General features: G+C 41.4%; 4 protein-coding genes across 6 annotated transcripts; 3 read left to right on the top strand and 1 right to left on the bottom strand.

Moving 5' to 3' along the window:
- Positions 1-31,026: 31,026 nt before the first annotated feature.
- Positions 31,027-31,850, bottom strand: LOC148094605 (uncharacterized). Its single transcript, XM_087837429.1, has one exon. The coding sequence runs from the start codon at positions 31,681-31,683 to the stop codon at positions 31,027-31,029; it is 657 nt and encodes a 218-aa protein (XP_087693555.1). The 5' UTR covers positions 31,684-31,850.
- A 7,801-nt stretch (positions 31,851-39,651) lies between these two features.
- Positions 39,652-46,472, top strand: tlx1 (T cell leukemia homeobox 1). Of its 2 annotated transcripts, none has more exons than XM_087837495.1 (3): positions 39,652-40,182; positions 41,056-41,257; positions 43,750-46,472. In XM_087837495.1, the coding sequence occupies exons 1-3, from the start codon at positions 39,732-39,734 to the stop codon at positions 43,958-43,960; spliced, it is 864 nt and encodes a 287-aa protein (XP_087693621.1). In that variant the 5' UTR covers positions 39,652-39,731; the 3' UTR covers positions 43,961-46,472. The 2 variants fall into 2 exon arrangements, with proteins under 2 accessions (XP_087693621.1, XP_087693620.1); XM_087837494.1 differs by having other exon boundaries at positions 41,020-41,257.
- A 1,372-nt stretch (positions 46,473-47,844) lies between these two features.
- sdhaf4 (succinate dehydrogenase complex assembly factor 4) lies at positions 47,845-52,693 on the top strand. Its single transcript, XM_087837448.1, has 3 exons — positions 47,845-47,993; positions 50,816-50,929; positions 52,414-52,693. Exons 1-3 carry the CDS (start codon positions 47,918-47,920, stop codon positions 52,521-52,523), a joined length of 300 nt encoding a protein of 99 aa, XP_087693574.1. The 5' UTR covers positions 47,845-47,917; the 3' UTR covers positions 52,524-52,693.
- A 3,715-nt stretch (positions 52,694-56,408) lies between these two features.
- cep68 (centrosomal protein 68) lies at positions 56,409-68,450 on the top strand. 2 transcript variants are annotated; one of them, XM_087837460.1, is made up of 9 exons: positions 56,409-56,444; positions 56,672-56,752; positions 59,144-59,443; positions 61,412-62,428; positions 62,599-62,797; positions 62,997-63,151; positions 66,240-66,362; positions 67,881-67,977; positions 68,067-68,450. In XM_087837460.1, exons 3-9 carry the CDS (start codon positions 59,186-59,188, stop codon positions 68,237-68,239), a joined length of 2,022 nt encoding a protein of 673 aa, XP_087693586.1. In that variant the 5' UTR covers positions 56,409-56,444; positions 56,672-56,752; positions 59,144-59,185; the 3' UTR covers positions 68,240-68,450. The 2 variants fall into 2 exon arrangements, with proteins under 2 accessions (XP_087693586.1, XP_087693585.1); XM_087837459.1 differs by having other exon boundaries at positions 62,994-63,151.
- The last annotated feature ends 3,132 nt before the right edge of the window (positions 68,451-71,582 follow it).

The following is a 71,582-nucleotide window of genomic DNA, read 5'->3' as shown; positions in this document are numbered from 1 at the left end:
CACATTTATGTTTGTTTGTGTTTTGTTTTGTTTGTTTTTCTTTTTATTCACCTGGTGTCCAAATAACCAAGGAACTTTTGTAACTGTAATACCATTCCTGAAGTAAGCATAGTAACTTGTTGCATTATGTGATTACAGTAATGCATTATTTTTGGAGCAGGTCACACCCAATGCTGATAAACTCGGGCACCCAGCCACACAGTTTGCCCTTAAAAACATTAATTTGTCACTAACTAAGGGTCAGATTTACCAGATTTACTTAAGAGGGCAAAAGAGGATGGGAACTTAATCCCCAAATAATGCTGATAGGTGTAGTTTAGTTTTATGGGAGATTTATAAAAGCTGTTTTGTTTTCAAGACACAGGTACAGGCAATTACAATATATACGCCAAATATGCCCAGATCTGTGCAATTTAGAACAACTTCGCAAACTTAAATATGATGTTCAGCTGTAGGTGATTTAATTACAAGATAACAAGACATGCACAGTTATCTAATTACAGTCAGAAAAGCATGCAAATATAGGTCACACACTGTCTCGTGTGGACCACGTTAATGACAGATGCAGTGCAAAGAAACATTTTCTGCATACAAACTGGAGGTCCTACAGTTGACCAGTGCAACAGTTAATCGTCTACTCCAAAATCCGAACGTTCAGTCTGGCCTCAGAGAGCCGTTGTGGAGTCTAGTTTAGGAAGGATGAATGCAGTGGGTGGGAAAAGCACTCTGCTAAGGACATTTTAAAAAGGTGTCTTGATCTAAGGCAACAGACAAAATCAGAAATTGGGTACACAAAGGTATTGACTAATGAGGCCCTGTGAGTGAAATACCCTAGTTGAACAGGAACACTCTTGGCTGTTTAGAGTTTAGTGAGTCAACTCCAGCTCATATCAGCAAGTATGCAAGACATGCGAAGAGATGCTATAGCACTCGAGACCCAAACACCAGATCTGAGAGCAGCAGTATCTAGTGTGGAAAAACACTACAAGCTCAACAATCCAAAAATGAAATGTCTTTGTGTGTCCTTGGAAAAGAAAGTGGAACCCAACCTTCCACCTGCTCTCACACTGGAACTGACTCTGATGTAGGATTGAAAGCCAAGCAGCTATACGGACATTGCATCCCTTAAAACAGGTGAAGCAAACTGGAAATGCCCAATGAACAAGTATATTACTGTTAATTGGACTGTGTGTGTGTGTGTGTGTGTGTGTGTGTGTGTGTGTGTGTATGATCTATACTTAGCTACAGAAATAACAGCTTTCATATGTTGGGGAACACCTCGTGAGAAAACGGTACAAAGCCAATGCACTGTCCATGGTCCTAAAATTATAAAAATTGTATTATGTTAATTAAGTGTAATAAAATTATTATGGGCGAATGTGTGTGTGTGTGTGTGTGGGGGGGGGGGTTGCCAGGGTATTGATAGGAACAAAAAACAAACAGCACATTCTCACTGTCAAGCAAATTAAAAGCTGAAAAAGGCTCCTAATAAAACTTCCCGACAAGCTTCCAAAGCCGGTCAAAATTGTCCTCCGTCCATTCTCTCTGTTCTTCAGCCACGTCACTTTGAATCCCACACAATCCCATTGTCACTGTGATGTTTTGCAGGATACAGCATCTCCACAGTAATCTGGTAGACCTTGTGTGGATATGGAAATGACAGGAATCAGCATGTATGTTCAGTACATGTTGGGTGTGGTTGCAAGAGAATAAGATGATCATCACAATTAAATCTTAATCATCTAGAACACAAGGTTCCTTTGGACTAGTAACTATGAAGTATGTGAATCGTGTCAGGCCCGGTGATCTTTCTTGGATTTCTGTGACGGTTACTGGCAACACGTTCTCACTCCCAAAGCGTAACATTTTACGCTAGGTAACAAATCGTCAACATATTACGTTTTCGGCTACCCACCACGTTCCTAAATGACGACCTCGGAAAAATGAGGAAATATGAGAAAATATGAGAACCGTATGGACTCAATCGACACATGTTCGCTCTTTTTCTTCAAATCGCTTAGAAACACGCTATTTAACATCATTAAAGTCTTGGTTAAGGTCAGGAAAAAGGTTATGGTTAGGGCTAGGGATAAGGTTAGGTTTAGGGCTGGAATACAGGGCTGGAACGTCTATTACCGCGGGAGCGTCATTGCACTGGATTTCAGCCATAACCCGCCGCGTACCATAAGAACGCCGAAGGTCTCCTTTTGCGTTCCTCAGGAACGCCGCGGGACGTGACAAAACGTCGGCATGTTACGCCTCGGGAGTGAGAATGGGCTGTTACTGGAGGTTGCTGCGGTCTGCGCTTAGATCCACTTGCGATGTAGAGTTGTTATTATGTGTTCTGTCTCTAGCTTTGGTGGGGCTGTTCTTGTATTGTTCCCCTACCACTGAGAGTAAACCCTGAGAGTAAACCTCGGATGGTTCATGGGAGAAACGCTGGTTTATTCTCCTAGCTGGTGTCACTCTGTTGTACCTTTTAGGTGGTTCTAAGGCCTCAGGAATGGTTCTTCTTAGGTAACACAAGATCGCATGATCCTCTCTTATAGGTTAGCTGCTATCACATTCAGTGCCTTCAACAAACCAGTTGTTCTTGGGGCTTGATAGCCAATCTCAGAGGTTAGGGATGATCACATCTGCGCTGGCTCCCCCATGCTGTAGCATTTGTGTTGTATATACCGGCTTGTACACATACACGAGAGACACGAGAGTTCTTCTTTACTGATGTTTACTGTGCTTCTCTTAACGTACACAGGTACTGAACTGGTGAATACAAATGCACAAGAAAATTATGTTTCAGCATTAAAACATATTACAATATAAAATTCACAAAATATAAACAAACATACCACTTTGGCCGGCAAGTAGACAAACCGGTGTAATTGGAACTTAGGACCTATTTCTTCTTTAACATTCACACGGCTAGACCGTCACCATGAGCAGCTTCTCTGACCTTACTTCCCAAAACAGGAAGTGACCTCTGCCCTTACCTTATACTTACAAAATTAACTGGTTATTTTCCATGTATCAAATTAACTGTACACCAATCCGGTAGGCAAAAAAGGAAAATGTTAACATGCTCAACACAAAAATAAAACATACAAAATAAAATTAATTAATTAATTAAAAAAGTTAATTACATTATCATTACAAGAGCTCCGCCTAGTGGTCAAATATTAACATTTCACCAACTGTTACATTGTATCTCATTAATATGTGTGTGTGATGGGAGCTACTTCTTCCAGAAGGTGGAACACTAAGCTACGAGTTGCATCCAGGTTAGTCCATAAGAATCCATAGGGCCAACATCCTCTTCATGTGACTCCTTTCATTGGGATTACATTCCAAGAATTCCCTATTCTCATCTTTTGTCTACTTATGCCTTCTTGTTCTCATCAGTGTGTCCTGGACCTGTCGTGGACTTCGGTATTTGGTGGTGAGTATTTACTGTCAAATTATTTGAAACTTTGCAAATCAAAAGAATTTGTTCAAAGCCTTTACTGGGCCCATGAGCCAGGCCTGTGTCATGACTGATACAGACTGGAAATCCTCTTTTGCTGTTATGAAATTCCACACTCAAAACTCTACACTCAGAACCAAACACACAATATTTTAAATATAAGCAGCCTTTCTCTTAACCTCGAGAATTTTTGCAGTTCCCTGCAGTTCACCAGCAATTAGAGGTAAAGCTGGAGTCCACCAGTCTTCTCTGTTTTATCAGGACTCACATGATCCTCCATGTTGAGCATTAAATGGCTTGTCTTAAGTATTAATGAAACCTAAAGAAATTCCAACATTTAGCCTCTCGATATGGCTTATAGCAAACTGCTCCCCTCCTCAAACTAACCTGCTTCTGACTTCAATGATAGCCAGGTCAATAATATAAAATTACTTTTGTTTTGGAGCTTTAAATAAACATTAGGCTAATGCGAATATGAACCATGGTAAGAGTCTGTCACTCACCCTGCGAGGTGATTGAGTTTAGCGCTGATGTGGAGTTGATGGAAAGACTCGCTGCTCCCTGAAGAAAATTAGGGCAACATTTTGTCAACCATGTCTATTCTCTGGTAGACAAAATATTGCTTCCATTCACTGGCAATAAAAGTGTCCCCCCCCCCCCCCCCCCCCTCGCTCTCACACACACACACACACACACACACACATATAAACAGACATTCGCTCTGACACTCAGACATATAAACACACAATGTGGAAACAGAAGTACAGAGAAAAATACATAAAAAATCGTCCCTACACACCCACACACATAAACACACATACGCCATCCACCAAGTGGTTTAATTACCCTCCTCTATTTTGGTTTTCCTGTCTCCTGCCCACTGTTGCAAGATAGATCTCAGTGTCAGAGCAGCTGACAGATTGAGACAGAGCACAGGTACCACTGCATATGTACACATGCACACGCACATGCGTACACACACACACACACACACAGAAGAAAAAAAATCTGTTCTTCTGTTTTCAGCATCCCCCACTTTCTCCACCACACATACACACCACCCCCATCTCCCCTGTCTCCTATATTTCCAGGGTTACAGGGGTACACAATGTGAGTAAATAGCCTTCCTGAATCGTTTGGATTAGAGCCGAGTAAATCAGACTGATGCTGAGTTTAGTTTACAGCAAGGATCCACACACAAGTGTTCCATATAAACACCACTTAAAGTTAGAGTAATGGGTAGTTTCTGCTAGCTGTTGATGGCAGCGTCCAGTTCATCTACGAATTCTGAGGGGAAAAAATCACCCCGTGTTAATCTGTGCTCCACACAAGATTTGGGATTGTGAGATTAAATTTAGTTGAACTAAACTTAATCTCACAAGCTGAAATCATGGAACCCTAAAACCTATTAGCCAATAACTTGGCATATTTTGGTAAAGTGTACAGTCTACCCTAAAACAACAACTGATGACAACACTTCTCCTAGCAGACAAAAGAAGAAGTGGCTGTAAGTCCTTAAGAGTCCATATCATTAAGGAAGATAGAGGAGAACAGGGAGAATGATCTTAAAATAGGTGGCAACAGGTCTTTTATGGATCAAAATTAGATATTTTATTCAAAAATCAATATCAACATGTGTAGACGTAGGCAGCAGAGATGTACAACAGTGAGTATGAACAGCCATCTGTAAAGCAAGTAAAGGAAAAAATGGAAAATGCAGACTCAAAGGACAGAGTTAAATTAACAAAAAACTGACCTTTATTTGTATTATTCTAGGGCAGCGGTCTCCAACCTTTTTTGCGCCACGGACCGGTTTATGCCCGACAATATTTTCATGGACCGGCCTTTAAGGTGTCGCGGATAAATACAACAAAATAAAACTAGTACCGGTACTGAAAAAAAGACAATTTATTCATAACACACGTGAAAAGACCCACGAAAACCGAGTAAACGATAAAAACGATAACAAAATAACACTGAAAACCGATAAAAACCCTGAAAACCATACATTTCACACCTGAGCCTCAACTCTCGCGGCCCGGTACCAAACGACTCATGGACCGATACCGGTCCGAGGCCCGGGGGTTGGGGACCTCTGTTCTAGGGTCTTCACCTTACAATATAAAGCGCATTGAGGCGACTGTTGTGATTTGGTGCCATATGAAAACATTGAATTGAAATTGAATTGAAAAAGAATTAAATGAAACAAAAAATCCAGGTGACAGGTAGTAACAAAGTTTGTAAATTCAGTCAGGGAAACTTTATTTTTATAGCACCAAATCACAGCAAAATTTCCTTAAAAGTGCTTTATGTTGTAAGGTAAAGACACCAAAATCCATCCATCCGCTTCTCAGGAGCCTATCCCAGCTGTCATAGTGCGAGAGGCGTGCAAACTCCACACAGAAAGACCCGGCCTGATGGTGGAACTGAACTCAGGACCTTCTTGCTGTGCGGCAACAGTGCTAACCACCGTGCTGCCCAGACACCAAAACATGAAAGCAAGCAAACGGTAGTGTCATTAAAGGAAAAACAGAAAGGCGGGGGGGTTAAAAATCTATAACATGCCCGATCTCGTCTGATCTCGGAAGCTAAGCAGGCTTGGGCTTGGTTAGGCACCAAAATAATAAAAGATAAAATCCAACAATAACCAAACATTTGGCAACAGCAGGAAGGAAAAGCTTGTTTTTAATTGCACAAAACTTCTGGCAGAATCTCTAACTGTCTTTCACACTGTGAAAAACAGTTAGAGATTATTAATAATAATAAATGGTTAAATGCAAAGTGTGTTTAGAGGGAACTACATAGTAACAAAAGTAAGTGAAGAAGAAGCGCATGCATCGTGGAAAGCCCCAAGAACCTGTGCCTATGGTATGATATATACGGGAGGATTCAGATTCAGGAGCAGGATTTTGAATTGTGGGTTTAACAGGAAGCCAATGAAGGGAAGCCAATACAGGAGAAATCTGCTCTCTCTTTCTAGTCCCTGTCAGTCATAAATCTACATGCTGCCTATGGAGAGATGCCAAACAGGTTCATTGTTCTTGTAACAGTGACAATAAAGATCTATCTGTAAACAAGATGTGACAAGTGATAATAATAACATCTGTACTGCATTAAAACATTCACAGCAGGTGGGATATCCTGCTTCCGGGTCCAAACTACTCTCTGTTTATTAAGGTGTTTTGTTTTTAACATGTTTTAATGTTTTGTATCTTGTTCTATTTAATCTGAACAAGCCCCTAAAAACAGTCAGTGATCACTGTCGGCCTCTCTCGTTTTTATTATCACTATTCATTTTGAAGCTCAGTTTTTAAAACCTTCCAATGTAACTACAGCCCAGCCCATGCAGCAGTATATGAATCACTAACCTCGTATTGTGGATGGATTATCTCAGTTGTTCTCCTGACTGAAGTTTGGTCTGTTTACAGCATCCTGCCATGTGATTGCATTTGTCTCTAACCATCAGGAACCTTCACGTTAACTTTTATCGAGTGGAAAAGTGTTAGCCTTCATCCTCCAGCTTCACTGTGTTTATGTTATGCTAACATAGCTGTGTAGCTAGCGATCACGTAGCACATCATTATATAGCAGCTAGCCCAATTTCAGTAACCCTACAAACGTCACTGCTGTTTAGTTTTCTGTCTTCATTTATGTCTGAAGTGACAGCAGATATCCAAACCTAGTCTGTAAATTTGGTTCATGTGTAGATGAAAGTACAATTAGCTAAGCCTAGCTCACTTTGGCTTAATAAGGATAAAGCTTAAGGAAATTTCAATCAATATAAACACATTACATCAAATATCTTTCTCAGAAAATATGCATCACTTCCCTCCTAGATTGTCCTAAATCACTGCAATAAAGTTTTACTGGATCCCCTCAGATCAGCCAACAGTGAAACCTTTTATTAAAGAAACATTATTTTTCTCAGCAGTGCAGAGACACAGAGGAACTTTCAAGTCATTTGTTTGTTTGTTTGTTTGCTTGCTATTGGAAATCAATGAACATTGCAGCTTTTAATACGACTGCATTCATTTTTGTCTAAATTTCATTTACATTTTTTATTTTTATTTATTTACATTTACAGTTAATTGTATTTTGAGTTCTAAAAATCAAACAGGTCACTTGTACCGCACAGATTTCAGGTTCATACAGTGGAATAGTTTGTACTAATTCAGACCCTGCACAGTTCCCAGTTGTTCCTTATAGAATTTCACATTTCAAAAACATATTCATTTTCTTTAGGCTGCATCTCATTCATCTAAATTTCCTCACTGTTTCCATAAAACTTTTTTAACCTATTAATTTGCACAGCTCCTGGTAAAATGTTTGCCATTATTGGAATGAGCTTGCTGTGTCTTTGTTTGCAAATGACGGCTCTGCTCGTCAATCACCCCACAGTTTCTACTCCTACTTGTGCATTTTTGTTATGCTAATTTTCCCTGTTAAATCTAACAATGAAAGTTAATACCACTCTGCAACGACATGTCTTCTCATGGTCCACCAGTGTGATGCAATTCAGTCAACACAAACTGCATCACGTAAGGTGTGGATGATACGGCTGGTCTATAAGTGACCAAAAGAAAAGAAGATTATCTTTTCTAAATAGCATGTATCACTGAATCTATACCATCCACACATATATGCACACCTGCTTTATCAGCTGTGCGAAGGAGTGTTTTTGTGGCTGTATGTGGGTAAGTGTGTTTAGCTAAGGCCAGCTTTGAGAGGGTAATCCATCTCCATCACTTAAATGATTATCCCCATTAATCTGCTGTAAACTAATAAACACTATTCCCTCCTCCCCTCGTCTTCATTCCCTCTCCTTACCATCCTGTGCCTCTGCTCTCTGCTTTAGATGGAGGTTCATTAAGTGTTTAGTACATTAATATGTCTCCATGTCCCCCCATTGTTCCTATCATCTGGTGCTTGGAGCCCCCTGAGGCCCTGGTAGAGAGTTTCTCTTTCTGTGTGTGTGTGTGTGTGTGTGTGTGTGTGTGTGTGGGTGTGTGTGTGTGTGTGTGTGTGTGTGTCACAGAGATGGAAGAAGAGAGTGACTGAGTGTAGATGAGTTCCCAGTGTGTGTTGACATGAGTGAAAAGAGTTGTGTGTGTGTCTTTGCAAGAGTGTCACTAAGATGATGAGCTGGGTGGATTTAATTTTGTGGTGGCTCAGATGGCCCGGCAGTCGCCACAGTAATTTCTCTGATCAGGTTAGAGAATCACTGCACTTGGTGATCAATCATCCAGCTTGTCACAGCAACTGGGGCCCCAATCTGCGTGAAGCCACTTGTATTTGGTGCAGAATTGATGTAGCCATGTTCCTTTGCATGCTGAACAAAAGTTTACTCAATTAAAGGTTGTTAAGATTACAACCCATTCAATGCACACAGTTGTGTATTCATTACTGCAGAGGACAATACACTGATTTTGTGGAGCTGCTACTAAACCCAGCCAAGAATTGTACTTGCCTAACTTGCCCAAAGAAGGGGTGTCATTATAGTAATTAGTAATCCTAAATAATTGTGTAATTGTTCTTTTTGCAGAGGAATGTATGCTTTCATCTACCTCTGGTTACAGACATTTTCATCATCTGCATACATCTGTGGTTTTATTTGCCACAAAGACAACGCACTGGATCATAATATTCATAGTAAATAAACCATAACACCCATGTGAGTCAAGGGAATGAAAAGATGAACAGGACGATGAACAGGACCATCTCTATGACTGTTTATTAGCTAATGAAAGATTATTATTCTTAGTTGACTGCCATTACCAAAGAAGGAAAATGCCAGGGAAAGACTTGTTTGCTTTTGATGTAAGCTTTGGAGATCCCTCTCCCAACCAGCATCATCACATCTGACACAGATTATCATCACCAAGTATCCCTGAACAACTTCCAGCAAAGCAGAAAGATTTAATATTGTCTGTTTGTTGAGACAACTTTCTGACATTTGATTATTGTGTCTCAAATCAGCACAGGCTTTTTACATGACTGTCTTTCCCACTGTCACCAAAGTGCGTGGTGACAGTGGGAAAGAAAAACTCCCTTTTAACAGGAAGAAACCTCAGACAGAACCAGGCTCAGGGAGGGGCGGGGCCATCTGCTGCGATTGGTTGGGGAGAGAGAAGGAAGACGGGATAAAGACATGCTGTACATATACAGCCCTATATATATATATATATTTATTTATTTATTTATTTATTTATTTATTTTTCAGCATTTTCTTGACATATTTTAGTAATATTTTGCCTTAGAACGCAGCAGTTTTCAAAAGAAAAGCACAGTAAACTATCTGCCAGTCATGAGAGAAGTTATTTCTGTCTTAAAAACTGTACATGACTTGAATGATTTGAATGAGGAGAAAGAGATTAGAAAGTAAAGGAGAGGACGCATAGTCAAACATCACTCCGCCAGTCACTTTTGCATAATTACAGCCTTCAACACCTCCTACACTGGAAGCTCGCCCAGCTTATTGCACCCGCCTCCACCTGTCAGTGGATCACCAGCTCCCTGACGGACAGGCAGCAGGAGGTGAGGATCACATCCCACACATAGACCATCAGCACGCACCAGCATCCCCCAGGGGTGTGTTCTCTCCCCTCTGCTCTTCTTACCACACCTCAGAAGAACCATCTCTGAAAATAATAAAGTTTGCCCATGACACCACCATCACTGGTCTGCGTACAAATAAGAGGTGGACAAGCTGTTCCACTGGTGCAGTCAGAACCACCTGAACCTGTTCAAGACTGTGGAGATGACAGTGGACTTTCGAAGAAGCCCTCCCATCCCCCCTTCTCCACTCTCTCACCCTCACCCCCTCTTCTCGCTCTCCTCAACAATACAGTACCTATTGTGGATCCCTTCAGATTCCTAGGATCCACCTTTTCATGTGACTTGAAGTGGTCCTCACATACAGACTCTTTCCAGAAGGTTATACTTCCTGCAGCAACTCAGAAAGGCCAACCTGCCACAGGAACTGCTGGTCATCTTCTACACTGCCATGATCCAGTCTGTCCTGTGCACATCCATCACTGTTTGTGTTGGCTCAGCCACAAAGCAGGGCAGAGCCAGAGTGCAACGGACAATCATGTCTGCAGAGCAGATCATCAGGACCTCTACGGGTCCAGGGTTAGGAATCAGACAGAAAACATCCCAGACATAAACTGTTCAAACTGCTGCCTTCAGGCAGAGCGCTGTTTATTTAAACCAGCCACCAGCGTCACTCTGAGAGAGGATTCAGCGAGGAGCATGGCAGCCTGTGCAAACAAGGCGGACTTCGGAGGCATCGAAGTCAAGCAGCTTTAAAGAGAACTTGCAAGTGCTCAGACGTTTATCACCGATTAATACCAGTTAAACTTAATCCTATCAACAACAAATGGATTTAAGTAGTGGTGACAGTAGGTTAAGACAAGATAAAGAGCCAGACTTAACATAAATTTGTTGAGCAACTCGATCGAAGTAAAGGGACAAGAGGGGGAGAGGACCATCATGACTGTTGTCACAGCAGAGGGAACTGCAACTCGTTTTGGGTTGGAGGCTTTCCCTCGGACTTGGTCAGTATGAAGTGAGGGAGAAAGGGGGAAATTGCAATGTATGAAAGCAGGAGAACCAACTGAAGTAATATCTTTTAATGTAAATGGAGTTCTAAATTGAAAAGACAAGGTTTTAAAACATATTTTCATCTTCATACAAGGCAGGAAATAGGAGAGGAGTTGCTATACTTATTTCAAATACAATTAATTAAGAACACATATCAGAATTACCAGATGGGGAGGGAAGGTTTATAAAAAATTATGGGCAAAATTGAAGGTCTGGAAATGACTTATATAAATGTGTATATTCCTCCAGGAAGCAACTGGGCAGTATATAAACAAATATTTGACGTAATGGTGAATTCACAAGGTCTGGTAATTTGTGGAGGTGACTTCAATATTAGATTGAACCCTAAACTAGATGTGTCTGGAGCATCTATTAGCCTAAATGTTCTTACAAAAAACTGAATTTATTGATCGAGGAATTGGGGATAATCGATGTTTGGAGAGAGTTACATCCTAAAAGCAGAGGCTGCACCTGTCAGGGGATGTCGTGTGTGGATGCGAGGAAAGGAGGACCCAAACACTGAACTCACAGGTAGGTGAAGGCTGGTGTTTATTATGATGAGCGGATGAACAGAACATGAAACGGAGGACTGACTGAACTGAAATGGCTGGACTGGACACACAGACGGCGCAGACAACATCAATGACATGATGGTGAACAAGTCGAAACTGAAGACTTGAATGAATGAGAGACACACAGCTGAACATAACCTGGCTAATGACACATGAAACAAGCTGGCACAGGAAAAACAGGAAATGAGAACAAGTGGATAGAATTTCTGTAACTTTTTTCTTACTTACTAAATATAGTATGTATATATACTGCCTATTTTCTTTAAATGCTTCTTTTTTTGTATAAATAAGAGTAAAGTGTCAAATTCAGTTTTTGTGAACACATTCACACCAGTGTGTGAGTGTGTGTGTGAATGGGTGAATGACTGAATGTAGTGTAAAGCACTTTGGGGTCCTTAGGGACTGAGTAAAGCGTTATACAAATACAGGTCATTTACCATTTACCATTCTCAAACTGATGATTCTGATTGTAATGGAGTTGCAGGTTTGTCTGTGGCTAACATGGCTAACGCTCCATTTCACTGCAGAGTCCTTTCACGTTCTTAATATATCCATGTTGGGCAGAGTGTAAGTACTGAGACTGAATGCCCTTTACACAAGCACACACGTCTCAGCAGTGCAAAAGAATCCAGGCAGCCAGCCTGTGTCTCTGTAACCAATCACACAGCTCCTTACATCGTACACCATGGCTAGTTTGCGTTGCTTTTCCAAGGACCAGAAGAGTCAGGGGAATGGGATATCTTATCTGCTAGGTAATCTGTTAGCTGATCTACGAGATAATCTGGTAGTTTATCTAATCATTTTGTTAATATATTAGCTGATAACAGCTTGAGTTAACAAGAAAGGTAAATGCAGTGAGGAAATGGATTTGAAAATCAGAAGTGGAACATTTTAAATATTAGACATAGATCTTTGATTTTTGAATCCATTTACCAATTTCTTGCTTTTAAATTTTATTCTTAAAAAATTAATCCTTAATTAAATTTAATATTTAAAAATGTTTTTGAAATGAGGTTTTTATTGAGTTTCGTTTTTTGTGAAATTAATTTTCTTCATAAATAAAATTTTAATAATTAATGAGAATTACTCAACCATCTCACAGATGTGTCTTTTTCTTTCGCTCTCATTGATCTCTCTGAGTTAACTTCAATAATCACTTCCTTCAAACCATCAGTTTGTCTGTTAGAGCCCATATCGTCACCATTGCTGAAGGAATTCCCGCCATTATTTAATGCTTCAATCTCAAATATGATGAGGCTATCTCTCTTACCGCAGGCTTTAAGGTGGCAGTAGACTCCACCAACATGTTAAGTATCCTACCAGGGGCGACAGGACACTGGACTATGTGTGCTGTGACATCAAGCAGGACTACAGAGCGACGTCCCAATCCGACCATCTTTCTCTGCTCCTCATCCCTGCCTACACCCCCATTAGGAAACAAACTCCTGCAAGCATCCAGGTCACTAAAACATGGCCAGATGATTCGCCCCTCCAGCTACAGGCAGCTACTCAGCCTTCAAGCGGAGGGACAGTCTGGCCAGCTGATGACCCAACCAGAGGTCTTATAGCTTACAAAAGAGGATGTTGGCTTTATAGATCAAGCTAGACACTTTCTGGTCTTCTAAGCAGAGCTGCTCGATCCCAAATCTAGAAATCTGGCCAAATTTATTAAACACCACAAAACATTTTGGATTTGGATGATTAAACATTAGATCTCTGTCTTCTAAGTCCCAGTAAGTACACAAATTAATAACTGATCAACAAATTGATTTACTCTGAATTAGATAAACTGGTTACAGCCCAGTTAGTTTAAATGAATCAACACCCCGGGTCATACTAATTGTCAGAATCCCTAAAACAGAGGCCAAGGACGGCATGTGGCAGCAATCTTCCACTCCAGCTCATTAATGAACCAAAGACCCAGACAGAGTTTTAATTCATTTGAAAATCTGATGCTTAGCTTAGCTAGAAAGCTCCAAAACCTGTTATATTTGTTGTTATCTGTTATCTTTACTCAGAGTTTCTGTCTGATTTCTCAGATTTTTTATCTGATTTAGTGCTCAATCAGCATTCGATTTATTATTAGACTTAATATTCTTCTTTTAAAATATAAAAGAACCCATCCACCCCTTAAAAAACAGCCTAGATGTTGTTCCTACATTATGCATCCTGTTAAACTGAACATTTAACAGTAGCAGCTACCTGAACTCTGCTCCCACAGACGTGGAAGAGAGTGTCAAGGGGTTGCACCTGCAGACCTAATGTTTGTTAAATGGACCCAAAAGAAGATGACATGAACTTAATAACAGAAGCTAAGCCATTTATTAGGGTGAAACATGAAGGTACAAAATAAGAGAAACCAAAACCAATAACTAATCTAAACTGGGGGGAAAACTAAGAGCAAAGCAGGGGGACTGTGGAAAAACTATGGACCAGAAATATGGGGGAAGACAAACAGACAACCTGACAATGAACAAAGGAAGACAGAGGACAGAAGGGTAACAAGTGGAAACATTTTTCATAGACTGGATGAAAACACTGTACAGCTCCCCCATGCTTGTGTTAGGACATATGATCTTACTACACAAAGCTTCAACCTGCACAGGGGTATCAGACTGGGCTGCCTGCTTTCCCCCTCGCTTTTCGTTATTTTTATCACAGGCCTGGAGTTGTCTGGTAGCAGAGCATGACCTTCAGAGTTAGATCTTGAAGGTCAGTACTGCTCCTTGACAGCCAGAGCTCACTAGCCATGTACCTGGCTGCATGTGGGACAATAGCAGCAAGAATATTACATTTGATCTCAAATCATCCTTCTGCCAACAGCACAGGCTGTCCACACCTTGTCTCTTCTGGTGTGGACATATTGTGGAGATGGTTGTCTACATAAAAGGACTCCTCAGTTGTGTTAACCAGGTTTGTGTTACTTTTCCTTGGCGAGGTGTTGGAGGGTGTAGATAGTAAAATATGGGCTGCAAGTTGTCCCAAATGGCAATACTCACCACTTTGAGATGCTACTCATCTATTCTTCACATCTCTCTGCAGAGGAAGGGCAACTGTGGTCTATCTTGGGGCAAGAGATGTACTTTGTAGACCTTTCCTTTAATGTCACAACTTACAGCATGTTGGATAAAAAGGAAGGATATAGTGATGTGTCGGTCGCGAACGAAACGGCTCTTAGAGCCGACTCTTTGAAGTGAACCACGTGAGCCGGCTCCTTATTGGGAGCCATGTTTTCTTTTTTTTCTCTCACCCTCTCTCTCGCACTTTTTCCCGCTTCACTCCACACCTGAGCCGTGTGCTTGCGCTGGGCAGAGGGGGGAGGGGCGGTAGCTACACTCGCAGTAGCACAGGAACAGAGCGGGAGGGAGAGAGAAAGAGATCCAGGGACAACAACAAGAGACAACATCATCACATTAGAAAGGTGCAGCAATCATCCACAATTATTCAGTTGTGGATGATAAAGGATTCAGAAAGTTTATTCATGCAGTGAATCCTATGTATGCAATTCCAAGCAGGAAAACACTCTCCCAAAAATCCTCCCCGGCTAGGGCTGGTATCGTCACTGATTTCTAGAATCGATTTGATTCCAATTCAATTCCATTTGAATCTGGGAAATTTTGCCTCAGACAGTCAGAAATATTATAATTCAGATCAGTACATTTACATATTTTTGTATCTATAAAAAGGAAGCTGACACTCGCAAGACTTTATCAAAGGTGTGAGCGTCACAGCAGAGGCCTTTGTGTCAAAGTAGCTGAAGATGAAACAGAAAAACATGAAGGTGGTTTTCCTGTTCTGGGATTTTATAAAAATATTCTGCAGTAGATCAAAAACGAAAGAAAACCATTAATCAACATATGAACATTACCTCTGAAGTTACAGCGGTTTTATTAGAGACACAGCTGAGCATTTTGCATTTTGTATCATTTTAAAAAGTTTAAATTTGTTCAGAAGCCTGTTGAACAGCAGAAATTAGATTTTCTTTTCCGAAGTAAGTAAAAGGGAAAAAAACGTCGGCTGACAGCCTGTAAACAACGGTAGACTTGTGCGTAACAAGCAAGCGAATAATGCAGAAAACAGATTTTTAGACGGGAAACTGTTGTTGAAGTACAGAGAGAGAGAGAGAGAGAGAGGGAGAGAGAGAGAGCTGTGCATAAAGTGAGATTTTATCCTGGTGGAAGCAAAACAGCAAAAGTCAGAGTGAATTCATGACGATGTTTATGTGAAGCGTAGTTTGGATCTTCTTTTGCTGCTGGTTCGGTCAATATTGTTTGGAGAGACATCAAACTAACAGCTTTAGAATCAGAGCATAAAGGGCGAGAACACAAAGCTCGACCCGCCGAAACATCAGAATCAGCGAGCTGTCGGCTTTCAGCCACGACCGTGTCCGTGCCGTCGGGTGAGAAAGGCGACATGTCACTGATTCTGATCCGTCGGTGGGTCCGAGCTGTGTGTTTACATCTTTGTGCAGAATCCGTGTTCCTGCTCTCATTTACTGTTTTAAATGTTTGGTGGTTGTCGAAACTGAGATTCTGGCATTTCGGGTAAAATAAATTTATATTAAAAAATCGATTCAGGATTTTAATGAATCGATATCACGTTATCCAAGCTAGAATCGATTTTAATCGATGAATCGATGATTAAAACCCACCCCTATCCCCGGCCTATATGACAGAGAATGTGCATCTTCTTTTTGTTTTGCATATTTTAATTTATATTTAATTGTGTTGTGGTTTGCAGTGTTTTGTGTTTTTTCACTTTAAATTTGTTTAAAAGGAAAAGCTGAAAATTTAAATAGTTAAAAGTTGAAATGTAAATATTTGGTTTTTGTATTTTATAGTTTCTTTATGATATTTTATGTGGAGTGAATAAATAAAAGTATACTTACGGTGGCCCCCAGAGACAAAGCACGTACAAACTCCAAAACACATGAAACCTCCAACCTTTCTAATGTGACGATGTTGTCTCTTGTTGTTGTCTTTGGCTCTCTGTCTCTCTCTGTTTTGTCTCTAGGGGCCACCCTATTTATTTATATATGAACATATCTAAATAAAACCACGTTTGTTTTTACATTCGTAATTCCTTTTGTGCATAATTTTATATTGTTGATTTTGAATTTATCAAAGCAATAAACAACCTGAAAAGCCGGTTGGGAGCCAAAAGAGACGGCTCTTTTTAGTGAGCCGAGCCGAAAGAGCCGGCTCTCTAAAAAGAGCTGGAATTCCCATCACTACTAGGAAAGGCTTTTTATCTTAAGAATGCTATTCTCCCTTTACAAGTAAGAAAAGAACCCGGAAGACATGCAAGGGGTTAGATTGGCCTTGACCTTTGCTCTGACTGATCTTAAGTCCTGTTGATGTGTCCCATGTTCAGGGCGTAGGGGGAAAGTGTGTGTGTGTGTGTGTGTGTGTGTGTGTGTGTGTGTGTGTGTGTGTGTGTGTGTGTGTGTGTGTGTGTGTGTGTGTGTGTGTGTGTGAACCTTAGGTCAAGATCAGTGGTTATAAGCCATAAAACTCCTGCTTGTTTCTCCAGCTTCCTGGAGCTGGTCGGAAGCCCTTCACTGCATCCTCTCAGTCCTGTCACACCCTGAGATATTAATGAGCTGGTCAGCCCAGAGTTCACATATTCTGTTAGCTGATGCTTGTCCATGATTGTGGAGACAAGTGTCTCTGCAATCAAAGCCATGAGTAGCTCCTGACTGTCCCTAGGGCACAAATTGCAGCATTGACCTGGACTAAATAATTTTAAATCAAAAGACTAAAATACAAAGCAGTGTTTAACGAATGACTGGTCGCCTCAAACTATCTCCAGTTCAACCCAGTATTCTCCATTAAAGGAACTCTCAAAGACCCACATTTCTATATAACCCACTGATTTTATTCATCACTCTGTCTATAATCAGCATTTAACAGTAATAGTGCATTATGTTTTTACTTTTGTTATCACAGTGTGATAATAATAACCACACAGTGTGACTAATCAAAGTCTTCTGGCTTTGGCTTCAAGCAAAAAAGACAAAAAAGGTGGATTTTCTAACCCCATTGGTTTGAAAGCCTCTGTAACAACAAAAGGTTAATATCACTGTCAAAGCACACACATGAGGCAGCAACTTATCAATCTTAAGTTATAGGCCAGTGAGCATACTTGGATATATGAGCGTACCTCTAGATAACCAAATTTCACAAAGTGCATTTCAATTAATACTATCAAAGTCGAGCCCTTGTGGTAGAAAAGCGCTATAGAAGAACCAGTCCGTTTACCATGTCCTGGTGGCCATCAAAAAATGCAGGTTGAAGGTACATATGTGCTGGATTTACTTTGAGAGCCAGAAGCTACAGCCATCATTTATATGTTACAGCTTCAACAAGCTTTCAGTTCCACCAAACGTTTATACAGAAACTGTTTTGTTTTGGGGTTTTTTGTTCTTCTTCTTCTTTTCTGAATATGATATCTTTAAAGAACACTTGACAGTGAAATGAAAATCAGCTACAATAATCATCAGGATTAGGGGTGCAACGATACTCGTATCGATATTGAACCGTTCGATACAGTGGTTTCGGTTCGGTACGCATATGAATCGAACAATACAAAAAAATACTTTTCTTCTGACGATGCTGTCTGTGTTGAGCGCTCAGTGGATCTGCGTTCGACTACTCCGCCTAGGCTGCACTGTCGAGTGCAGATCCACTGAGTGCAGCGCAAGCTAGCAAGACAGAAGCTAAGCTCCTTGCAACATGGCACATTTAACCTCGCCCACCCTCATTCAGATCTGGCGTTTGGAACTATTTTGGACTTCATGTGACATATGACCCTGAAGGTAAGCGCGTCATGGACAAAAGTAAAACAGTATGTTGGATGTGCCACGCAATGCTCAATTACATGGGTGGGAACTAGTGCGTTAGCGCAGTTAGCTCGTTAATGTGTTGACGCCGTCCAGCCCCACGCACGGGGCGATCCGCGGTAGCTCGTTAACGGAGATTTGCCGTGTTGTGGCGTTAACGTCATTTCAGATTAACGCTGACAGCACTAGTGGGAACACAACGAATATGACTGCACATTTACTCCGACATCATCCTTGTGCAAAGACAAGTGGAAGCAGACAAAAACAACAAGCACGCATGCTACAAACTTTACCGAGTCATTTAGACAGCCGTTAGCACATGATTCTCCTTATGGGGACCTGATATGTTTAATATGCTGCTGAGAATATAGCCCAGAAGAAGCGTATAGTATAGCTTTTATTTTGGAAAGAGACATTTCTCTGTAACAGATAGATCCATCAGATAGATTTTTTTTTTATTACTTTGTTGTTTCAGCAACATTAAATTTAAAAACTGTACTTTTGAGTTAAAATATATATTTATAATTTTAATAAATGACAAATTAAAAAATATCAAACCGTGACACCAAAGTATCGAACTGAACCATGAATTTTGGGTATCGTTGCACTCCTAATCAGGATGTGAAGGAACGACAGCTAGAATAAGTCATCTATGTTTTACTGAGATAACCACAAGGCATTAACTAGAGTTTCTTTTTAGACACATTTTTCTGAAATTCCACTTGGACACACATGGGTTTCAGTTTCTTTTGCTCTGGCCAGCAAGATCTTTCTGACACCAGGGGTGTGAAATACTATACTTAAAGAAACAAAGCCATCAGAGAAGCTTACAGGATTTCCTCTTGCTGCGACTCACTGTGTGTAGTGTAAAGTGTTGTCCCTCAATCCAGTAAATTTCTATAGCCTCAGTAAGTAGGTGTCTTACTAAAACATGTGGACTGAGCTGAGTGGAAGTTGTTGAGTAGCCCGACAGCCTGGGAAAGAAATTATTCTTATGTTATTAGGTATTGTTTTCTGGGCTGTTTCTGTCCCCACTCTGAAACGCTCTCTCCTTCTCCAGCCCTAGCCTCGTTAGCTTAGCTGTGAACCAGGGCTTGTCAATATTATAACTCACCCTGGTGTGTGATGGTGATGCATGATGCAGCTGTCCTCACAGATGCTGATGTAGGACGGCACAGTCTGTATACGTGTCCAAATTGTTGGTAGCAGTCCTGAAAACGTCCCCGTCAGTGTAGTCCAGACATGCCTGCAGATTCATTAATCCAGTACTTCGATTTCTTCAATACAGATTTAGAAAGTTTTACTTTCTGCCTGTATGCAGGGATAAAGTGAACCATGTCTGAGAATCCTAGGGATGGCATTTACTTTATAGGCAATAATACAATCACATTATTTCTCACTGTGCAAATGAGTTTGACTCAAGAGTGCATTCAGATGCAATTCTGCTTGCAAAGCTGTCAGGACACAAAAGATCAAAACTAGTCTTGGTCAGCTGTTTGCATGAAATGTTTTTGGTCCAAAGTTCAAACAGATGAATGGGTGCTGTAAAATTTAAGCTTAACATATTATATGAAGTGTAATAGCTCATATCTCAAAAACTAATACAGATAAAAGCTTGAACTTTCACTCGCCTTTTTTACCATCAAAATAATTCAGAATCTGTCATTTGGGACAGATACATCAATATCTGAGTATTGGCTCGTTAATAAAAATGAAAAATCAAATTTTCTTTGCTTGATATGGCACATGGCAAACTGTCCACCCTGGACACATCAACAGTGTGGCACTGGGCTAACACAGAGAGACACACGCACTCACGTTCACACACACCACAAAAACAAATTCATTAAATTGCAGTTAGGTACAATTTCTGAATAATATATTATGGAATTTCGAAATATTGTATAATTAATACTGCTGTCAGTGTTGATCTCGTTTAAATGTAGCTGCCATCACCAGTGTGTGAATGTTGTGATGACTGGTTGTGTAAAGCGCTTTGAGGTCCTTAGGGACTAGAAAAGCGCTTTACAAATACAGGCCACAGGCCAAATGACAATAATACCATAACCGCATTAATGCCTGCACGGTGTCAACGCGTTCGCGCGGCTAGCTCGTTAACGCGTTACCGCCGTCCATGTGCACCACATAAATGGTCCATTTCAAATCATCAGATTTTTAGAACATTTTCTGTTAAACCTTCTCAGATGTGCCCAATGTTATATTCTGGTCTCATTCGCGACAGACTCCAGAATATCTATTTCCTACCCAACGGGGTAGTAAGTTTTATTAACAAGTCATGCGACTCAGATTGGTCCTGTGCCATGTACAACAGCAACATACAGCCTAACAATCCTTACTTGTGTGTCACTCTAAAACGTCCGTGCAGCAACACAATCCATTGTGGAACAAACCATCTTGCAAACAATAATTCACATTATTACACCCAAAACTTTTATGATCCAAAATTTGGGCATATATAACGATTACTGCTGAATTTTAACTTTCGATGTCAAATCATTTTTCTTTTCTTTTTTTAAAGACTCATCAAGCCGACTTTCAGGTCCCTTTTTTCACATTAAATCTGAGCCAGTGTTTGAAGATGAATATATCAAATTAAAAGTTAAAAGGATGAAGTTTTCACTGGTCTTTCTTATCATCACCATGAATCAGAATCTATCATTTTGGACAGATACATTACATGTCGGAGTACTAACTAAATAAAATATGGAAGAAAACATCTTCAAGCCGTCTTATAAATATATTCTGTTTATAACTGCGAATATCTTATTTTTAATTTTTACCTTAATTATCAGAATGTTCCAGAATGAATTATCAGAATGAAAAATGTGCACATTTTTAACAAAATGATTTTCTGAGATATAATTAGAATATCATCGGGAAAGTGTTTTGTTCTATTTGGACAGGACAATCTCCTAGACCAGTTAGGTACTGCTCGTTTTTTCACAGCACTGGAGTTGACCAATGGCTACTGGCAGATTCCCTTGTCTCCAGAGTCAAAAACAGCCTTCTCCACTCAGTGCGGTTTGTACCAATTTGTTACAATTCTGTTCATCTCGTTTGTAGGCCCAGCCACATGGACCAGGTTCTGCATCCGTAGGCTGCAGACATCATCACCCATAGTGATACCTGGGCCGAGCATATGCAGCAGTTGGCCGGAGTCCCCAAAGAAGGGCGGGGTTGGATGGATGGAGGAATGGAATGAACGAATGGAGAAAACAACAACTATCACTTCCTGCCCACATCTGAAGACCTAGCTGACCTAGCTGACCAGCCCCTTAACTGACCTCACCTGAAACGGTGCCCCAGATCTGCTCCAGTCCAAAGCCCCGGGCAGCATTCATGCAGGGGAAGAAGGGGGAAACCCATGCCCCACACTCCTAAGTTGTATGCCTCGAAAATTGGCTGGAGGCTGTTTTGTCTTAGCAGGTGAGGGAGGTTGATGAACCTGTGGTGTATGTCAGCCAGAAGCTGTCAGAGCGGGAAGCCTAGTAAAGCACTGCAGAAGAAGAGTGCCTGGCAATCTTGTGGGGGGTTGACTCCCTTCCCGATTACCTCGTAGGCCACCCTTTCACCCTCTGTGTGATCACACTGCAGTAACACCACTGCATGGGCCGGCATATATGTGTAGAGTGGATTTGTTGAGACCAGGTGACTGACCTGAAAAATTGTGAAATTCTTGGGTTGCTCCTGGGTTGCACTGTGAAGTGCCACCTGATCACTTTTGTAGCAAAAAGTATGGATTTGCACACTTGAGAAATCCTCCTGGAACACTAACAAGAAACACGATGACCCCGCTGTGTCTGCGCTAGCCCTGCATCAGATGTGTGTTATGTCTAACACATTTCTGTTTACTGTTTTGTTGCAGCTCTCATGTCCTCATTCAAGCTGACCTGAAATCTGTTTGTTTTAGGTCAAGACAGTCCATTAAGACAATTAGAGTGTGACATTTAACCTCTGGAAAATTTGAGAGTGAAAAAGAGGAAAGGATAAGACCCATCATACGTATGCGTACTCTTTCATTTCACCTTCTGTTTTGCCTTGCAGACGGCATTTCACTTGTGGTGAGTCCTAATGTTGTTCTTGGAAATTATAATAATAATAATAGTGAATAAAGACACACAGATAAATATACAGAAAACAAAAAGTGTGGAGCACTGCAGGTTAAATCTTTTGTAAAAGATTTCATTCTTGCTCTGTGTTTGCTGTCATTGAGCAATGCAACACCAATGGAAGAACTTTAAATGAAAACCATAGAAACCACACACAAGACAATGGAAAATGAGCAGTGACTGTAACTTAATGAAGTGAGAGAGTAGGTCTTGGCTGGATTCAGGATCTGTTAAAATGGTTTGGAAAGTTTGAGAGAGACAGAAACAAGAGCCTAAAAAGCAACGGAAACAAAGCAGAAAAGAAGAAAAGCTTAAAGACAATACAACATTAATTCCACAAAGATGAGAGAGGGAGAAAAACAGAGTGAGCCAAAGAGGAGGTCCAGTATCAGTTGTTGCAGCTCCGTCCTTATCCCCAAGTGAGGCTGAGGAGATGCAACGGCTCAGCTTGGATCAGAGCATGTCATTAGGGCAGCAGCACACACCCCTGGGGCTGCACAGGCACCAGCCAGTCTGTTTTTGAAGTGTTTGTGTGTGTGTGTGTGTGTGTGTGTGTGTGTGTGTGTGTGTGTGTGTGTGTGTGTGTGTGTGTGTGTGTGTGTCCATGCACAAGCTTCAGTATGCCTAATACATCTTCATACTGTGTGATGCTGTGTATTTGTGCATCTGAGCAACGTTTCTGGAATAACTTAAGCGCAGCCTTTTTTCCTGGCTGCCTCGAATCAACACTGATCTGTGCAGTCTTTTATACAATCATCAGGTCAGTTACTAATCTTTCATCAATATACAACCGTCATATAGAGTACTCTGTAAAACATCGATATAGATGTGGATAAAAATCTAGTAGAAACACAAAAAAAGAAGAATTTCTTTTCTAGTCCTCCCAAAGCATTATCATTCAAAAGTATAAAAATACTTTGTTTTGTCAAAGGAGGTTCACATAGTCATATGTGTTTCATGGCCAATACGTGTTGTTGGTGTCCCAATTTAGACCACATTAGTGCTGGATGACAACAGATCAATGCTTTTCTTTTAAAGATTGATCAAATTTGGTTGTTGGCGGGATGGAGGTCGTAAGTAGGATAAAATATACCCCTTCACAACACTGGGTTTGAATGACAACAATTTAAAGATGAGAACAAAAACAGGGGGCTTTTAACAATCATCTGCATGTGACCAAAGTAATTATTGCAAAATCCCGTTCTTTTACCAAAAGACATCATATGCATCTGAAATACCAGAGGCACTGGCAGGTGGGGGGGTGTATTAGTCATCCTGGGCATTATAATTGACAATTTTTCATGACAGCCCTGCAGATGATACAAAACAAACCCAAACGATGGCTCTAGAACTGAAGCTAAGTATGGCCACATATCGAGGGGCTTCAGCAGGATGATTCCATCTATTTGTGAGCACCAACATCTCCCAGCTGCCATCACTGCATGGATGGATGAGAAATGGAAAGCAGAATAATTACCATTCTCCCACCCAATTGTACAGAGACAGCAGGAAGTGCACACTCAACCCTTTGAGACTCAGAACAGGATAGAGGCACTGGGAGGACTGGGGGGGTGTTGGGGTTTCAGGGTGCTGACAGGGTCAGCTGTTACACCAGACACAGCCCATCTGCTGTCTTGTTATACATGTGTCTGAAGGGTACACCTACTTTTCTTTACTTTTTTGCCTCATTAAAGGTTATCTGCTTCATTACAAGAGTGAAACCAATTTGACTTCTGAGAAATCTAAATGTGTGACGCAATGAACAACTACAAAAAGAATAATCAATGCAGATACTTCAAAAAGATTTAAAGGGTAGGTGGTTAAGTAAAACAGATGCACATCACTGATACTCAGTTTTACAGCAGCGTTTATTTATTCTACCTGGAAAACTGTCTGCCAAAACAAAATTTTCTTTGAAAAGAAAGGTGAGCAGAGCACTGACAGGCTAAGAGTGATTTCACTGATTTCAAAAGTTGTTAAAGAAAGTAACTCACTATCAGATGTGGCAATGTAGCTTCCATAATTACTCAGCACAACCTAACACCATGCTATGCACAGCTTTTAATTTCAGAAACAGCCAGAGAGAGTACAGCAGCAGTCGGTCCCTCTCCAGTGATGGGACATGAGGTAAGCAGTGAAAACTAAAGCTGAGTCCAAAGAATCACTGGTGTCAGTAACAGTTTCAGCTGAAAGCTGGATGAGCTTCGAGATCAAATACTACAATGGCATTTCTTTTCTTCAAAAATTGGAGAGAGAGAGATTTCATTAAATTAGATTGATTAAATCTTAACATAATGCTATTTGGGCAATTAAACCAGGATGTGTACTTGGATTTTTTACCATTAGTATGGTGGGTCTTGATGGTTTGTCTGGTTTGTCATCTGATGTGGCTCAGCACCAAAACCACTGAAAACAGTATCAGTCTGTTAAGGTTAAGAGGCTAATTTCAGTTCTGTACTTCATTCTGTGCAACAGGAAGATGATATGAATGGTAGAGGTGAGCAGAATAAGAAAATGGAAAGGAACATTTTTATATACTACAGGGATCATGTTTCCATTTTTCTGTCACTGAGTTTGGTTTGCAGGGGCAGCAGCTGAAGCAAAGTCGCCCAGGTCTCACTCTCCCTAGCCAGCTCATTCAGGGGAACATGAGGCATTCCCAAACCAGCTGAAAGACACCAATCCTCCAGTGTGTCCTTGATGTGGACCAAAGCCAAAAAATACCTTAGCTGGGAGGTGTCCAGGAGCCCCTCCTGATTGACCAAGCTTCTTAATCTTCAAGGAGAGCCAGCCACCCTTAAGAAAAAGTTCATTTTTGCCACCTCACTCCCTGATTTTATTCCTGTGGTCAATACCTGGAGCTTTTGGTCTGATTCAGAGTAAGCACTCCACCCTTTCCAGCTGAGGACCATAGTGTCAGACTTGGAGGTGTGATTCTCATCCCAGTTGCTTCACAATCAGGTGCAAATTGCCACTAATGCAAGGTGAAGGTCATGAGAAGTCACCAAAAGAACCACATCCCCTGCACAGAACAGTCACGTGATCCTAAAGCCGCCAAAGTGGAAACCTCTGCCACTTGGTTGTGCCTAGAAATTCTATCCATGACAGTATGGATATGAACAGGAGTGGTGACAAAGCAACTCTCAACAAGAACAAGACTTACTGCCAGCAATGCAAACTAAGCTCTCACTATGGGAGTAAACGGCCCATAGCAATGGACCAGTCACCACATACTGTAGGAGCATCACCCAGAGGATGCTCCGAGGGATACAGCTGACATGCTTCTCCAAACAGAGCCTTTAAGATCTCAGAGTGAACCTCATCTCCCCACTGGAGAGTATTTTAACCACTACAGTGGACAACTCACCCGTTGTCCTCCTCATCCGTAGGCTCTGCCTCCACTAAAGACAGCGTGCCAGTGGGATTGAGGAGATCCTTGAAGTAATCTGTCCACCAACTAGCTGAGTTGTTCCACAGCATGCCATCCCCACTGTGTAAAGTGGGCATACCAGATGCTCCTAACACACCCTCACTACATGTTTGTCTGTGCCAGGAAAGGAAGAGGCCAACAAAAACGAGTTCTGTGCTACATCCATCAACAGACCATTATAAGACAAGACTTTCCTTCTTGTGCTACATGGGATAGTTCTTCATTATTCTGTTGAATAGAGATTCTGTATTGATCAGAGAGCTCCCAACCTGCAGACCATGGACTTAGAGATAGGACTAATATACAGCACTGTGCAATCAGGAGAAAGAAACATGTAGAAGATGAACAAAGATTATACTCACACATTTGTGTGCATATTAAAATCTGTGGTCGCCATGTTGGCTTTGTATTATTTCCACATTATACTGATGGGTTTACTGATGGGCTGTGTGATAGACTGTGTTTTGTCTAAATGGATTCATTTCACACTGGCTGCAGTGATGGACCTTCACACCAGCAGCTCTGTTGTGTCTATGACCTCAGGCTCTAATGACACACGTTTCTCAGTCATTACCACAGAACTAAGACGGTTGAAAGATTGTGCAAATAATAATAATAAAGCATCACTGAAGCTGCCAATTGTTGAATATCTGTTATCTGAATAGCTTTTTCATGTCTGACACTGTAAAATCTCCACGGAGACCAAACCAAAGTGAAATAATTATGAGTTTGGGGATGGAATTACATTATGTTTCCAGATTTTTATTCTGTATTGATGTCGATCCTAATCCCAGTATATCTGTCCTGTCACTCTCTAGTAATAAACTGCAGGTTTCCATTGTTTTACTTTAAGACCTATTGTGATTGTGATTTATAAGACACGTTTGTGTTTTATAAGCCATTTGTGGTTTGTTATTTCTACTCAGTAATGCTAAGCTTATGGCCATGAAACCAGCAAACTTCCCTGTATTAACACAGTGGGAAGTTAAATGAGCAATTTGGGGGAATGGAAAGAAAACCAGAGAGTTGTACATTACACCAAATGTGTTTGATGAGTTCATTTACTTATATTATAAACTTCTAAACACATTCTCACAGTGATGTTATTTACTAGCATATTGCTAACCACAGTTAAATACAGTTAACACAACAACAGCAATGAAACGTTGTGGAATAAGAACAAGTGTTCAAAAATATAGCCCTGGTTTCCACTGCAGCTGTGGTAATGAAACTCTTTGAAAATTACATTTTTATGAATATAATCTTTAAAATTATCCTCTTCAGACAAACATTACTGCTACTTTTTAAGAACTCTGGGAACCCCGTGAGAGCATAATAGAGCACTTTCAGCACTCAGTCAGTTTGACTGATCTGCGACAAAATGGATCTTCCTCTGTGGAAAAACAAAAACAGCAATCAAATCTCAGTGGGAAGAGTTTCCTTTATTAAAATTTCAAAAGTTTAATCTTCGGTCAGGCCAACCATCGAGCGTTCGCTTTTCCTTTCGGTTCCTCCACACGGAGCCAACAATTCTTCCCATCAGCGACTCCATTTATTCTCCTCAATAGGTCAACAAGTCAATAGGTCAACAAGCTGGGATCTGACTAACCAGAGGCCTTATATGGGAGAACTATGAAACGCTGTGGGTCAGTCGGCCTATTAGTCTTGGTTTAGCTCCTGATTTATGGCACATCAGACTTACCCTGCCAAAGACTTTATCTCACAAATCATTTCTTGTGACGTCTAATAAAGGTAAAATGCTCCAAAAGGGCAATTATCATGTACATGTTAATAACATAACACAGCAGTAAATTCTGTTCACCATTAAAATGTACAAATGCTAAATATTATCTAAAAGTACCAATAGTTATATCGGAAAATGTATTATTGGTTTTAGTGTTAGTATATAGAATTATACAAGCTATTGTCTAAAAGTAATCCATACAAGAAATGTTCAGTATTTCATTACAGGCAACTGGTGCTTGTAGGAGAGATAGCTTTCTGTATAAGTCTTGTTTTATATTTCAGATGAACACAGAGAAACACTTTGCCTATTTGAAAGCACCATGTCGGAGGAAGACACTGAACTATAAAGCAAACATGAGTTTAACGTTGTGGGCGGCTGTAGCTCAGGTAGTAGCACCGGTCACCTGCTAATCAGAAGGTTGGTGGTTCGATCCTTGTCTGCCCCCGTCAGTTAGCACCCTTGGGCAAGATACTAACCCCAACCCCTGATAATCCACTGTAACGTCTGTCTGAGTGCTCAGTTATACTGGTTGACTGGTAAGTAGTTTCACAGTTAAGTGAGACCTGTTTCCTGGTTGTTTTGAAGCAGACATAACATCTGACCTTAAATTAACCAAAGTGTTGAATATCTTTTCATTGTAATTTTAAATGTAAGTACAAATGAGGCAGGCCATCATTAAAAATCATCCTTGGAAAAATATATGACTAGAAAGATACCAAAATATTTAGGAGTGACCACATCAACAATCTAATATAATCTCAAAGAATGAATGCAATCCATTTACCAACCCTGGTAAGAAAAAAAATCTTAGGTTAAGATATTTTTTACCAATCTGTGGTCTGTTTGGCTACATTGATGTGATGTTGAGGTTTGTCAGCTCTTTTTTGCCCCACTCCTTCTCTTTAACTCTCTGTCTGTTTGCTGACTGGCTTCCATCAGTCACCTGAAAATGGGATTTTTTTCCAAGTCCTTGACATTCATATGATAAGTGCACTGATAGGAAGACCTCAATCACTGAGTGGAAAGGGAAATAGCAGCCCTCTGTCTTCGATGGTTCAGCAAAAATACTATCACTACTACAGCAGAAGGGTTTTCTCACACAAAGGCAAACAAAACAACAACTGAAGAAAGTGAGTTACACAGGTGAAAGTATTTAAAAATAGATAGATACACATAGAAAGAATCACCGTTTTTCTGTTTCTCCAGTGAACTAAACTACATCCATGGCTAAAGTAACCTGCTGGGAGGTGTCTAGGGTAAGACTCAACTGATAAGCCGCTAATTAACCAGAACGGGGGATTGTTCAGTACTCCAGTACTGCAAGATGTCTAACGTGTTTTAAAAACATATTTTCTAACTCCTATTGAATAGACATACTGCTCAGCTATACTTAATTTTAACAATTCTAATAATACAGCTATTATTTCTTCATCCCAGACAGTTTTTTAGAAGTAAAGATGAAGGGGTCCATAATATTCTCCATACGGTAAATTTCTTGCAAGACCCAAAGCTAAAGATAAATACTGAATAGCTGTGATCTTAATTCACCTCGGTGTGTAATTAAAACAATAACAATTCTGTTGTGGAAATCACTGCATTAGCTCGGGTATCCTTGTCTGAAAACCAACTGCAAATTAAAAACTTTGCCATCTACCATGTTTAGGGTGAATTGAACTGAAATGTGAAATTCTTTGTAGATATCATTTAGGTGGTGTACCCTGGGTTAAATAGGTGTGTAAAAACTGAATAATACAGGTTCTGAAACAGGACGCGGTGCTGTCCAAATAGCTGTTTTATTTGTATATGATTTCATATTTCTAGTAAAAGCAAATGTGCCACCACAGACACTATTTACCCACTTTCTTATTGCTTCTAGTTATTGTAGTAAAGCTCAACCTAAATATAATCAACATAGCAACGTACTATACTCAGTGTTGGGAAGGTTACTTTTAAAATGTATTCCATTACAGATTACAGATTACATGCCCCAAAATGTATTCTGTAACGTATTCCGTTACGTTACTCAATGAGAGTAACGTATTCTGAATACTTTGGATTACTTAATATATTATCATGCTGTTTACAACTACATGAATGTACTATTGCTGTGATTTATTACTGTTACTGAAGGTCCGCGGCTCCGAACCGTAGTAAAGGGACCTCTGGCTAATACGGTGGGTTCTGTGTCGGCTCGTAGCTGAAAACTAGCTTTACTTTGTTGTCTGGGTCAACTTTGCTAGCGAGAGACAGAGAGAGGCGTTGAAAGGCTGCTCCAACAGAACTTATTGTTTTTGGAGGAAAACACGAACACGGTGTACAGTCGAGTCTTAATAGCTTACTTACAACTGGGCTCGTCAGGCTCTCTTCTTGGCTGCAGTGGTTATTATTATATTTACATGCTTCCAGCTCCCGTTTCTGCTCGATGACAGCTCGTACTTTTCCTTTTTCTCCCTCCCTCGCTCACAGACACATAACGGGTATGGCAGTCCATTCTCCCTGCAGCACGGACTACACTGCCCATGATGCTACATTCTTTAGAGCTATACCTGTAGCATTCTGCCTGTTAGCTTAGCACAACAACAACAGGCGCTCTCTCACCCAGGAAACACGCAGAGAGAGAGCGTCACCCTGTAACCATGGCAACCGTGACGCTGCCGCCTGGAACAACAGAACGTAGCTGTCAAACAAAACCCAAACAGTCCTGACCCGCCACAATATGAAACAGGGAAGTACCGCCGTGTAATCCATTTATTTCAACAAAGTAACTGTATTCTAAATACCACCTTTTTAAACGGTAACTGTAACGGAATACAGTTACTCATATTTTGTATTTTAAATACGTAACGGCGGTACATGTATTCCGTTACTCCCCAACACTGACTATACTATACTGACATGTTTTGCTTGCTGCTTCTAAGCTTCTAACTTATTTGCAAGCACAAAGATAAATTTCTAAATGAAAAATACATCAAATAACTACAGTTGTTCTTAGAAGAGAATAAATAAATATATTAAATATATAAATAAATAATGATATTTTATAAATACCATCAGATGCTGTATTTGAATGGCTGTGTACCAATGAGAGATTAAAATATCACCTACGAAGTTGAATTTGATTAATAAGTTATGTTTTTAGCAGTTTGATACAGTAAAGGTAAGTTGTATAATTCTAAATAATAATACTAATACCAATAATAAAGTTTCCAATATAACTATATACTTTCTTTTTAACTCCACGTCCTTACAGAACACATGCGCACAGGCACTTGATTAAGAAGGAAAGCTTGAGGGTCCTGCTCAGTATCTTAGCTGTTCCTAGGACTGCGCTCTTCTCGACAGAGATTTCCAATGTTGTTCCCGGGATCTGCTTGAGCCACTCGCCTAGTTTGGGAGTTACCGCACCTAGTGCTCTGATTACCACAAGGACCACTGTTACCTTCACCCTCCACATCTTCTCCAGCTCTTCTCTGAGTCCGTGGTATTTCTCCAGCCTCTCGTGTTTCTTCTTGCTGATGTCGCTGTAATTCGGTATCACTACGTCTATCGCTATGGCCGTCTTCCTCTGCTTGTCCACCACTTGGTTAGCCATCAACAGTTTATTCGTCTGCATCCAGAAGTCCCACAGGATCTTAGCTCGGTCATTCTCCACCACCCTTGGGGGCATCTCCCATTTTGACCTCGGGACTTCCAGGTTATACTCGGCACAGATGTTCCTGTACACTATGCCGGCCACTTGGTTATGGCGTTCCATGTATGCCTTGCCTGCTAGCATCTTGCACCCTGCAGTTATGTGCTGGATTGTCTCATCTTTACACAGCTTGCACCTGGGGTCTTGCCTGGTGTGATAGACCCCAGCATCTGTGGATCTTGTGCTCAGAGCTTGTTCCTGTGCTGCCATGATTAGTGCCTCTGTGCTGTCTTTCAGTCCAGCTTTGTCCAGCCACTGGTAGGATTTCTGGTCTCATCCACCTCCTCTATCTGCCGGTGGTACATACCGCGCAGGGGCCTGTCCTTCCATGATGCTTCCTCCTCTTCCTCCTCTTTCTTGGGTTTCTGCTGCCTGAGGTATTCAGTACACGGTTGATTGGAGCCATCTTACTGACGTATTTGTGGATGTTCGTTGCCTTACCTCCCCTCTGATGTGGACATCGGGTCAGTTGGAGGCGCAGTCGAAAGATTGCAGCGGTCCCAGATCAGATGTACACACTGGAACTCTTTCCCATGTTGCTGTCTGTGTTTATTGTGCTATGGTGTGTTGATATCTGTGCATTCCTGTATTATCCTTCTGTGTTACACATTTCAATGTTTTTTTCCTCGCTACCCAGCCTGACCTGTCTCCCCAATGTGATGTTTGTGTACTGTATGTACGGTCGGCAAGGTCTGTCATCTCGGTTGTGGGCAAAAGACCTGCAACTGACAAATAAAGGCTATCTCATCAATATCTCATCATCTCATCCTGGACTGTGGTGCTGACACTCACCAGTCCCCGGGCTCCTTCCTTCCGCTTAGCGTACAGCTTTGGGGTTCTGGACTTGGGGTGAAACCCTCCATTCATGGACAGGAGCTTTCTTGTCTTGATGTCAGTGGCCTCTATCTCCTCCTTTGGCCAGCTTATTATCCCAGCCTGATCACGGGCAGGGCGTAGGTGTTGATAGCCTGGATCTTGTTCTTACCATTCAGCTGACTCCTCAGGACTTGCCTGACCCTCTGCAGGTACTTGGTGGTTGCAGCTTTCCTAGCGGCCTCTTCATGGTTCCCATTTGTCTGTGGGATCCCCAGGTACTTGTAGCTGTCCTCTAGCTCATTAACATCGCATAAACAGTCTGAATATAAAACAAAAAACACATGTGAACTGATATCACTGAAAATAAACACAAAATTTACACTTAAACAGCAGAAGATAGATGTTATCTTACCTTTTCAAAATGACCGCAATGCACTTTTCTGCCATCTTTCTGAGATAACTGCACAGATTTTCCCAGGAAAGGTGATGGTATGAGATCTCATGTGACTTCATGATATTACAAGAGCATCTCCCCGTTAGACACATGACCACAGTCTGGTTGTACCATGTTAAATCAACATGACTGAATCTAACAATGACCATGACATCACATGACCATACCAGTAAAAAATATAAGTCCATACATAGTAAGTGGTGATACCAATGTTTAAAAAATCACACAAGCTAGTGTGGGAATACAACTGGCTTGTTGAAATAAACACAAAATGGGTCCTGCCCACGGACACCAACAACAACAAACAGAAAGAAAACCGATTAAGTCAGCCAGGGAGTGACAGAGGCATTGCAGAACCTTGATGCTTTCTTTTTCAGCTATTCTGTGGTAGATTTGCTGCTGTGCTTGCTCATTGTCCTGTTACAATTTTGTCCATGTGGCCTCTGTGCATTATCAAACGTGGCCAATTTGCTCTCATATGTCCAAAGGATATATCAAAAGCCGTGGAGTTTTGGTGCTTCTAGACCTGTCTGCTGCTTTTCTCACTGTGGACCATAAGATCCTTCTATCCCATCTAGAACATAAAGACAGACTCAAAGGCACAGTTCTGACTTGGTTTAAATCATATCAACAACTAGAAGTTTCTCTTTACATGTGGGAGATCTTCTATAACAGCACCTCTCACTTGTGGAGTGCCTCCAGGGCACATTCTGGGCCCACTTCTTGTTTCATTGTACAGGGTGGGCCATTTATAACTGAAACTACGGATACTGGATGCCTGTGCTGGCATTTCTCCTGCGGTGTTGCTATCAGTGTGTGAAGAGTGGGAGAAGAGGGTTGCATTGACAATCCAACACAATGAGCAGCACATTGAACACATTTTATAAGTGGTCAGAAACTTGTAAATAACTCATGAAAGAATAAAGTTACGTTGAAACCAAGCACACCATTGTTTTTCGTGTGACATTACCAATAAGTTTGATGTGTCACATGGCCCTCTTTCTATTGAAAAAACAAAAGTTGTATCCAAGATGGCCGACTTCTAAATGGCCACCATGGTTACCACCCATCTTGAGAGGTTTGCCCCCTCACATATACTAATGTGCCACAAACAGGACTTTAATATCACCAACCATTCCCATGTTATTACGGTGTATCCATATAAATGGCCCACCCTGTATTTGGGGTGTGTCTTTGAAAAACACAACTGTCATGGTCCTGGGTCTGGGTCTGTGTCTATGGCTACGTTCACTCTGCAGGTCTTAATGCTCAATTCAGATTTTTTGATCAAATCCGATTTTTTTGTCTGCTTGTTCACACTACAAATAAAACGTGACAGCAAACGTGCTCTAGTGTGAACGCTCAAAGCGCCCGCATGCACAAAAGAAGACGTCACATACAACGCGCTCTGTTTAGACCCAGAGCAAACAGTATTGTTTGACTGATGGACCTTAATATAAAGACTTCGGATTTTACGTTTCCCAATTTTTGCTTTAAGTTATTTTGTTATTTACATAATGATGTAGATAACCTAATAATTATCCTTGTTGCTGTTTTAGAGGAGCGGTGCTTCAAAGGATAGTTGCAGATTGGGCCTAAACTCCGCTGCAGGTCCATATATCAAACGATCACTGTGGCATTACTGAGAGTTGAAAAACTGTCTAAAGTCTTTCATCTTTAATAAAATGATCAGTGTTCTGCTCTACCAGGTGTAACAATTGAGTTTAACATCCAGGCATCCATGAAAACGGAATTTATGACATTTAACGGAGTTAGAAGTTAGCAGGAAGTTAGCTCGCTAGCTTCTATCTAAATACAATATAGCATGTCCTGACTGCGGGGTTTTGGAAACAAATTAAAACGTACAGCTCTGTTATCACTTCCAACATAAATGAAGACAGAAAACTAAACAGCAGTGACGTTTGTAGGGTTACTGAAGTTTGGCTAGCTGGTATATAGTGATAATAATAATAATAATGGATTGGATTTATATAGCGCTTTTCAAGGCACCCAAAGCGCTTTACAATGCCACTATTCAATCATTCTCGCATTCACACACTGGTGGAGGCAAGCTACAATTGTTGATGTGCTACGTGACCGCTAGCGACACAGCTATGCTAGCATAATATAAACAAGCTAACTTTTTTCCACTCGATAAAAGTTAACGTGAGTGTTCTTGGTGGTCAGGAACAAATGTAATCGCATGGCAGGATGCTGTAAAAGGACCAAACTTCAGCCAGGAGAACAACTGAGATAATCCATCCACAATACGAGGTTAGTCATTCATATACTGCTGCATGGGCTGGGCTGTAGCTACATCCTAAGGTTTTAAAAACTGAGCTTAAATAAATGATTAGCGGTAATAAAAGCCGAGGGAGGTCAACAGTGATCACTGACTGTTTTAGGAGCTTTTTGAGATTAAATAGAAGAAAATACAAAACATTAAACATGTTAACAACACAAAAGCCATATTAAACACAGACTACTTTAGGCCCGGAAGTAGGATTCGTCACGTCATCACTTAACGATAAGTGTATACTTCTGCCTACTCCTTTTCAAACAAAAAAAAATGTAATGATATTTTGTAATGATTGTGAATGTACATGTTTGAAATAAAAATGAACTCAACTCAACTCTTTCCTTCTTTGGAGTGGCTGTAAACACTGTTGCTGAGATACTGTGTTTATTGCTATTCATTTATCATGTTTTCTTTCCATTTTATTCTATTTTAATTTGAAGTATTTTGTTTAATTTTCTAAAAGTTTAGTGTAATTTTTCTTGGGGCTGTATACCTTTGATGTACAGCACTTTGGTCAACTCTGTTTTAAATTTGCTATATAAATAAACTTGGTACTATTCCAAAAGTCTTGGTTTGCTTAGATGCAATTTTGCAAGCCTAAGCCATGCTGCCGCGTGTGTGTGTGTGTGTGTGTGTGTGTGTGTGTGTGTGTGTGTGTGTGTGTGTGTGTGTTTTGGGGGGGGTGGGGGGGGGTCTGTTTGTTTGGAGAGAAGACACTTGATCTCAGCAGCCCTTCCAAAGACCCATGGGCAGGGGACTTTTTGTTTAGACTTTAACATTTAACATATATGTCTTTTGTCCTGTCTTCCTCCTCTCACTCCTGAAAGGTTTCAGCAGCTGCCCCTTCCTGAGCTTATTCCTATTGGAGGGGAGTTTTTCCTTCCCACTGTTGCCAAGTGCTTGCTCAAAGAGGTCCCCCTGATTGTAGGGGTTTTCTCTAGTATTATTGTAGGGTCTTTACTTTATAATATAAGAGATAAGATAAGATAAGACTTTGCTGATCCCACGACGGGGAAATGTTTTGCGTTATCTCAGCTCAGGTACAGATATCAGAAGGAAAATACAAAAAATACAAATAAAATAAAGAATAAAATTTTTAAAAAGTAAGATAATACACTATATACAACGGTAGCATACACAGTATGTGATTATGGATATGGTTGTGGAAATATGCAAGACATAAACTACATAGCTTAACATAACTATTCTACCACTACTAGTCCAATGTATAGACATGTACACACACACACACAGGTACACACTAAATATACATATGTATACATATACATACATATATTTATCAATGCTATTTATTTTCTTGGTTAAGGATTTGATTATTTCTATGGGGGTAAGGGATAGGATAAGTAAGCCACGAGGCTTCAGCCTATTCCTTTTTCGGTTACTGTTTGAGTACATTTATGTAAAATTATAATCTGTTGTTGTTGTTTTTGTTGTTGTTGACTGAAATAAAAATTTCAATTCAAATTCAATTCAAATTCAAATATATACCTGCACACGTCCATACACATAGCATACACATCTGGCTAGAAGGAGACATCTTTTTAGGGGCAGGGATAGCTCGGTAGGTAGAGTGGTCGCCCCATAATCGGAAGGTCGTAGGTGCGAATCCACTGTACCGTCCCTGCACACTGCTCCCCGTGCGCCTGCTTACTGGCTGCCCACTGCTTCACTGAGTGAATGGGTCAAATGCAGAGAGAGTAAGTATACATTATCATTATTACAGAAGGTCCATTATGCATGAAGTGGTGACCGTGGATGTCCACAATGTCCAGTTACTTATGACTTTGTGATTGAGGAGTTATAGAGTCTAACTGCTGTTGGGATGAATGATTTTGAAAGCGCTCCTTCCTGCAGCGAGGGTGCCTCTTGAGCTTGGGAATTTGCTTCAGCTTTCACTACTGGGAAGCTTTTGGCAATTTGTTAAACCATACAGGTCTTTGATATCAGTTGTTTGCTGGGTCATTTTTTTAATATGACACATGTGAACATGTGATTTCTGATCAGGTTATTTTAACTTTGGTCTTTGCATGGGCATTACTTAGTTAGGGTCACAACCCAAGATAAGGGTCAAATAAAGCTATTGTGGAATTCCCAAAAGCTGCAATTTTCTAATTGTGACTTATGGCTGTCTTCAGAGGAGAGACAGTCCCAAAAGATTCCTGTGTTGTATTTTTTGTCTCTATGGGTAATTTCTCCCTTCATAATTGGGTTGATTTTTTTTTAAATAACACAGGCATTCACACTTTATTAAAGAAGGTACAGACATGCCTGCTTTGATGGCTCAACCAATGTGAGGAGGAAAAAAAACATTAAACACCAGTCTGCGGGGCCACGAAACTGTGCTCTCTAAATATTTATTTATTTATTATGACTGTAAACGTCATAAACACTAAACTAGAAAAATTAAGACAAACACAGGAAAAAAGCATAAAAAGAGTGTAAGACTCTAGAAAATAGGGATTCGGGTGTCATCTGGTTTTATGTTTTATTTTTTTAACTGAGAAACCTTATTAAAAAATCAGATCAGAAGACATGACACAAGTATTCGGGGCAGTGATCAAACAAATGTGTAAAAGTAGTTTGGCTCTACAATGTTCTGTGCCTTTTCTACAGGCAACAGTTTTCAACTTCAGTTAACGGTGATTATTCTGCTTGTGCTGCTTAAAGAGCCGAAATCAAAACCTCTTTCCAGTTTTTTTCCAGACTCCATGAGGCCCTTTGGGCTGAAATGAAAACGGCGACTTGATCATTTAGTTTACTGTTGGAGCCTCTCAGTGACATATTAGCACTTTAATCACACTCAGTTTTCTATAGCTGATTTTTTTCCCCAGTAGAAAGTTCAGAGTTTAGAGCTAAAATGCTCATTCATATTTGGAGCCATAAACTCGCATTTTGTAATAAATAAAATTATTTCTTAAAATCACTTTAGTTAAATGTATTTCCAAAAAACAGCAGCTGTGTTTTAGTGCAGTATTCCGTTTTAAAGCTGCTTTTCATGAAGAGATAAAACTTCCAAAACTGATTTTCTTGAAACCACGCTTGGAGTTAAGCTCAGTCTTGTGTTGTATTGGTGAGTTACTGCATTTGATCCTGTAATTTAGCAGCCTTCCCCTAATGTTCATTACTGGTCCCGTTTTAAACGAAGACCTGCACTTTAGTGTGCAGAAACGCTGCTAGGCATTAAAATTTGATGTCGACCGACTGGCCAGTGAAAACTCTTTAAAGGTATCAGATAGTAATCCCCACGTTAAGTAATTAAGTCCCAGTGGCTTTTAGAAGGAGAGAAAATCAATAAACTGTGCGGTTTAATTTTTCATTCACTTGACGAGGAGTTTCTCTAGTTGTGTCTTGAAATAAGCAAAATATAAAAGTTACTATATTAATTTTAGTATTGCTATGATCTACGATCCACGATTGAATAAATTTAGAACTGTTTGTTCTGGTAAGCTGCTATAAATATCGTCCTAATTTAAATCCGCGCGTAGTCATTGATCATTTCCAGAATCGTTAATATTTAAAATAAAAACAACACGCTATTTGTGCGTATTAACTTCAATTTTGAAATTTATGTTAGTTTTATTGTCTGCGGGGAAAACATTCCAGCAGCACCGTGTGCAGTTCTGTTTAAACACGACGCTGTTTGTGTCCCATCATCCCTCCAAACATGAATTAATGATGTCGATGCAACAACAAAGGAGCAGCGTACCATTCATTTATTTCAGTGATTCATATTTGAGCCCATTAGACCAAACTATCAAGGTTCCCAATTTTTGCAGCATAGATTAAAAATTGACTGCGTTGTGTTCTTTGAACTGGGGCCATTTCTTTGGTTGCAAAGAGTTCAGTTCACGGACCCACTTCAGCTGTCAGACCGTCGGCCGATCACAGAATTTAAATGTAACGGGGGGTCAATACATTTTTTTTTCTCTACCTGGGAAGTGTAGAGAAAAAAACAGTATTTATAGGGTCTATAAACACTGTTGCTGAGATAGATGTATGAAATGTTTAAATAAAAAAAACGGAAAATGTGTAAATGCTACTCAAATTTCCTTAAGCAAAAAAAAAAGTCGTTTTTGTTTTCTTAATTCATATTTCTACAGCTCCTCTTAGCTCAGCGCCGCGCAGCTGGGAGAAAATGACCCAAACTGAATTTGCAATCCTTTCACTGCGGGAATTCACACCAGCACTAGAACAAATGAAAACTACTGACTTTAACGTCAGAGAATGAAGAAAGAAGCACAAACGGTTTGTTTCAGGTTGTTAAGCTAAATATTGGGCTGAAGGCCTGAAGGGCCGCACAGTAAATGTCCAAAAAAAAAAAAAGTGCCAAAAGCAGAAACATCTTCAATTGTTTCCAACTGATCGTGTGCGGCTGTTAATTTGTGTTTTAGAGAGCAGTCGCCTATTTAACCAGTTGAGCTCGCTGGCCTGAAACCGGATCTTCATCTCTGTCTAATCTCTGGCAGTTTGACTGGTGTCCTCGTGCGCTGGGAGGGGAGTATGGGATGTGGGGGTGTTGGGGTTCTCCTGCAAACGCACACAGAAAGACGCATGCACTAGAACTACCGGAGCTCGCGTGAGCACAAACATTAGAGTTCAGGAAGTGGCGCGTGAAGCAGCCTAAATTCCTCGCGCAGGAGCGGGGGCTCGCGGCGGCTCGTGGAGGCCATGGATCACATAGGGATACTGGGGGCACACCTGCAGCAGCACGCGCAAGTGGAGTCCATCAGTTTCGGCATCGATCAGATCCTCAGCAACGTGGAGCAAAGCTGCATGTTGGGCACGAGGATGCACGAGCCGGACTACGGACACCTGGCCTACAACGGCGGCGCGAGCGGCGGCGTGAACGGAGGTTTCACGTGCAACAGCAGCGGATATAACGGCACCGGCAGCGCGTGCGGGATGTCTTCCCTCGGCGGTGCTTATCAAATGAGTATGGGCGTGAATATGAACGGTGCTAACGTCAACTCCGCCGGGGTCATCCGTGTCCCCGCTCACCGGCCTCTGAGCGCCGGGAACTCTTCCATGCCTGCGATGAGCGGGACCATCAACAACCTGACGGCGCTCACGTTCCCATGGATGGAGAGCAACCGACGCTACACTAAAGACAGATTCACAGGTATCCACTTATTATTATTAGAATTACTAGAAGTAGAATTTATTGGTCCTTCCTATGATGAAAATGTAAATGTACCTGGCAGACGTTTTGCGGTTTCTCTTCATTTTATAGCCCGATTATTTATTGTTTAAAATAAAAAAAAGAATAATATGAGTGTGTGTGGAAGAGAGGATAAAATAGCAATACTAAACATTAGTTTAAACTCGCGGTACTTTTTAATTAAAAGCAAATGTCCACTTACAATAAAACGGGGGAAAGAGAAGAATCAGTTATTCTCAGCAGTAATTTGTACATAGACACGTTATCCGGGTGACTGTTGAAAACCTGTGGCTGCCTCTGTGTGTTTGTGGAGCCGCTCCGCCTCTGTTTAGTAACTGCGCCGTGTTTCTAATATAAAACTATTGCTTTTAAATTTTGAAAATATAATTTTGTTTGTAACTTAATATGTGGCTGATTTACCTTAAGACAATGTGGTGGTTTGATCGTGGTTTTTAACCAATTCAATCCCTGAATTAAAATATATATACATAATTTTAAAAAATGATTTCTATTCAATTCAATTCAATTTTATTTATATAGCGCCAAATCACAACAAATGTCGCCTCAAGGCGCTTCATAGATACAGAGAAAAACCCAACAATTTCTGCATTATATATTTAAAAAAACTATTGATATGTGTGATATATGTAATAGTTGTATTTATTTTTACGGAGCTGCTTTTCCTCCTGCTACGCTGCTGGTGCGCTCTCGGTTTCTTTTTGCCCTGCATCCTGCTTCCCTGTCCTGTCTCATCCTGTCCTTTCCTTTCTCGTCCTTCTGCCCTTCTCTCCTGTTTAGTGTCCCTCTCACCCCTCACTGTAACACGTCGTGTAGGTCACCCTTATCAGAACCGGACACCGCCGAAGAAGAAAAAGCCCCGGACGTCCTTCACCCGCTTGCAGATCTGTGAGCTGGAGAAACGCTTTCACCGGCAGAAGTACCTGGCGTCGGCGGAACGTGCTGCGCTGGCCAAAGCACTGAAGATGACCGACGCACAAGTCAAAACCTGGTTCCAAAACAGACGCACCAAGTGGAGGTGAAGTTACCTGTATATACGCGTTTGTACAAAATCTACCGAACATGCGCTGAACAGACCTTCTTATCAAAGACTGCGTGTCTGTTTGATTCCTGGGGGATGTCAGGAAAACCATCTGTGTTTTTTAAAGGTCTCCTTGGATCCAAATACTCCACCATGAGTTTCCCTTTTGTGACGTTATCTTGTTGTGTTCTTATTTGCACATTTAATCCTCATAGAGGCCACGTAGAGACTGTGTAGCTTAATTTCATTGCAGGATTGTGGTGAAGTGCCTGATAGAAAACTTCCTCCCAATTTAACAAGGCCATTGGACAAATTAATTAAAATGAAATGAGCCTACTAATAGCTACTGGCATGTATATACACTGTAAAAAAAATCCGTAAAAATACAGTACAATCTACTGTATAAACGTGAAGGAATACATATAAATGTACGTTTAAGGATATAAAGAACTATATTTAATGAGTTACAGTGAAAAGAAGTGCTTGGAAATAATAATATAAACAGAAATTAAAATTTTTCTATTAACGGAAAATATCAGGTAATGATACAGAAAATATACTGTGAATAAACGGAATTTTCCGTTTTATAGCTGAAGGAAATATCCGTAAATAGTACAGAGAGTATACTGTAAATCTACAGAATTTTCCATTTTATCATTTACAGAAAAGTCTGTCAAACTTCCATAAAAAAACAGAAAATGTACTGGCAGAAAATTACCGGGACATTTTCCGTTTTTCTACGGAATATTTTTTTTACAGTGTAGCTCAACTTGGAGACACTGAAACAGGCGCTCTGTGAAGATTTCTCGCTCTGTGACTTTTAAAATATGTTAATATTGTTGAACATTTCTCTGTCTGTAGAAATCTCTTTTTTTTTGTCCTAGAAATAATAATTTTCTGTGTCACAGAAAAGCTCAGAAAAGGCTTTTAATACTACTTTCCCATTTCTACATTTTTAAGAGCAAATTCAGCAACAGAAAACATTTTCATAATAATAACTATTAAAGATCAAACATCACTGATATTTGAAAGAAACTGTTTGCATTAGCCTATTTTAGTTAGAGTCAGGGGCGATTTTAGCCCATTTTTGGGGGTGCTTCAGCACCCCCAAAATGAATCAAAGCACCCCCAAAGATTTCTTACTTTTTTTGACAATATTTGTTGTTTGTGTGACACACTATTAAAAATATAAAAAGCATACAGTACTTAATTGAGACGGAACATTTTAACAGCAAAAGTTTAGATAACCCCTCCCCCCTCCCAAAATGGTTTGTTCCAGCTCGGCTCTCCCTTGCTCTGCAGCGCCGTTGCTGCCAGAGCGATAGTGGCTGAGACGCAGCGGAGCGGAGGGGGAAGTACCTGGCTTAAAACAGGACATATTAGCTGCATTTAACCTTCAGTTACTCTTTATATAGTTGGTAGGAGTCAGACCATGTTTCTTTTTAGCTGAAAAACATTACACCAGGTAACCTGCAGTGTTGAAAATGTCTTTTCCGACGATGTTTGCTACCCTACAATCCGTCCTGCTCTGTAGTAAAATCAGTGATATTTGACCGTCCCGTTGCTCCCATTGAAATTTATACAGCCTATTTAAAATCTAAAACTTAATATTATCTTGCCTGCTGTTGGTTACCACTGTCCTGTTTGAAATGTAATGAGAGAAACTGGTTATTTTGTCATATGTGCATGTGCCGATATTGAACCCAAGTTACTAACTAGCTAACTGACTGGATGCAGTACAGAGAGGCAGCCTCTCTGTACTGCATACTCACTATGAGCATCATTATGAGCATCATTCATTATTCTTCCGCAGTAATTAAGGTTAGGATATGGTTTTTTTTTTTATTCCAATCCATTCTTCTTTTGCAGCATTTAAATAACCTTGATCAGATTTGATGGTTTTGTTACAGACTTTTCAAAAAAGTGTTTTGCTTTTCTTTCACAAATGTGGGGATTAAATTGTGTTAAAATGTACAAAACAGTGATGTCATCTTTTGTGACGAGGAACCAGGCACAGAGAGACTTGATGAATTTAAGAATCTTATGATTTAATAAAGAAATTTGCAGACTTGCACAGAGAGGGTAAAATTATGATGACTGATAATGGAGATGAAGTCAGCAGACGATGAGGACAGGGAGGAACAGGGGTTTAAATGCACCAAGGAGACAGTCAGAGGGAACTCGGGACAACTGGAGACATTTAAGGATGCAGGGACTGACAGAGACGGGGAAGACGTCTCATCGTGACGAGTAAAGTTTATCTTGCCTGGATGGGCAGCTCTCTGGGTGCTCAGCACCCCCAAAGCTCTGATCCTAGAATCGCCCCTGGTTAGAGTTGAGCTACATGAAAACATATAGCCTAACTGTCCAAATTCTCTGTGTCTCCCAAAACAAACTGATGTAGCCTGATTCTGATCAGTGTCGCAGCTCGTGCTTGTACACTGTGCTGAATCTGTGCTCGATCTCATGTCATTCTGTTGTTGATACAGACGGCAAACGGCGGAGGAGCGGGAGGCTGAGCGGCAGCAGGCCAATCGGATCCTCATGCAGCTGCAGCAGGAGGCCTTCCAGAAGACGATCAACCAACCCGTGACCCCGGACCCGCTGTGCCTACAGAACAGCTCTCTGTTTGCCCTGCAGAGCCTGCAGCCATGGAACGAGAATACCGCAAAGATAAGCAGCGTAACTGCCTGCGAGTAGAATCAGCACAAACCATCCAGCAGGGTGTCCGAGAGACTGCTTAATAGCAGAGAAGCTGGCTAAAGCTTACATGCAAGGTCACGTCCCTGTTCTTGTTGTCACCCATCTACTGTCAGATAGACATTGAAGCGCCATCAGACAGAGTCCCCCAGCACTACTCGCTCTTAATGGGGATCACAGTCTGAGGTGGATCCTTCAGCGGTCTGGAGTGAATCCAGCCCTGCAGACACCAAGGTTTAATCTTTGGGAGTAATTTGGAGGAGTACTGATGGACAGTGTTACAGAGTGGCATCGAAGAGTTGTTGTAGCTACTGTAATTTCCTAAAAGAGACTAAATGATTAATGGCTAAATAACGTATTTTCATATGGGGTCTCTTACAAAAACAATATGCTTCTGCAATCAGTGTCTATCCAGCCCCTCACAGCAGTTTGTGATGTAGCTGCGACTTTTAATCTGTTGACTTGTGTTGCTGGACACAAGTTTCACCTTTTTGTGTTGCATATTATCCTACACTATGTCATGCACACGAAATGAATTTTGGCTTACTGCAGCATAAAAGAGCACTTATTTTATCACCTGAGATGAACAGCGAGAGTGAAGAGAGTAAACCTGTGTGTTTCACCCCGTCTCGGCTATATATGGGGAACAAATACCATGGCACTTTACAAGTACGTTTAACAAGAAACATACTTTTCACCACAGTTTAGCTCATGTTACATTTTCTTTTCTCTTATTTTTGTAAAAGGGTTTTACAGACTGTATTTTCACCACTGTAACGCAAAGGATCTTAGACCTGACACCAAAAAACAATGACAAAAAGCTGTCGTGTGTTCATTTTTTGCCCACTGTGTGTGTGTGTGTGTGTGTTTGTGTGTGTGTGTGTGTGTGTGTGTGTGTGTTTGTGTGTGTGTGTGTGTGTTTGTGTGTGTGTGTGTGTGTGTGTGTGTGTTTGTGTGTGTGTGTGTGTGTTTCCCTGTGTGACACGCTAATGGCTGAAGTGAAAAAATAATGAATTTCTTCAAATACTATGATTGTGTTATGTTCTGTAATTTAAGTCGCAGGCTGTCGTTAAAGTATCTCACTGTTGATCAGTCAGTTCTCACAGCACTTCCAGATACAAATCAGGGGTTTGAATTTTGCTTTGCTTATTTTTTTGTTCTTCTCATACATTCGTGTATAAACAAAAACATAAATGTGGATATTTTCTGCTTTTTTTCACTGACGCCAACAGACTGCAGGAGCAGGTTTGTGCGTGTACACATGTGTGATGTGACGTTTGCCAGCACTGGTTTCTGAAAGGCTGAAGGAGGATTTCATCATCCACTCAGAAATATCAGTGCTGAGCCGCTGAAGCTGATCCACACTGGTGCCTCCTGGAATTCCTTTCCCCCAACACACACACACACATCCCTGCAACAGCCTGAAATCAGATTAAATCATAATGTTGGGGGCTGTGATGCTTATACATTAATAAACACATCCCAATTGTATGTTTAAGAAAGACAACAAGGCAGCGAAGAATCCGCTGCACATCCAGGATCACAGCAAAAAGTCCTGCAGGTCAGGCCAGAATAAATGCCCTGAGTAAGATGATGATGATGTGAGCTTCATGTGCTGCCTCCGAGCTCACCCTCGAGTCCTCCTCGCACTGAGTGAGCTCTGTCTTAAATGGAGAACAACACAGAGAAATGTGCCTGGATCAAAGTGAGCTGAGCATCCAGACAGTGGACGTGTGGCTTTAGAGTAATCTACATATGAATCAAGATTATCTCCTGACCAGTTTGAATACTTCTGAACAAAAGTCATTATCAGGGGTTAAAGTGGGCAACGGCTTTCTGGCACCTTCAGTTAACAAGCAATTAATTGTGTGTGTGTGTGTGTGTGTGTGTGTGTGTGTGTGTGTGTGTGTGTGTGTGTGTGTGCGCGCGTGCTGCAGCCTGGTTTGCTTCCAGTGATGTCATTGACATACTTATTCAAAAATAAATAATGGTGTTGCACGGCCCGCTGCGTCATGCACTCTGAAGTGATTCTTTGCAACAGTTGGATCCTGTGGAGATGAGGATTTTAAAAAGCTCTAGAAGGAGGGTAAGAGGGTAAGAGGGCCTTTACATCGTCGTTGTTTATAAGGTCCCAATATCAGCTGTCCCATTTAAGCTGATGCTGTGGCCAGTGTCTCTATAAACTGGACTCATGTGAGACTGGACTGTATATACTGGGTGTGTGATTTTGCTTTCTCTCACTTGATTCAGGTGCCCAACACTTTTTTGTCCTGTGAAAACAGCTGACTCCACTGTCAGCTGCAGTACAAGAGCAGAGGGAGTTTCTAGATCTTCATCTGGGCAGCTGAACACTCCAGGCGCACAGCGCTGCTCAACAGTTAGAGGGCTAAGCTCCAAAATGAAGCTGTTAATAATAATGTTATATCATTACGTCATCATTCTGCATGCTTTAATGTCAAAGAATTATTTTACAGCTGCTGCTTGAAATAAAGTTCAAGTATTTTAATTGCAAGTCGTGTCTGAAATTTTATATTTTCATTATATACCAATACTAGTGTGTGTGTGTGTGTGAGTGCGTGCGCGTGTGCGCGCGAGTGTGTGCGTGCGTGCGTGTGCGCGCGCGCGCGCGTGTTTGTGTGTGTGCGGTGGGGGGTATTGTATGAAAATGTTAATTTTGAAGGGGTGATGACTGCCATTCACTTAACCTCTTAGGTGGCATTATTTTATTGGCTGGTTGTTGATGATTCACTGTTAAGTTTTTATTCTAATAACTTTTGCTGTCACGTTAATTTGACAGCAAAGGTTATTCCATCTAAAATTTGGTGCACTGGAAATATAAAGTAGAATAACATGACTTTACTCATCAATTTAACTCACTGGTAAATGCGGAGGGTGCACATGATAAAAAGAAAAAAATATGGCATGCATATGTTTTTTATTATTGTCATTATTATTATTATTGCTGTTGTTTTGTATTGCTGTATTTAATATTTAGTTTCTACTATGGCTTGACTAAAATGTTTATGACAGTCATTTTGATCAATATTAAGATCACGGTTATTCGCTCATTTTGCTGACAAAAATGTTTTTGTTACACTTAAAATTAACACTACTCTCACATCAATGTAAATCCAAAGCGTATTTTAGAAAAACATAAAAATCAATTGAAATAAAAAATTCCACTAAAACCGAACAGAAAACGAAAGCAACAAATTTTTCTTTTATCACTGTTTGGATCGGGACTATTTGTCACGATTATTTCTTAAGTTTAATGAGAAAAATACTTTTGTTGCACGTAAAAATAACACTCTATTCATTGTACGTGTATGATGTAAATAAAACATAGAAAAGTCCTCCACAGCTGTGAGATCACGCTCCACGCGTTCGTGTACAGTTCAGGTGTTGCAGGAGATCGTGTATCTTGTCTTGTACTGTGAACCCTAAGCCTTCCATCCTCGGTGGGTTTATCGGACAAATTTGGAAAAACTGTTTGACTTTGATGGGATGCAGCTGTGTGGTGACCCCGTGTTTTCCGTCCAGACCAGCGAGCTGTGATTTGCACACGCAGACAGCGCTGATTCAGGGAGCGGCTGCTCTGCTTTCCTTTGTATTCTGTTAGCAAAGCGCGTGTTTTTGTATTGCTTGATCTCATTAATTTAACTGAAAATTAAAACTGCGAACTAGATTAAAATTCGATGAATTGCACAACCCTATTTCTGCATGTGAAGCTGTATTTTAATTAAATAATCAGCGTAGAAACCGACGAGTCAATATCAAAACGGATATTTAGCCTTTATCTCCCCCTGCTGGCTGCACGCAGCACTGCACTGGCTCGCCGATCACTATTCGTCGCTAGGTGATGATGAAAATTGCGTAAATGTTAGTCGACAAACAGTAACGTCATTGTATAAGTGCAGGCGGAGTGCGTTGAAAACAGCTGCTGGTTTCTCTTTAGAGATGTCTCTTCTGCGCGCGTGTTCCTCCAGCAGACAGCTGTTCTGTAGGAGTCCAGCTGCGGAGCCGCTTTTCACAGGTCAGTTTGTTCGCTTCAGTGAGAGAAAACGGAACCTCGGAAATGGACTATATTTGCAAGTTGTTGTTGTTCTTTAAATGCTTTATTTAATACATCTACCCGCAGAGCCAGGAGGAGGTCATGTACATAATTAATGAACAGAAGAGTCCGTTTTCTAAATAATGGATAAATGTTTCTTCTTCTGTATTCTGTAAGGGAGAAAACTCACACTTCTTGACATTTAAGTGGGTCTAGAAGCAGCTGAGAAAGATTATAGATGTGTGTTAATGTGTGCAACACACAACAACAATGTTCAGTGACTAAGAGCAAACCTCAGCAACCTGAACAGGATCCAGTAACCATCACAGTGGCAGATATCCAGGAAAGGGTCTCTGGACAGCACCAGGCTAACAAAGAAGCTAACTGCACTCCACAGCACCTGGCAGCACAAATGAACCAGCTGCTGATGGACAAGATTGATTGGGAATGGCTAATACAGGGGTGTCAAACTCCAGGCTTCGAGGGCCGGTGTCCTGCAGATTTTAGATATCACCTTGGGTCAACACACCTGAATCAAATGATTAGTTCATTACCAGGTTTCTGGAGAACTTCAAGACATGTTGAGGAGGTCATTTATCCATTTAAATCAGCTGTGTTGGATTAAGGAAACATCTAAAACCTGCAGGACACCGGCCCTCGAGGCCTGGAGTTTGACACCTGTGGGCTAATTGATTCCCAAGGATCCCCAGAAAGGACCAGTCCCATCCAACTACCACCAATAACCTGCCTCAATACAACAGGGAAGCACCTGTCAGGGGTCATAAGTGCTAAGATGAACAGTACATGTTTCAATACATGATCAGGGCACTGAAGGGAATTGTCAAGCACACTAGAGGAGAAAAACATAAGCTAATGTTAGATGGAGCAGCCACACGAGACTGAACAACCTGTGCACCGCCTGGATTCAATTCAATTCAATTCAATTCAATTTTATTTATATAGCGCCAAATCACAACAAAAGTCGCCTCAAGGCGCTTCATAGATACAGAGAAAAGCCCAACAATCATATGACCCCCTATGAGCAAGCACTTTGGCGACAGTGGGAAGGAAAAACTCCCTTTTAACAGGAAGAAACCTCCGGCAGAACCAGGCTCAGGGAGGGGCGGGGCCATCTGCTGTGATTGGTTGGGGTGAGAGAAGGAAGACAGGATAAAGACATGCTGTGGAAGAGAGACAGAGATTAATAACAGATATGATTCAATGCAGAGAGGTCTGTTAATACATAGTGAGTGAGAAAGGTGACTGGAAAGGAAAAACTCAATGCATCATGGGAATCCCCCGGCAGCCTACATCTATTGCAGCATAACTAAGGGAGGATTCAGGGTCACCTGGTCCAGCCCTAACTATATGCTTTAGCAAAAAGGAAAGTTTTAAGCCTAATCTTAAAAGTAGAGATAGTGTCTGTCTCCTGAATCCAAACTGGAAGCTGGTTCCACAGAAGAGGGGCCTGAAAACTGAAGGCTCTCCCTCCCATTCTACTTTTAAATACTCTAGGAACAACAAGTAGGCCTGCAGAGTGGGAGCGAAGTGCTCTAATAGGGTGATATGGTACTACAAGGTCATTAAGATAAGATGGGGCCTGATTATTTAAGACCTTGTATGTGAGGAGCAGGATTTTGAATTCAATTCTGGATTTAACAGGAAGCCAATGAAGGGAAGCCAAAACAGGAGAAATATGCTCTCTCTTTCTAGTCCCTGTCAGTACTCTTGCTGCAGCATTTTGGATTAGCTGAAGGCTTTTCAGTGAGTTTTTTGGACATCCTGATAATAATGAATTGCAGTAGTCCAGCCTGGAAGTAATAAATGCATGAACTAGTTTTTCAGCGTCACTCTGAGACAGGATATTTCTAATTTTAGAGATGTTGCGCAAATGGAAGAACGCAGTCTTACATATTTGTTTAATATGTGCGTTGAAGTCAAAAATGACTCCAAGGTTCCTCACAGTGTTACTGGAGGCCAAGGTAATGCCATCCAGAGTAAGAATCTGGTTAGATACCATATTTCTACCATATTGACCACAAGAAGCTGTATGTCTCAACATGGTTTCTAGAGTGCCTGGAACTGTGCACGATACCCTGAGAGCAGCAACTCAGTGTTGATGCGGCGAACAACACTACAGGGCAGGAGTGAACGAAACATCGACTCACTGATCCACGCCACGAACATCTGCAGCGGTGACATCAGAATGTCGTTCGGACTGGAGAAATGTAATTGAGTGGTAACAAAGAGAGCAAAGGTAGTAATTGAAGGCAAAGGGGAACATTACTGAGGATAGCAATGTGTACCTGGAAATCCCCCGGGCAAAGGGAAACCATGAAGAGGCCGCTAGGAAAGCCACAACCACCAAATATCTGCAGAGGAAGCTGAATGGGAAGAACAAGATCCAGGCAATCAACATCTGCGCCCTGCTGGGATAATAAACTGGCCAAAGGAGGAAACAGAAGCCACTGACATCAAGACAAGGAACTTCCTTACCATGCATGGAGGATTTCACCCCAAACCCAGCACCCTAAGTCTGTATGCTAAGTGGAAGGAAGGTGGCCGAGGACTAGTGAGTGTTAACGCCAGTATACAGGAAGATAGGTACAACTGATAGTGCATAGTGAATATTTTAGGCAGCAGAAACCTGAGAACGAAGACGAGCAAGAACAGGAACCATCATGGAAGGTCAGGCCCCTTCCATAGGAGAAGTGGCCAGGGTACAGATCTTCAACAAAACAAAAGTGGACAAGATGCCATTGAATAAACTGGAACCTAATGCTTGAGTGTGTCTCTTCCTTCAGGGTGTTTGCGGGCAGCCAGCAGAGCGGTGAATGACAAGGAGCCATTGAAGAAGCCCAAAACCCCAAAAGGACGGTTTGACAACCTCGAAGAGACGAGCAAAGATGTGCTAGAAAGTGAGAAAGAGACAAAGCATTTTGTGCATCTGGTTAACAAACAGTTACAAGTTGACAACCAAAGTGATCAGCGAACAAACTGTAAATGATACTGTTAATAATCAGGGTATCAGGGTAAAGTAGATGTGCTGTTTCTTTATTACATTTTTTGTTTTTAGAAACATGAACAGAGATTAAGAGTAAAACTGTTGATGACCGCATGGCGGTGGAACAGTGTTCAGCACTGTACTGGGTTGTCTAAGGAGCTTGGAAAGAAAAGCGTCTGGACTTCTTTAAGTTACTTAAAGACGTTTCACCTTCATCCGAGAAGCTTCTTCAGTTCTAAGGTCAAATGATGGCGAGTCCCAGAGTCCCATTTGACCTTAGAACTGAAGAAGCTTCTCAAGCTCCTTTGACTACGATGACCTGGATGACTGAGAACCTTCACAGACACTGTACTGGGTTCTCCTCCAACAGTCTTAAAGCATGCAGTTAGTGGAGTTGGGTTAACTGGTCGTTCTAAATTGCCTATAGTTGTAAATGTGAGTGTGAATGGTTGTCAGTCTCTCTGTTAGCTCTGCAGCAGGCTGATGACCTGTCCGAGGTGTCCCTCACCTTTCGTCCTGTGGCAGCTGGAATCGTGTCCTGCTCCAAATAAAATCAGAATTTCAGAGTTTCAATCTGGAACTGCAGTTTGTACTTCCTATTCAGAAAGTCAGAGCCAACCCTCCAACCCTGAGGGACCAGTTCAAGGTGATGGTGGTAGTGAATTTAAACAGATTAAATAAGTGAGCCATAAGCAGCACACTGAGCCGACTCTGTCCATGAACGCGCTGCAGGAGTGTGTTCAAGCTCTAAAAGCTAGTGTGCTACGTTGGTAGTTATACATGAATGTTTTTATGAGCATGCTATGTTTTTTTCCTCACTTTTCAAACGTTGTTACTGGAACACAAACTCAGGAGTCACATCCACGTTCTGTCCGACATCTGGGATGTTGGTTTTTGGGAAGTGTTTATAGGGAAATGGCTCACAAGTGCAAACTGTAATCTCCAGAATGAGCATGAAGTTAAATCAGTTGTTGAAATGGATTCTCAAACTTTCATATTAAGAAACATTTTTAGACTGTGTGCTTAGTCCTCCTAACAAAACATTTTCATTTGAATGGTGGGTTTATTTAGACGAGGTATATTTTTATATTTAATATGCATTTTCATTACAAATTGCTCTACAGCACAGGTGTCGAAATCCAGGCCTCGAGGGCCGCCGTCCTGCTTGTTTTCCAACTAACCTGCCCTTTTAGCTTCTTATTGGCAAAGCACACCTGATCCAGGTGATCAACAGCAGGTAGGGCGGGGATATCTCAAAAACAAGCAGGATGCTGGCCCTCGAGGACTGGAGTTTGACACCCCTGGTCTAGAGGTTTCAAAAGGTCTGAAAGTCACCTTATTGTAAGCTGAGAAAAGGAAAACTGTCCCTGAAGATCTCAATCACTCTTATTTTTTCAGAGTTCCCTGATGATGTGAACCCTGTGACGAAGGAGAAGGGGGGCCCACGGGGTCCAGAGCCAACTCGCTACGGAGATTGGGAGAGGAAGGGCCGGTGTGTAGACTTCTAGCTGATTATCTGTAAATGAATATGTACCTTATGAGTATGGAGATGTTCTGTAAAATGACATACTGATGCAGTTTGGAGATGTGTGCAGCCATTAGTGGTTTTCTGTCTTTTGTTTAATCGTGATGGAGGAGCAACGAGCAAGTTGCCAAATTAAATAAAACAACAAAGATACACTTTGTGTTTTCATTGATGTCAAAAGTATGACTACAGAGACACTTCTGTTGTGGCCCACGCTGTTTTTCTCTTGTCTACCATTTTCTATCAAAGCAGGTACAGGAATATGATCAGGTGCTTGGGTTCACTGCATATGGAATGTGCACACTTACGTTGTGTTTGTTGTGTCCTGTTACCATCATATACAGAGAACTAACTGAACACTCGGGCCTTTCTTGCATTTTGTTTTAAGAACAATTACACATGAAAAAGTCATTAAATATCAGTGGAAACATTTAAACACAGACTTCAACTTCAAAGAGCCACAATAGTCTTCTGTCACAGACTTAGTTCATCTCATACTTAATGGGTTAATGTTCAAAAAAGTCAAAAATCACTTACCGGTAAGTATTTTACGAGGTTGAGTTTGCACATTGATGGTGTTCTGCTACAGCTGTGAGGAAAAACATGACTGTCGGTTCTGTCTCTACATATACAGTGGGGCAAAAAAGTATTTAGTCAGCCACCGATTGTGCAAGTTCCCCCACTTAAAATGATGACAGAGGTCAGTAATTTGCACCAGAGGTACACTTCAACTGTGAGAGACAGAATGTGAAAAAAAAATTCATGAATTCACATGGTAGGATTTGTAAAGAATTTATTCGTAAATCAGGGTGGAAAATAAGTATTTGGTCACCTCAAACAAGGAAAATCCCTGGCTCTCACAGACCTGTAACGTCTTCTGTAAGAAGCTTTTCTGTCCCCCACTCGTTACCTGTATGAATGGCACCTGTTTGACCTCATCACCTGTATAAAAGACACCTGTCCACAGCCTCAACCAGTCAGACTCCAAACTCCGCCATGGCCAAGACCAAAGAGCTTTCGAAGGACACCAGGAAAAGAATTGTAGACCTGCACCAGACTGGGAAGAGTGAATCTACAATAGGCAAGCAGCTTGGTGTGAAAAAATCAACTGTGGGAGCAATCATCAGAAAATGGAAGACATACAAGACCACTGATAATCTCCCTCGATCTGGGGCTCCACGCAAGATCTCATCCCGTGGGGTCAAAATGATCATGAGAACGGTGAGCAAAGATCCCAGAACCACACGGGGGGACCTGGTGAATGACCTGCAGAGAGCTGGGACCAAAGTAACAAAGGTCACCATCAGTAACACACTACAACGGCAGGGAATCAAATCCCGCAGTGCCAGACGTGTTCCGCTGCTGAAGCCAGTGCATGTCCAGGCCCGTCTGAAGTTTGCCAGAGAGCACATGGATGATACAGCAGAGGATTGGGAGAATGTCATGTGGTCAGATGAAACCAAAGTAGAACTTTTTGGTATAAACTCAACTCGTCGTGTTTGGAAGAAGAAGAATACTGAGTTGCATCCCAAGAACACCATACCTACTGTGAAGCATGGGGGTGGAAACATCATGCTATGGGGCTGTTTTTCTGCCAAGGGGACAGGATGACTGATCCGTGTTAAGGACAGAATGAATGGGGCCAAGTATCGTGAGATTTTGAGCCAAAACCTCCTTCCATCAGTGAGAACTTTGAAGATGAAACGAGGCTGGGTCTTCCAACATGACAATGATCCAAAACACACCGCCCGGGCAACAAAGGAGTGGCTCCGTAAGAAGCATTTGAAAGTCCTGGAGTGGCCTAGCCAGTCTCCAGACCTCAACCCCATAGAAAATCTGTGGCGGGAGTTGAAAGTCCGTGTTGCTCGGCGACAGCCCCAAAACATCACTGCTCTTGAGAAGATCTGCATGGAGGAATGGGCCAAAATACCAGCTACTGTGTGTGCAAACCTGGTAAAGACCTATAGTAAACGTTTGACCTCTGTTATTGCCAACAAAGGTTATGTTACAAAGTATTGAGTTGTATTTTTGTTATTGACCAAATACTTATTTTCCACCCTGATTTACGAATAAATTCTTTACAAATCCTACCATGTGAATTCATGGATTTTTTTTTTCACATTCTGTCTCTCACAGTTGAAGTGTACCTCTGGTGCAAATTACTGACCTCTGTCATCATTTTAAGTGGGGGAACTTGCACAATCGGTGGCTGACTAAATACTTTTTTGCCCCACTCTATGTGTTCAGATTGATAAATATAAAAGTGGTGGGGTTACAGGATCGTGGTCCCATGTCCCTTCTTCAGGCGGCGCCCAGCTGGGAACAATGGGCTAAGGCCCGGCTACCAGGCACCCTCTGCAGGCCTGGCTCCAGGGCGGGGTCCCCGTTTAACCCTACGTCGGTCAGGGTGAACTGTTCCCTCAATGTTGCACTCACAGGAGTCTTTAACCAATAGAATGAATAAGAAAATATAATAATGATTCTAATGACAGTGTGTGAAGATGGCCTTGGAGGCTGCTGCGTGTGTGTGTATGTGGAAATGATGGGAGGGGGAGTTACTCCGACACTAAGAAACCATTAATGTAAAAGAATGAATGACTTTTAAAATGTATGATTTAATAAAATTAATTGTATTTAGTATATTGTGATTGGCACAGGATTCTGAAGAGAAATAAGTGAATGATAAATGTAATTAAATCCGATTGACACTAGGTGATTGTCCAGACTGGAAGATTGAGGGAGAGATACAAATCAGCACTTGGCAGAGTATAAACGAGTGCGCACAGGAGTATCCAGCATCGTTACGTCCTCTAGTTATGTAATGAGCAGAAGACATCATCAGCTTTGGGGTTCCACAGTTAGAAATTATAGCAAGTAACACCAACCAATGCCAACACTGTGGTAAGAACAACCAAATCTATTATATCCACACAGAGATGGGCACTTTGTGCATCTTTGAACACTACTCCATCATAAAAATATTAGAGGTGGGAATCACCATACATCCCACAATACGATATTATTACAATACTTAACGCACGATACGATATTATTGCGATTTTTAAAAAATATTTTGCGATATTCAGATTCTGTACATAAAGGTAAACTTTATCAATATTCATTTTATCTCATATCAAAGTCTCACACTCAGTCTTTCTCTCATTTCAGTTTGATTGTTGACAAACTGAACGGTTTGTATTACAGTCTAGTCCAACTTAACTGAACGCAACCATCTGGTACAATTATAGCTATTCTGAACTATGCAGTTTATGAAAACTATGCAGCCCCTTCAGCAACTGAATAATTTGAAAGCAAATTAAAACAAAATATAAATTTACATTAAATAAAAAAGTTTTAAACTTAATTAAAATAAAACATGTCTTAAATTAAAATAAGTAAACTGTCATGTTTATTGCTGCCATTAAAAAAAAGTTAAACACATTTGGACAGTGAAGGAATGTCAGGATTCTTGCTCAGAAAAAGGATCAACATGCTCTGAAGTCAGAGCACAAAAACCTTTTTTGTAACAAAATATCGATTTCTGCTGTCCCTGTATCCATACATTATTAGCAAACAAAATATCACGATACTACACAGTATTGATTTTTTTCCCCCACCCCTAAAAAATATGCTGTCCATGTTGTTATTTTCTGTGTCGTGTTGCTGTTTGCCTGTTCGTCTATTCTGTAGGCACACTGAGCTCAAATCCGGGGCTCAGTTCCTTGTGTGTGTACACATAACTGGCCAATGAAGATGAATCTAGTTATTCTCTTTTGTTTGTTTTTTGTTTTCTCCTGCTGGACTCTCGTCCAAATTCCAGTAGGTGGCAGCAACGCTCCTGTAAGTTAGTTTGGCAACGACCATAAAACTCGCGAGAAGAAGAGCTCCGTCACAGTCACGTACCGTAAGAAAGATCCATTCGCTTTTTTTTTACGTTTATTTTTTGTGTTTCTGTAATTACTACTTACTTTTGTGTCGTTGAAATGTGTCTTATACCAAATATGTTTTATATACAGCAAATACCAAGCTATAATAAAACACCAGTAGGCTAATAAATATAGCCGAGTGGCAGTAAATCGACATTTCCTTTATAAGGCACAGCCTGGATGCTAATAACACTGTTTTGAACAGGCTTGTACTAAGCAAGGAGGCAGGCTGGGGACTAAGCTACAGCCGATGGACGCTTCGAGCTGAGCTACGCTGAGAAAGGCGGTAAATATCTGTCGTTTCTTTTCCTAAACAAGATTGTTTTAATATATTTTCTATAACTGGCTGTTGGTCTGACTTACACATACACTGCTGAATAATGGGAAGTGTCGTACAGTTTAAACGGGAAACTTTATGAGGCTGAAAATGTTTGAGTTTGCCGTGTAACTGTCGAAGATTTCCATCACAGAGCAGGTTCGTCAGTAAGCTAATCAGCGCGTATTTCGTTACTTGTGGGTTTTGTAATGGTAAATGGTAAATGGACTGGTTCTTATATAGCGCTTTTCTACTCTTTCTGAGCACTCAAAGCGCTGTACACAACTTTTACATTCACCCATTCGCACAAGCACATTTTTCTAAGTGCTTTCTAAGGTAACATTCACACACACATTCATACTCCGATGGATGCATCGGAGAGCAATTTGGGGTTAGTATCTTGCCCAAGGATATTTGGCATGCAGACTGGGGAAGCCAGGGATCGAACCACCAACCTTCCGATCAGTAGATGACCTGCTCTACCACCTGAGCTACAGCCACCCCGTTTGTTTGGGCTGTTGTTTTTTATCCAGGCTGTCATTCGTGGACTGTGATGCTCAGCACCACAGACTAGTGAAGATGAACCATGACAGAGGTCATGAGGGGACAGGACATTACTCCGAGTCCTCTGTGCTTGTTGTTGTCGTCGTTTCCTCCACGTCCACGCTGTCTGATGACTGTTTGTAGTCAGTACCCAGAGAACCAATTTGTTCTCTGCATCGCGAACATGCGGATATCCGGTTGCTGCTGGAGTTAAAAAGGGAACCGTTTTGTTGCTGTGTTGCATTGAATGTACTGATCTATTTGCAGAGTGTGGTGCAGTGAGGTGAACTGTATTATTTACTTCAGCAGTTTACAGCAGCAAAACTAAAGTAACATATAAGAATAACAGCATAAACAACTTTGGATCAGAAACAGAACATTAAGCAATGATATAATTTAACAATCCAAAGCACCCATCACTCATATACAAGCTTTGCATCATATTTAATTGCCGACTGCATCTGGGTCCAAGCACTTGCTGGTTAGGTGATGGCTGGTGATGAGCCACCTTCCGCAGCAAAGATCTTCTTCACATATTGTTGCCTTCTCTACAGCGCTTAAGGACAAACCTTTCCTTTTTTACCCCACCGGGACCTATTTTTGGCCTATTTGGACACTCCTTCAGCTTGGTTGCGATTGGGTTTATGGGATTTGGCCTGGCAACAAAGGGATGATTGCTAGTCTTTTTCATTGTTTATTATTGTTGCTGTTGTTTTTGTTTTGGTTTGTTTTTTTGACTCCTTTGACCTCCATACATCTAAGTACATCTCTGTCATGTGCATGTATTTGTTCATGACTGCTGTTTTCCTGCTTTGCAATAAGAAGTTCAATTTAAAAAAAGAATCCAAAACTCCTGCTGCCTTTAGTTTGAGCCTTTTGTATGATGACATACTGAGATTTATTTGAGAGAACGAATCTCAAATCTCATAACAGTTGAAAGTTTATATACATGTATATCTGGCATGCGCCTGGGCCTGCTCACTCACCCTTGTTAGATGCTGGAACCACCTCAACTGGCTCCTTTTAGTGTAGAGGAGTAGCGGCTCTATTCTGAGCCCCTCCCAGGTGGCTGAGCTCCTCAGCCCCTCTCTGAGGCAGAGGCCAGCCAGTCTTTGGAGGACGCTCATTTCTGCCACTTATATGAGCAATCTCTTTCTTTCGCTCAGTACTCAGAGCTTGTGATCATAGGTGAGGGTAGGGACATCGATTATTATTATTATTAATCATTTGGGGCAGCACAGCGGCGCGGTGATTAGCACTGTTGCTTCACAGCAAGAAGGTCCCGAGTTGCATCCCACCACCTGACTGGGGCCTTTCCGTGTGGAGTTGTTCTCCCCGTGTTTGTGCTCCAGCTTCCTCCCACAAGTCCCAAGACATGCAGTCAGTGGGGTAACTGGAGACTGTGAATGTGAATGGTTGTCGGTCTATTTGTGTCAGGTTGGCGACCTGTCCAGGGTGCACCCTGCCTCTCGCCCCACGGTGGCTGGGATTGGCTTCACGATGAGTAAAAAAATTCCAAATGTTAAGAAAATATCAGTTGTTTGGACTTATCAGAGGACATTTGTGCATGATTTCAGAAGAAAAGTTGAACAGAACCTTGCACTATTTATTTTATGGCTCTATGTTCTGCAAATTTGCAGCAACAAATCATTTGCTTCATAATCTGCTGAATAAATGACATCCTGTATCCTAGAAGAGGAAAACTCTTCTTAGCCAGCACATCTGTTGGATAAGAAAGGACCAATAACTCTAGTTTTACCAGACGTTGGATAATACTTTCTATATTTTCTCATGTGCTTCTTTCTTGTGTTATTTCAGGGCTCCTGTGTGCCTCAACTGAGGCAAGTCTCCTTTTGTGCAATGGAAGTGAAGGGATGCCGCCAGCGCTGGAAATTAAATCGCAGAGAGCTACAGAGCAAGAGATGCTCAACTCCAGAAGTCACTGAAAGAGTCAAGATAGAAAAGGGGGACAAGGAAGAGCCATGCAAAGGTGTTACCATGGCAGCAACCTCCAAGTATCTGACAGGCAGGCAATATCTCACTAGGAAGCCTCTGTTTTCTGTAGAAGAGCATGTGTCTATCTTAAAGAAGACACGTCCACAGAGGCTCATGGAAAAGGTAAGGAACATGGAGAAGGAAGACCTCCAAGTAAAATCTCTTTGTCCTTTTAGATGGAACAATTCAGCAGACACGGAACGACTTGGCTTTTGTCAAAGGTCCCATATCATGAAAACGCATTTATAAACTGTGAGGTGTAAAATATGTGGTGTGAAAAATCAGAAGTCACTTGCTGCTAGACCTTGTAACATCTCCGCCTCCCACACTTCAAAGTCAGTAAAAACATAACTAATCCGTCGGCATGCAGCTGCTGCCACACAGTGGCAAGGAACTGAAACACATGTACTGGTTAAACCCAACATGCTCTGCTGAAACAAATGAATCTGCGCATTGCATCAGTGCAATGACTGCGATTGGCTTGTTCAGTATCGTCGCTTCCTATTATGGATTTCTGCTTTATTTTTCAGCTGCTATCCTCTAAATCAGCTGGAACGTCTTACCTCAAAGAGACCAACCGTCAGCTCGTGTTTGGGTGTCAAAATTCCAAAGCAGGAAGGCCACAGGCTCTACATGGGTCCAGCACAACAAGAGTATAACTTAGGTGTACTTACAGTATAATCGTCTCCCACCGTTAGTAGGGCTGCTCGATTATGGCAAAAATGATAATCACGATTATTTTCACTGAGATCTCGATTATTTGATATTTATTTAACAATAACAATGTGTTGAATAATGACTTTAAAAAATAATATAAAATAGTGCAAATACTGATAATAGTGCAAATGTTTGCAATATAAGAAATAAATGAAAAATGTAAACATCTATGTTTAGTGAACTTTGCAGTGTTGCTCTGTGGGGCAGCAAAGTTTACACACTGTGTCTACTTGATCCACGTCTGACTCAAACCCATAATGTTTCCACACCACTCAAGTTTTTTTACCTCTTTTCAACCAACAGCAGTCACTCTCCTCTCCAAATAACTTCTGCTGAGCTTTCCGAGCTTCCCTCGGGTCCTCTTAATCAGCGGTCCCCAACCCCCGGGACTCGGTCCGTGAGTCGTTTGGTACCGGGCCGCGAGAGTTGAGGCTCAGGTGTGAAATTTGTAGTTTTCAGGGTTTTTCTCGGTTTTCAGCGTTATTTTGTTATCGTTTTATCGTCTACTCGGTTTTCCTGGGTCTTTTCACGTGTGTTATGAATAAATCTTCTTTTTTTCGGTACCGGTACTAGTTTTATTTTGTTGTATTTATCCGCGACACCTTAAAGGCTGGTCCATGAAAATATTGTCGGGCATAAACCGGTCCGTGGCGCAAAAAAGGTTGGAGACCACTGCTCTTGTTGTTGTGACGTGCGTTCGAAATGCAGAGAGGTGCGCTCGATTTGCCACACGGAGCAGCGCGAGAGTAAAGCACGAGGGAGGGGCTAATAATCGGCTCAGTCATTTTTAATGATCGTTGAAAGCCCAGATCGTAATCGTGATTAAAATTCGATTAATTGAGCAGCGCTAACCCTTACAGAACTGGAAGCCCAGTGAATTACTCTCTGAACTCTGTAGTTCCCTAGCAGGGCTAATTAGCTAGTCAGCTTTGAGTTAACGTTAGCTCTATATACCCACAGGCAGAGCTTTGGGGACAAGCATGATGTGTGGAAACTTCAAGAAGGGATTTATAACCAGTAGAGAAGCTGATCCTGTGTGTCTGTGATCATGTCATCAGCAGCTATTCCAGTTTCCTTTAAAGCTATAGACAGTAAATCATTGGGTTAGAAATTAAGCTCCAGGCAGTTGTATAAATGTATGATACAAAATGATCTTTGTGGTATTTTGTTGTTTAACTTGAAATGTAAATGTACAATATTTCAGGGCTTTAACCTCCTCATTTATCCATAAATGACTGCCATCCTTGTCACTTTCTATTATTCTCTTCATCACTTTGTAGCTTAAATGTCTGAGCTGATGTAAACGATGCCAGAAGCTTTTACTCTGATGCAACAATAAGGTTTATAATGCTACAGTATCATTTTTTCTTGCAGGAGAAACAACAGGACAGAAGTGAACATCATAATATTAAATTCTTGCCCAAACCAAGAGAGGAGCTCATCCCACAGAGACTTAGCCGGTCTCCCATTGAAGTATCACTTCCCTCCACCTCTGAAGAAGACCTCGGCTCACCCTTGGGTGTTTCAGAGCTGCACCACGAGGACTCCGCTACATTTGGAACGTCTTTCCCTGGAAACAGATTGGCTCAGCAGAGCCTCTCAAGGTCTAACTTTAAAGTCTGTGGACTTGACCTTCCCCCGAAGCCCAGACTGACCTCCACGGTGCTTTATCCTACGTACAGCCCCTGTTCAAGCAAACGAAGCCAAGCTCAGCGTGTGATAGAGAGCCGGAGGGAGAGAAAACTGTGTTCTTCTGGAGTAAACTCAAAAGAGATTCCCAAGTCTCCCTATCAGGCAGACTACTGGGCCTGTGCCATCCCTGAAACTCTGCCCCCATCTCCAGACAGGCACTCCACAGCATGGGACCCAAGCAAGGAGTACCAGGAACTGCTGGATTACACCTACCCACTAAGACCAAGACAGGTAGACAGTGAATGGGACAGCTCCAAGAGCCTTCAGGGTGACAGCCTTCAGACAAACCTCAACCTGCAGGACTCAGGAATTGCAATGGGCCACCTATGTAGTTCCACCAGCCTGCCAGGGTTGGACATTTCAACCGGTGCAAGAGGACAGAGCAGGGAAAGAATCACTCTTAGCTCGAATGATATGTCACCTGACCTGCAGTTCATCACTAGATCTTCAGGTGAACCACTATCCCTGCTCTCTTTGTCCTCAGACTGTCTGGACTGCAGTGAGGACGGAGGGGAAATAAATCCTTTCATTAATGATAGTCTCAATTATCAGCACCACATGCGATCCACATCTACCTTTTCTGCTTTCATACGCTCTGAGAGTGTACTTCGACAGTCCAGGTGTGTGTACGGGGACCTGGATGAGGAATTCCGGCCTCTTCCAGACCAGGTGGAGGAGCTGCAGCTCCTGTCCAAACAGGTCAGTACTATATGTACTCTGACTTTACCACTGTGGCGATTGTGCAAGCAGAACCATTTACATCATTGCTGATCATGTTCACAACGTTGTATTTTTACTGTGCATTCTTTTAGCAATTCTTGCTAAAGTAGCAAAACGCATCACATCATCACTGTGGTCCCTGTGTGCAGGTGAGGGAGATGACCGCTCAGCTGAGCTGGCCTGTCACAGCTAACTCTCTGGAAGCATGCACCACCTCCTGGCCCTCTTCTATCAGCTTGTCAGGAAAACAAGAGGAAAGGACTAAAGTCAAGGAGCTCCAGGAGGACAAAGAAGACAGAAATGACTTTAAAACGTGGAGCACAGAGCACAAAAATGCTCCTCCAACAGGTATAAATATTTGTAAGGATGTTTAGATTGTAGCCCTGTACACAGTTAAAGAATCAAATCACCTTCACTGCAATGGATTTATTTCCATCTCTTTATCCAAAAGAGTTCAGATTAATTGTCAGGGTTTGGAGGTGTGTGATTTTGAGATTTCTGACCTTGAGAAAAATACAAACAAAAACTATTCTCTCTCCGTCAGCAGCGGTTTACGTAGGGCATGCTGAGGCTGGCTTGGCTCGCCCTGGTCTCAAGAAGGCTGAGACTCTGGTGGACCGGCTGTGTGGGCTCAGCCTGATTGATCCAAAGGAGAGCTTGGAGGGCCAGGAGCAGAGTGACTCTCTGATGCAACACATCAAGGTAGGGACGCAGGTGGATCTGTGAATAATTTTTCAGTTTGCCTGCAGAACTGATTCAGACTTTATGGAGTGGCTATCACTGCTTAGTTCAGGAAGAGAAGTAGCAGTATTATGGCGCTTTAAGAGGTTTACATGACACCACTGATTATTCCTCCTCTCTGGTGTTTGCATCAAGTAGCCCCTGTCTAATAAAGTGCTTTTAATAGTGAAAGGTCCACTAAGCCTTGACTGGAAAGGTGAACCTATCACAGGCATCAGTGCCAAAACCCAAACCCCCAGGGTCCACAGTCTGGTCTTCAGCCTTCTTATTAAAAAGCTGTGTCATTTTATCCTGAGTTCCTCTAAGCTTCACTTTAACTGCAGCACAAGCAAACTCAAAGTCATTCATATGCATCAACACATCACAGTGGCTCGAGCAAAAGGACCAGGGCCACCAAACAATAACAAGGCTGAAGCCGTCACTGTGTTTAAAACACAAAAACTAAACTGAAAATGTAAAAATACAAGTTTTTTTCTTACATCTGCGACATATTTACCGTCACAGTGGCCTCATGTTGCTCCCCTGCCACTCAGAGTACATCATGAATCGTTCAGTGGAGAGCAGCTGGTTTGTTCTCCTGTTTCTCTTGTATACATCGTCAGGCAGTTAGTTATGAGAACTTAGCTTTATAATAGGTGAACAAATATCAGCTGAACTGCTGATATCCTTAGAACTCAACAGTATTAAGTTATAACGTTTGCTCTTTTGTTTGAAGTTTTTTATAACCTTGACTTAAAGTTCTAGTAATTCTGTTTTTATGTTTAAGTTATGTCTCCTAGCTCTCCTCCACTCTTTAAGTCCCTCACTAGTCTCTTTGCAGCTGTTCTGGGTAGGGATGGGTATCGAAACCCGGTTCTTGTTGAGAACCGGTTCCCACTGTTTCAATTCCTTGGAATTGTTTGTCATTTTTGCAAACGATTCCCTTATCGATTCCAATCGCCCCGAATGACGTCATCACAGTGCGGAGCGTCATTTACCTGGCAGGAAACACGGCGCCTAAGCGGCTCAAACGCTCAAAACTTTGGTTATACTTTACGAGAACGGATGACAACAGGGCAACTTGCAATACTTGCAAAGTAGATATTTCATTTAAGGGAGGAAACACTACGAATATGCAAAAGCATTTGCTCACAAACACACGATGACCTTAAATGAATGTCGTGTTTTTAATTCCGGACTCGTGAATCTCAACCCAGCAGCAGCGGTAACGTTTGCACGTCCTCTCCCGTTAATGCGGCAGGTAAATAATCAACTAACAGTGCAGATTATGTTAGCGTGATCTGCCTTCTTACAAAACCTGCCATTACTGTGCGTTTAGGTGACCATGATGAGACAGAGTCTGGCTCAGATGCTGGCAGTTCTCGCTGCAGTCTACCGTAGCGTCTCCTTTCAGGCCAGGATAGACGAATGTCAGCGAGCAGTGACTCAGTTTGTGGTCAAAGGTTTGAACCCGTTCACAGCAGATGATTTTCAGTAAGTGAATGTGTTTAATTGTAGGCAGGGACATTACTGGATATTCTTGTGTAATTGCTACAGAATAATTTATGTTATACTTTGTTATTGCTACAGAAGAATATTTATTTTCTTGTTTAACATTTACAATTTTTTTCCTGGGGACTCTGTGACGCCCCATAGAAGAGCTGTAGGCTGTGGATCTCTGAAGATCTCACTGTTGGGTTTGTAAGGCCATGTTACTCCTAAATTTCTATCTTGTTCAAAGAGAAGATATAAAACAAAGTTCTGAGCTATTCGACCTTAGTGTTCTCCTTTTTTAAAAAGAATCGATAAAGAATTGAATCGTTAAACAGAATCAAAAATGGAATCGTGAAAATTATCAATACCCATCCCTAGTTCTGGGGTCTTTGGACATCTCTCACTGGTTTTCTTTCCAGAACCTTTTAAATCTTTCACTTCCTTCCTCTGACAGGCTTGTTCTGTACTGTGTGACTTTGTTTGAATTTCTCAATGATATGTATCTGTGTATTCCAATATTTCAACCATTATATGATTAAAAGCACCATGAATAATATGTACTGTAGGGCTGCCACAAACGATTATTTTGATAGTCGACTAGTCACCGATTATTTTTGCGATTAGTCGACTAATCAGATCATCATCCATTGAACGTAAAACTACAGCTTATTGCACCAGCAGCATCTGCTCTTATATAACTATCATTAGCTTACAGCTGTAAGTGTTTAAGGTATGTGCTAACTACAAATAAAGACAAGATGATAGTTTATTAAATTTTAATGAAATTTTCAGATTGTTTTGGTGAAGTTTAATAAACTCCTTGCTATCTAAAATATAACAGGACACCGGAGTAAATTCTCGAGCATCTCACACTTCTGATAATCAGCTGTCTGCTTGACGTTTATTCAGCTGTGTAAAAACTATAACTTTGATCTTAGCCAAACCGATTTACTCAGGAACAAATAAAATATTAAACTAATACTAAGTGACTTATATATCATGTTTAACCTGAGTAGCGAAAGACGGCGGTGGGTTTGAAAACGATTTGCCGGGAGTCCGCTGTTCTCACGGCTCTAGTGAGCCTAGCCCCCGGCTAGCTATCAAGCTAGTGGGTAACAGACGTCTCCGAAAACGTCGGAGCGCTTTTGAAAATATGTGGTGTCTTGATAAACTGAGCAGATATTTGAGGTTTACACAGCTACATTCTCGCCTGAAAATATGTTAAACGTTTATTTTGTGACCCAGAAAGAATAATAAGAGTAATATTAAAACTAACTAGCTGCTGCCATTGTTGGAAACTGAGCTGGGCTGCGCTATGAATTCTGGGACACAGCTTCTTCTTCTTCTTCTTCGGGCTTTAACGGCAGCTGGCATCCTTGTACATGCAGTGCTGCCATCTTCTGTTTCAGTCCGTTATTACACTCTTAAATCCTACTACTTATTCCTGCGGCTTTTGTGATCTTACAAAGCTTCAAACGACGCGTCGACTATTAAATCAGTCGTCGACGATTTTGATAGTCGACTAATCGTGACTAGTCGACTAATCGTGGCAGCCCTAATGTACTGTATGTTCCAGGTCTTCTGTTCTCACCTGGAGCTGCTCATCCAGCAGCTGAATGCCGTGTCAGAGAAGATGGAGCTGCTGACTGAACCCACTGTGGACGTGGATCGTGGGAAGTCATCTCTGGCTGACTACCAGGTGAAGGCTGAGCCTCTCGAGTTGTTACACTGGCAGCAAACACACAGTCTGTTACTGTGTCTGTTTCACACAGGCTAAAAGCAGCACTACTGAAAGTTTTATCAGTGTGCATGTTAATTGTTAATTCATTTTTAACACAGAGAAATCCTTCGTTTGATGAATTAAGCAGTTCAGTGGCGATAGCAAGTTTGTTTAAATAGCACATTTCATCACATTCAAAATCCACGTTCCTAACAGCAAACATAAAAACCTATATATGTTTACAATGAAGACAAGAAAAGGTGTAAGTTTACAAATGCGCACACACACAGACAGCTACTGTGAGAACACAAAGGTTTGAGTCTGTTTTTGAAATGCACACCTCAGCTCAGCAGGAAGCTTGTGCCAAAGAACAGGACTACAGTAACTGAAAGCACCTGCAGCACACTTAGATCATCATGGGAAGACTTAAAACACCTGAGAGCTCACACTGGGTTATAGACACTGAAGCCGGTAGCTTGCTGGGGGGAGCATTGAGAGCTTTCTGAACGAATCGAAGGTTTTAGGTAAAAAAAAAAAAGGAGTGGCTACACAGGTTCATAGACGCCCTCTGGACATAACTTGTATGAACAATTTGAATCTGGCTTCATTCATTTCATAGTACAGAAACACCTCAAATGATCTTTTCACTGTCTACACCAGTTAACTCTGGTGTACCCCAAGGCTCTCTCCTGGGGCCTTTGCTTTTTATTATTTCTCCTACCTCTAGGTAATATTTTCAAGAAATATAACATCCAGTTTCACTGCTGCACAGATGATGCCCAGCTCTACTTCTCTTCCAAACCCACATCCATTTCTGATTAAGTGAAATCAAGGTTTGATTTACTCATAACTAAAGTTCTGACAGTTTTTAAGAGTCTGGGTGTCATCCTTCACAGCACATATAAATCACATCACTCAGTCTTCTTATTTTCATTTTCGTAATACCAACCGCCTTCATCCTTCACTTACTCCAAACAGCACCGCCATACCTGTCAATGCTCTCGTCACATCTCCTTTAGATTACTGTAATTCTTCTCCATGGTCAAATCTCTCCATAAACTGCAGTTAGCTCAAAATTCAGCTGCTCTTTTTCTCGCAGACATCTGGACCGCTCCAAATGGATGTTAGTTTAGATTTTTAGATTTTGTTATTTTTTTAATTCCCACCAGGCTGTCAGAAAGGTGTTTATGTTAAGGCTTGTAAAGCAGTTATTATGATTAATAATGGAGCTTATGGGAGGCAGGTTAGAGATTGGTGATCAGGTCCAGATGTGGGCTGTCACATCAGCTCCATTGATCCATTTTAAAACAGAGAAATCTGTTGGATAAGAAATGAGGTCGTTCATGCTTAGATTTAGTTGAATAAATGAATCCTGTCAGCACCACCCAGATATCTGTAGGTCATAGTTTATATCTAAGGTTAAGTCTGATGTGAACTTTGAACTGTAAAAACTGCATCGCTCATCACTTCATGCGTTTTCTGGTCTTTTGTTGTCAGAGCTTTCAGAGAGAACTTCGCAGCCATCAGCCGCTGGCCTCCTGCGTTCTGCATACGGGACAGCTTCTCCTCAGCTGCATCAACAGCACCTCTCCATGTCAGTCTGTTACAGCATGCTCACTAAGAAATACGGAAACAAAATACTTGTTTTCTCACTGACCGTTCTTCCTCTCTTCTCTTTTACAGTTTTAAGAGACACCCTGCTCCTGATTGAGAGTCAGTCAGAAATGCTGCAGGCTCACAACGAACACTTCTTCTCCTCCATCCTGTCTGCTATAGACAGCCTGGGTCAGCCCAATCAAGCCAGTCCTGTCCAGCAGAGCACAAAGTGTCCTGTGGTGGTCCAAGGATCAACTTAACAGACCCAACGGCAGCTGACCGGACCTCATGACACGTCTGCATCACAAATATAAATATTTGGTGTTATTCCTGTCTAAGAACTCTGCTTTTGATACAAGCCTCTCATCTTTTCTTAGTCTTAACATCGCACTGTTTTTCTGCCTGTACTTAATATCACGTTTGTCTTTTCCAAGACATTCACAGAAGTCAAATTAAAAGTCTGTTAAAGTCTCTGTAATCTGATTTCCAGACACCAAAGTAAATCAAACACTACATCAGTGCAGCGACTAGATAAACTATTGTGAGGCAAACAGAGACACATAGTGTGCAGCACATATATCACGGCCCACAATGAACACAGAAGCTTTTTACTCCAAAAGGTAATGTTTCACTTACTCCAGGGCAGGAACATAAAACAGGACAAATTAAAACATGAGCCTTTGACTCCTATCGTGATGGTTAATCATGAGCTGTGCAGCTGTAACGCACAGACAAACGTCTGTTTTTAGCACTGATAAAAGCACAAAGTGCCTGGATGGTCTGTACCACACAGCAAGTGATGTTTTTAGTCACACAGTGAAAATACAAAAGGTTGAGAAGTCCAATCAGTGACTAAGTCTTCTTAACTTTTTTCAAATAGATGAATTGTTTTTAAAAATTGCAAAGGCCCTAATTATTTTTGTAGTAGGCTGTAAACACTCGTTTTAATATGTGAGTCTAAGCACTTTTTAATTGGACCGTGTGTGTAAATGAACATCATCGAAGCACTTTCTAGCTAACGTTCAGCAGACCAAAGCTGTCGGGGATCAAACCACCAGACTGCAGTTAGTAGATGACCGTCTCCGCCTCCTGAGCCACTCCTACCAATCGTTCTGTGACAGCTGACATTTGCTGCAGTCACATGATCAATCATGGACACACGTCGCCTGAAACAGAGATGTTGAAGGGAATCCTTTGGATCCTATCGTCGTATTGTCATCTGTAAAGTTTGTTGGCTGAATTACAGTTTCGCTCAATGGCTCAATTCTCACGGCAGAAAAGAAATGGGACGTATTTTATAAAAGGCGCGCCAACAATCCAAAGGTTTTTCACATCTGTCAGAACATGAATAGTCAATCACTTCAACTCTGTGATGAATGAATAAAAAGCTTTCAGCAGCCTTTAAAGACTCAAAATGTTTATTTCTTTTCTCAAGCCCAGAAAGAGTTCTGCATAAATGTGGGATTGATGTAAAGTTTTTCAGAAACAAATGAAACGTGAAGGATGTTTCTGAAACTTGACTAAACTGGTGGAATGGGAAAAAAAAGCAAACTAATGTAATGACTTTACTGAAAACGACTGATCCACTGCTCATCGCAGTAATCAAACTAATCAGCCTTTCACATCATTGCATTCAGGCACGTGGACGTAGTCGTGACAGCAAACCAAGCATCAGAATAAGGAAGAAAGATGACTGAGCGTGGTTGTCGATGCCGGACCGGCTGGTTCGAGCATTTCAGACATTGTTGATGTTCTGGGACTTTCCCACACAACCATCACAGGGTTTACAGGGATGGTCTGAAATGGGAAACTATCCAGTGAGCAGCAGTTCTGAGTTAAAACAGGTCAGACTACTTTGATATGAAAGTAACAGTATCTCAAACACTCATTACAAACAAGCAGTGTTGGGTAAGTTACTTTAAATTAGTAACTTAGTTACATTACTAGTTCTATCAAAAGTAACTCAGTTACTTCAAGTTACTCGTTACTTTCAAAGTAACTAGTTACTAGGGAAAGTAACTTTGGTTTTACTCAGAATTCTCTTGTTAATGTGTTGCTTCCATAACTTTGCCAGTCTTCTAGCTTGCTTACTTGCCACAGTGCACTGTGCCACCTACCAATAGAAAGGAAAAGATAATGTGCATATTTCCACGAGAGAAATCCCACGCCTGGACCGTCGTTGACTGCTGCCATGATTCTAGCCTACGTCACAGCGTCATGTGCGCCTTTTACATCCAACACAAAAACTGCAGTCGTGGTGCTTTGATTGTACTCAGAACTCGGAAATTCTGCCTTCTGAATAGGAAGATGTAGGTAACACCAGACTGCAGATGAGCTGCATACAGGGCTGGACTGGGACAAAAAATCGGCGCGGGGATTTTGACTAGAGACTGGCCCACCATTATAGGAAAAATCATAAAGCCTTTGAATGAAAACAAACACTGTTGTGACAGTGATGTACACTGTTCTGATGGTATATATGCATCAATCTATCAATCGTTTGTTGTAAGACTCAGATAATTATTTATTAAAAGCGAGACATTTTAAATGAGAATAAGAAAGTATTTCTTTGTGCCCCCCTCCCCCTGTTAATGCCCCACCTGCCCCCCTGGCAACACGTTGCTAGACCCGCCCCTGCACAGTTACCAGCTGTCAGCTACTTAGAAAAGGATCCTGGTGTTATTTGTCTCTCAGAGTCAACAACAAACAACTGAGGAAGTTCAGGGTCTCTCCAAAGATCCTCAGGATTTTCTATACAGGCGCTGTGGAGAGCATCCTCACACAGAACATGACATCGTGGTTTGGGAACAGCTGTGTGAAGGACCAAAAAGCTCTCCAGAGAGTGATCCGTACAGCAGAACGCTGCTGCAGGATTGCTCTCCCCCCGCTTCAGGACACCTACACCAGGAGATGCCGGACTAGAGCAGAGCAGATACTGAAGGACCCGTCCCATCCTGGCAACAAATTGTTCCAACTTCTGCAATCCGGCAGAAGGTTCCGCATCATCCGGGCAAGGACAGAGAGACTCAAGAGGAGCTTCTATCCCCAAGCCATCCGGGCCCTAAACACACACACCCGCCCTCTCACATCATCTATAACTGACTGAGACAGGACTCTCTTCCAGACACTCTAAACCAGGCACAATGTACATTTCAAATTCCTTTAATTTTAAATATGTTTATATTGTCTATTCTGTAAAATAGTCAGATGTCTATTCTTATTAATGTACAGAATTCACCTGCTTGCTGCTACTACTGCACATTCACCCAATGTATATACTATATATATATATATATATATGCATGTGACAAATAAAGAACCTTGAACCTTGAACCTTCAGAAACAGTTCATAACTTCCCTTCAACTCATTCATGTCACCTAAAAGGTAAACCTGTTTCTCCATCACAGCTCTGATGATTCAGTAAGGACATCTCCTGGTTTCATCTTCATGTTTCCCTCTCACCACATATCCAAACCATCATGACCAGCAGCTTTACAGCTGTGGCTCCAGCAAACATCAGCTGATACTAGAAATTAATATTAAATAAATTCTAACAACAGCTGATCAAGCTTAAACGTGCTGCTGTTATTTAACGTGACATC

Source organism: Neolamprologus brichardi, unplaced genomic scaffold (assembly GCF_056152115.1).
Source record: "Neolamprologus brichardi isolate AB-2024 unplaced genomic scaffold, ASM5615211v1 NODE_ptg000033l+_length_6344489_cov_1, whole genome shotgun sequence".
Taxonomy (NCBI): domain Eukaryota; kingdom Metazoa; phylum Chordata; class Actinopteri; order Cichliformes; family Cichlidae; genus Neolamprologus; species Neolamprologus brichardi.
Note: the sequence above shows the minus strand (reverse complement) of the source record. Positions and strands in the feature narration are given on the sequence as shown.

What these genes read in the sequence shown, in the direction of transcription:
- tlx1 (XM_087837494.1), top strand. Translation starts at nt 39,732, where the DNA reads ATGGATCACATAGGGATACTGGGGGCACACCTGCAGCAGCACGCGCAA. An exon ending in CACTAAAGACAGATTCACAG is followed by an intron (nt 40,183 to 41,019) that starts GTATCCACTTAT and finishes TCTCCTGTTTAG; the next exon opens with TGTCCCTCTCACCCCTCACT. An exon ending in AACAGACGCACCAAGTGGAG is followed by an intron (nt 41,258 to 43,749) that starts GTGAAGTTACCT and finishes TTGTTGATACAG; the next exon opens with ACGGCAAACGGCGGAGGAGC.
- cep68 (XM_087837459.1), top strand. Translation starts at nt 59,186, where the DNA reads ATGGAAGTGAAGGGATGCCGCCAGCGCTGGAAATTAAATCGCAGAGAG. An exon ending in CACAGAGGCTCATGGAAAAG is followed by an intron (nt 59,444 to 61,411) that starts GTAAGGAACATG and finishes TTTTTCTTGCAG; the next exon opens with GAGAAACAACAGGACAGAAG. An exon ending in TGCAGCTCCTGTCCAAACAG is followed by an intron (nt 62,429 to 62,598) that starts GTCAGTACTATA and finishes CCCTGTGTGCAG; the next exon opens with GTGAGGGAGATGACCGCTCA.
- LOC148094605 (XM_087837429.1), bottom strand. Translation starts at nt 31,683, where the DNA reads ATGGCAGCACAGGAACAAGCTCTGAGCACAAGATCCACAGATGCTGGG.
- sdhaf4 (XM_087837448.1), top strand. Translation starts at nt 47,918, where the DNA reads ATGTCTCTTCTGCGCGCGTGTTCCTCCAGCAGACAGCTGTTCTGTAGG. An exon ending in TGCGGAGCCGCTTTTCACAG is followed by an intron (nt 47,994 to 50,815) that starts GTCAGTTTGTTC and finishes CTCTTCCTTCAG; the next exon opens with GGTGTTTGCGGGCAGCCAGC. An exon ending in GAGCAAAGATGTGCTAGAAA is followed by an intron (nt 50,930 to 52,413) that starts GTGAGAAAGAGA and finishes TTATTTTTTCAG; the next exon opens with AGTTCCCTGATGATGTGAAC.